Genomic DNA, 58970 nt, shown 5'->3' on the forward strand with positions numbered 1-58970 from the left:
AATTTGAATGATGGATTATAACATGAAGATATTCTACGGATTAAAAGATGCAAGTATACAGTAGAGATCACTTCTAACCACTCATTAGAACTGTCAGAATAATCTGTCATAGAACTGTTCTAAACTGTCATAGAACAGTTGTACCTAGAACTGTTCTAAGTAGAACTGTCAGGATCAGTTCTAGGGTAGAACTGTCTAAATCTGTTATTAGTAGAACTGCCCAAATCAATTCTAGTCACAAAACAGTCATCAGAACTGACCAAATCAGTTCTAACCGTAGAACTATCAGCAGAACTGTTTAATTTGTTATCAAAGATACCAGGATTATAATTTAATACGATAGACGCAGGTTTCGTCTACATAATACTCATCGGTGACGCTCATAAAACTGTTCTAGTCGTAGAACTGACCAAACCTGTCAGGATTGTTGAACGTTTCTAAATGACATCACTGAATGTTGTGATGATTTTTTTTTTTAATATATTATATTCTTTTGACTTGTATATATTTAAGACAAGAGTTCTTAAAACTGTTCTATGGATAGAACTGACTAAGTCAATTCAAGCCGTAGAACTGACCAAATCAGTTCTAATCGTAGAACCTTTCTAGCTGTAGAACTGAAAAAGTAAAAGATTAAACTAAGTATGGAGATGTTGACCACATATCACCAATTATAGATTTGTTGTTTTTGCAGGGACATGGTTTCATACACGTAGTTTTCTTACAGAACTTTCTTTTTTTCGGTGCTGTTTACATTTAGCAAGAGAAACTTGCCCCGCGTAAGAGTATTTTATATTTTCCCCATCTATTATTCTCTGCTTTTGTGTTTTGTGTGTTTTTTTCTCTTTTGTCTTCTGTGTGTTTGTTAAATAATTCAGTTTTTATATTTCTGTCATTTCAGACATTGTGTTTCATAGATGTTTTTGGATTTTTCTTTCACTTTGTAATACCCGTGACGATTAAATTCGACTTCAAAAATTCTTTATTTCCTAATCACATGGCCCTTTTGAGCATGACAAAAACCATTGCCATGTTCATTCACAATTTCATACTCCCTTTCCACACGTTATTTTATTTCACGACACTAACATATAGATAAAGGCAATAGTAGTATACCGCTGTTCGAAAGTCATAAATCGATTGAGAGGAAACAAAGCCGGGTTACAACTAAAACTGAGGAAAACACACCAACGATAAGACGAAAACAACGAAACAACAGAAACACTGAAGTGCAACAATAAACCAAAACGACAGTGCAACACAAAAAGAAACGAACTATAAATTAACAACTGCCATTTTTACAGCGGATGACCGTGGGGAAATTCCGGTGTATTGCTATGGCCAAAATTTCCAGTACGCAATATGTGTTTTGGGTTTTTAACCGATCTATAAACATATATATGTATATACGTATACGTGAAAAATCATTAATATCTATGCAAACGCATGCGGAAGAATATCTCAAGAACGCTACAATCTAAAGAAAGGATAACTCTGCATGGATGATTAAACATTTTTTAATATAATTTTGAAAATATATCTGTACATTAACCTCACTTTCAGGTATATAGATGTAATTTTTTCTGAGGCAGGTGCTTGTCGGACCATCCACAAGAACTTGCGGTCATCCGATGTTCAGTACATCAGTATTTTGATCCTGACTTGGAACAGGAAATTTGAATAAAAAATGATGAGTTGAACCTGGTTTTGTGGCTAGTGAAACCTCCCGCTTAAAAATGCAATTGAACACGCATTATAGTCATAATATCATCACTGGTGTTGAAGAAAGGTCTATCGGATGCCAGAGGATAGCAAACACTGACACACCAAGTCCGAATGGGATAACTATTTTACATTCCAGCTGTTTAAGATTAGACGAAAAACCATTTACAATTCATAAAACTTAGTTTAGAACGCCACACAACCATTATAATATTCTTTATATATTACTATATAATGTAAGCTGAACACTATGAGTAGATATCAAACATTTTCAACTCGCCTACTTGCCAATCGGCCCATACTATATCGCCACTTTATAAAAGAATCGCCCCACTCTTGTTTACCGACTCGCTACCCTTTTGAAAAAGTGTAAAATCAAATTGAACAATCAGTCTGACAACTCACTTATTACCGAAGAAGGTTTAAACCACACTGAATAAAGGTCTGCCAACTCGTCCCACTTATAAAAAGATCTTACTTCCTTTAAGCATGTTAAATAACTGTTAGTTCGTATCAAGTCGTCCTGGTGTAGTGGCATGTGTCGTGGCTTGACACGCTAAAGGTCTTGAGTTCGAATACCAGCATATACACTGGATTTTTTCTACGTAAATTTTGGTAGATAGTATTTTCCGTTTAATTAATTATAAGTTTTATAGTGGATTTGACATTCCCGCCAAAATGTTACAGAACAAAGGAAAGCATGCATAACAAAGAAACTCAAACTGGGGTGATCTGGTAGGGTTGATCCGGCTCAGATAACCCCTGTTAGAACAAAGGAGCTGGGATGTAAATTACAGAATTTAAAGTTTTTTTTACTCCTCAGATATTGTGTCTGTCCGAGGAAAAGAGGCAGAATAACAAAAGGAAACAACAATAGTTTTATACAAATAAGACTCCTCAGTGATACAAAGGATAGATAGGTAGAAGTAGATAGATCTTTATTCTCATTAACTAAATAACATAGTTACAGAGATGATAATATATACAATACAACATATTTTGCATGTGTGAAGTATACATAAATAAATGTAGTTTAACCAGGAGGATAGACTTTCACTGATATATAGTTTATCAATCTACACAATTTTTCTAGTAAGACAATATTGACTGTGGTGAATACATTTTTAAATTTAAGAATATTAACATTTGAACAACAATAGTGTGGTAAATATTTATATCGTTCTTTTTTGAAAATAGGACAAGACATTACATAATGGAATTCATCGTCGATGTCAGCATATTCACAAAGGTGACATAGCCTCTCGGGTCTTTGAACATTTTGCCACCTCCCTGTCTCCACTGGCAAACGGTGATTGCCACATCTAAATTTACATAGTTTCAGTGCATTTTTTAACTATAAAACTGAAATATAATTTTCAAATTTAAGTTCTGTTTTGAATAATTTATAACATAGACCTTTTGATGATTGATTTACATTTGAAAACCATTCTTGTCTAAACTGATCTTATAACTTTTGTTCAGTACTTAATACAATCCATTTTTTGAGATACAATCTTGATTTTGTCAAATGATTGACATACCACAATTATCAAAAATACTTTGGATAAATAACAACCATTTGTTTTCAAGTCCATACTTATTATAATTAAAATATATCAACTTATATAACATTTACGAAATCTTGTTATCAAGGTTGCACCAAAATTTTATCATCCGTAATTTAACGTGTAAAGAAATCGGATATCTTCCCAATTCCCCGTAAACCATAAAATTTGGAGTCGTAACCGTAAAACATGCTTACAAAAACTCAAATGTACTCTTTCCAAAATGTCAAGATTTTCGTATCCCCCGATTTCGGCCTCATATAAGAGTATAGGTAAAACAGCTTTGTCAAACATATCAAGCTGGCATTTTATAGATAGATGGTTTGATATACATTTCTTTATAACACAATACATAGCTCTAGTAGCTTGATCTCTAATATATATTCTAGTTGCAAAAAAAGATGCATTTCTAGAGAATATAACACCAATGTATTTATAGTTCTTGACAATTTCTATCTCTTCGTTATTAATATAAAATTTCAAATTATTCTGAGGTCTACCTTTTGAAAATAATTATCATTACCTTTGTCTTGTTAACATTAATTTTAAGTTTCCAGTTTTCACAATATTGAGAAAAACTATTTAAAAGTAATTGCAAATCTGTGCTTGTCTCAGCTAGTAAAATCGAGTCGTCAGCATACAATAAGACAAATATCTTAAAATAAATATCCAGTTCATTTTCTATCTATCTAAGGCGAGAGGGCTAAATTAAATATACGAGATTGAACATTGAAATATAATATAGGGAATCACTGATGCATTTCGTCTATATTAAAAACAGCATAATAGTGTTAATCCATTATACAATGTAAAGACTTTGTTAACACAACTATCACGTGACAATAATTAACACAAACACAGAATTAATTGTGGATTTGGATGGCCATCTGAGTAAATGTAAGTTAGGAATGAGTATATTATCATGTTGTTTTTTGTTCTGAAACTAGGCAAATTATTCACAACCTATATATGCATATGCATATTGATATATTTTATCTTCCTTTTTAAGTCCCATTTAAAAGTCTAGGAAAATTACGCCAAAGTCAGGTTTAGGTTCGACATAACCAATAAGAGAAAATGGCTGTGCTCACAACGCAAAAATTACTCGGATAACAGGCAACCTTTGAATAAAAGATGTTTTAAGGCCTATCACCAAGGTAAAATGAATGTATTTAGTGTGACTGCATTTATATGGATTGTAGCATGGGGGACACAGAAAAGACGGGCCACATAGTTGCAAGTGTTATTTAGCGTGTACGGAGCGTTCCGGGCGTTGGATTTAACGTCTTAATTCTTACCACATGTAGCTGCGTATATATATCCCATACAGCCAAACCTTTTACAAACCATTAAGGTTCACCATGATAAATGAACTCAAATGGCTGTATTTACACCTTAAACTACTCGGAGTATACAGACTCACTTGCAATTTGAAAACGTTTTGAACATCCACTAGATATATGTGTATATAGCTTAAATGCATTTTGTGTTTCAGAAAGATGACAGTTGCCTGTGTCAGTCATAATTTCCAAATTTCCACCTTAATGCTAGTCCATTCATTTGCAGATCCTAATTATGAAATTCATTATGACTCCCTTTAAACGAAGAAAACATCATGTTTATGTAGAGTTTCTCCTTAATCTTCTATCGTTCTTTTATTTTTGTCTCGCTCGCGTAATAAACCAGAGTGCAAGTAATTGGGATAACAAACTGGTGGCAGCGGTAATAGGATAAGGATTAAGTAGTATGATTGCCAATGAAACAACTTTCCACCAAAGACCAAATGCTTTCGCCCAATGCACCACTAAATTTGGACAGCGGTGTAACAGCATAACATATGAACAAACTATAAAAAAAAAATCATTTGAAAAATATCGGATCGATACAAAGAAGAAAACCAAGTAACAAAAACACAGATCTAACTTGGCTGGGTATTTAAAGTACATCCCCACAACAAACAAACAAAAAAGACATGCACTTATTACAGATCTGAAAGTACTGCAACTCAAGACAGGTATTTAAAATCCATTAACAACTTATAAAACAAATCATGTTTTTAAGACTAAAATATCAATTAGTACACTTCCACCATTCAATGGATTTAGTGAAAAGACCACATAACCAGTTTGAAAAAAATGACATCGTGCAATGCCAAAAATACATGAAGTAATCAACATACTGTAGAACCATGAAAGCTTTATATTTCAGATAATTTATGACCTGAATGCCAAATGCCTTGTTTAAAGATGCCTTATCGTATTACAAAGTTTCCGTCTGTCGTATATTCACTGTCCTTGGCCTATTTTTTTTTATAGTTCAGCGACTGCTTAAAAATGTATATATTTTTCTCATTTCTTACATTTATACCCTTCTTAGGGGTATTATGTTTTTCAGTCTTTGCATCCTTTTTTTTTGTTCGTCTGTTCTTTCGTCAGCCTGTCCCGATTCAGGTTAAATTTTTCGGTCAAGGTAGTTTTTGATGCATTTGAAGTACAATCAACTTATAAATATTGCCTATGGCATGATCTTTATAATTTAAATGCCAAATTAGAGTTCGACTTAAATTTCACGGTCATCTTAACATAGAAAATTACAGCGCGAGTGGGGCATGTACTATGGACACATCCTTGTTATAAGTTCATTGTAATTGAATATATGTGCTAATAGGATCCTCAGAAAACAAACGCACCATGATATTATATACTAGTAAATAAAGTTGGGGTCAATTAAAACCTGTCACACCAGCAAGTACACCTTCCGGTCATTCCATACACAACATATGTTATTTTTATAAGTTGTATATATATTTATAGCGGACTATGCGGTGTGGGCTTTGCTCATTGTTGAAGGCCGTACGGTGACCTATAGTTGTTCATGTCTGTGTCATTTTGATCTCTTGTGGACAGTTGTATCATTTGAAATCATACCACATCTTCTTTTTATATGTATGTTGTGTATGGAATGACCGGAAGGTGTACTTGCTGGTGTGACAGGTTTTAATTGACCCCAACTTTATTTACTAGTATATAATATCATGGTGCGTTTGTAAATATTGTTTTTGGTGTTTTGTTTTTTCAAATATCTTAAGCAATTACAGGTCAACTATATTTGGTGCTTACATGTATATGGTGTAAATGTCTGTATATTTAAAAGTATATCGGTAGATTTTTAATTTCTTTAGTTTTGTTCCTGTTCTAAGAAAGTACATGTATATAAGCAATAGGGCAACTGTATGTTTTTATATGATGTATATAAATAAACTCATCACAGATGTATGTGTCTTTATGGTAGGGTTTATCTGACTTTGATATAATTTTCATGGTGAACCGCCTTTGTAGTCTCGTGGTAGCATGTTTGCATTGAATGCGAGAGTTAATGAGGCCATGGTACTTGCTGCTCCTTGGATATGCACGCGCTATAAGGAGTAAGAGCAATTGAAGATAGGTCGGCTCAGAATCAGAATAATGTGTCCAGAAATGGTGGCGTGTCTTTCTGCAGACTCACAGTGCTACCTTGTGTACCAAAACTTTAAGAAATCCCGGTTAGAATGTCGGTTTTGTACTATTTGAAAGCCGCTAGTTCTCGCCTGGATATGCATTGCATTTGCTTCGGGACATTGAACAGTTATTCATTCATCAATTCATTCATCATTTAAATGGTTCATCGACCGAAGTTAAGTTTTCATGGTAAATTATATTTTTTTATTCTATCAGCAATATGTGAAATTTATTTAGTGCATGGAATGAGTATAATGTATACGTGTCTTACTGACGTGTATCATATGACCTTGACCTCATTTTCATGGTTCATTGGTCATTACAGTTTTCCTGTTTATTTATTTGTCTTAGTTACTATATGCACTAGGTCAACTATATTAGGTGCACTGAATTATTGTTATGTCTTACATTTATGTCTGTTAGTGTTTAAATGACCTCGACCTAATTGTGATGGATCATCGATACCGTTAAGTTTATGTGATACTTGTAGCTGTAGTAAAATTTGTATTGAAAACTTTCTATATGAAATCAGTCATAATCAGCAATGCAAGCGGGACATTTCAGTGTGTTTCGCAAAATATCATGACCTTCATCTGAATTTGACCTTTGACATCATTGATGTTTGTGTCCGGAACATACACGTTATCCTTTGACTAATTCTAACTATGTTACAGTACAAGGGTTGGGCATCTCAGAACGATTTCTTGCATACTACGGAAGATGACACATTAACTTAAAATGATCTTTAAGGTCAATTGAGTGTTTTATTTGTTCTCACCAAAAGAATGCATTATGAGGTTTTGAATTAGAGTTCTTAGTTTCGGTAGTTTTAACAAATAGTAAATTAAATGATCTTAATCTCATTTAAAAAGAACGCTTATTCTGTAAGTTTTTATGAATATGATTTTACTATTAATCATTCTGTTACTAGATGGTATCTTCCTCTTAACATCGTCCATTTCTGTGATCTGTATTGTATTACATTATTATTTTCTTATTCTTTATACGTTTGCATCCAAATGTTGTCGAGCCGCTTGACATAAGTAAACAAGGTTATAATAATATTTTTTGTTGTCAAGTCCATTAGAAATAGCTCTGCTATATTTGGTGTATGGAATGATTGTTAGGTGAACATGTCCATCTGCCAGGTGTATTTATCTGACCTCGACCTCATTTTCATGGTTCAGTGGTCAAAGTTAAGTTTTTGAGTTTTGATCTTTTCATCTAAAACTATATGCAATAGGTCAGCTGTGTTTGGTGTATGGAAATATTTTATGATGTACATATCAGTCTCGCATGTTTTATTTGACATTGATCTCACTTTCACAGGCCATTGCTCAGAGTTAATTATTATTGTTTGTGTGTTTTGGCCTGTATTCCTTAAACTTTAAGCAATATATCAACCAATGTTTTTGTATGGAAGGATTGTAAGGTGCATATGTCTGCCTGGTAGATATCAATTGACCTTGACCTCATTTTTATTATTCATTGGTCAATATTATAATGTTAAGTTTTCAGGTTAAGTTAGTTGCTTAGCTGTGTTTGGCAAAACTTTAAGGAATTTTGGTTCTCAATGCTCTTCAACTTCGTACTTTATTTGGCCTTTTTAACTTTTTTGGATTCGAGCGTCACTAATGAGTCTTTTGAAGACGAAACGCACGTCTGGTGTATATACTAAGTTTGGTCCTGATATCTATGATGAGCTTATTCTTAAAGATACTATAAGCGATAGGTTAACTATATTTAACGCATTAGTCGACTGTTAGGTGTACGTCATGTCTGTCTGGCATGATTCATCTTACCTTGACCTCCCTTTCATGGTTCATTGGTCAATGGTTAAGTCTGTTTATTAGAAATTGTACTCAATATAGGTCAACTATAGTTGGTGTATTAAATGATTGTTAGGTGTATGTGTATTTCTCGTTAGGTTTATGTGACCTTGACGTCATTTTCTCAGATCATGTTTATTGTGGTATTCGTAATAAAGCTTTATATTTATGACTACCAACATAGAATAAATGGTTCGTAACGTAGGCGACATTTAAGCGTGTGTACTCTTGTTCTCTATTCTTTATAATATTTGGTCATTATTCTCTATTCATTACTTCTTTGGATATTTTTTTATTTATTCTAGATCTGAAAACAACATTCAGATTCAACACATTTTAAGTACACTACTGATTTCGTTAGTGGAAGGGGTTGTGGGTCGTCATGCCCATTCCTTTCATATCTGAAAATGACCAATCAAAAGCAGACATTAGTTTTATGCCACTACGCAAAATAATTCTTTTCAGTTATTTTTTGCTCACCTGGCTCGAAGGGCCAAGTGAGCTTTTCTCATCACTTTGCGTCCGTCGTCCGTCGTCGTCGTCGTCCCGCGTCGTCTGTTAACTTTTACAAAAATCTTCTCCTCTGAAACTACTGGGTCAAATTTAACCAAACTTGGCCACAATCATCATAGGGGTATTTAGTTTAAAAAATGAGTCCGGTGACCCGACCAACCAACCAAGATGGCCGCCATGGCTAAAAATAGAACATAGGGGTAAAATGTAGATTTTGGCTTATATCTCTGAAACCAAAGCATTTAGAGAAAATCTGATATGGGGTAAAAAATTTTATCAGGCCAAGATCTATCTGCCCTGAAATTTTCAGATGAATTGGACAACCCGTTGTTGGGTTACTGCCCCTAAATTGGTAATTTTAAGGAAATTTTGCTGTTTTGGGTTATTATCTTGAATATTATTATAGATAGAGATAAACTGTAAACAGCAATAATGTTAAGAAATTAAGATTTACAAATAAGTCAGCATGACCAAAATGGTCAGTTGACCCCTTTAGGAGTTATTGCCCTTTGTAGTCAATTTTTAACCATTTTTCGTAAATCTTAGTAATCTTTTACAAAAATCTTTTTCTCTGAAACTACTGGTCCAAATTAATCCAAACCTGGCCACAATCATCTTTGGGGTATCTAGTTTAAAAAATGTGTCCGTTGACTCGGCCATCCAACCAAGATGGCCGCCACGGCTAAAAATAGAACATAGGGGTAAAATGCAGTTTTTGGCTTATAACTCAAAAAACAAAATCATTTAGAGCAAATCTGACCAGACTAATTTTTTTACCAGGTCAATTTCTATCTGCCCTGATATTTTCAGATGAATCGGACAACCCGTTGTTAGGTTGCTGCCCCTGAATTGATAATTTTAAGGAAATTTTGCCGTTTTTTTGTTTTTATCTTGAATATTATTATAGATAGAGATAAACTGTAAACAGCAATAATGTACAGAAAAGTAAGACCTAAAAATAAGTCAACATGACCAAAATGGTCAATTGACCCCCTAAGGAGTTATCGTCCTTTATAGTCAATTTTTAACAATTTTCATAAAATTTGTAAATTTTTACTAACATCTTCCACTGAAACTACTGGGGTAAGTTCTTCTTCTTCTTCTTCTTTTGGTTTCTAGCGATCCTTCAATTATTGAAGATTATTCGCCGGGCGTCGACTATAAAATTTATAATTTACACTAATTTAGCAACAAAAAAAATCAAAAATAACAAAATCAAAAAATCAACATAACGTATGTACATTTGAAAAAATAAGTTGTGATAAAACTATATACATTTGATAACAGAATAGTTAGGGATAGAATATGGGGATTAGAGCAGATTCTGAGATCATACTCTTGAATCCCTCTACCGTACTGCATGAGACTATTTGTTGTGGCAGATGATTCCAAGTTCATTATAGATAAAGATAATTGTAAGCAGCAAGAATGTTCAGTACAAACACATCACCATCACCAAAACACAATTTTGTCATGAATCCATCTGCGTCCTTTGTTTAATATTCACATAGACGTGAGCGACACAGGCTCTTCAGAGCCTCTTGTTTGTTTTGTTTTTGTTTCCATTATTTTGTATGAAATATTTGCCATTGGAGTTAAGTAGTAATGAGTAATTAATCAATCGTTTATCTGATATTATACTCGAGTCATGCATTATTTTTTTCAGATGAACTTATAAGTCAGCAAAGAACAGTTTATAAATGGCCAACTTGCTTCCAAAAGGTGATATTATCTGCGGACCATGTGAATATCAGAATTTAACAAACGTAGCAGAGCTTTGGTGTCCTAATTGTAATGAAGGCTTATGTTCAAAATGTATGGAGTATCATAAGGTTTCAAAAGCATCCCGTTTGCATAAAACTATAACAATAGAAAATTTTACGGCTCTTCCAGAATTTGTTCGCGACATAGATCATGTTTGTACGATTCACGGTAGTGTCCTTGAGCTCTATTGCAGTGTCCATGAGAAGGTCTGTTGTATAGATTGCATAAGTACCGAGCATTCCGAATGTCCTGGTATCACATCATTGGTTAAAGTAGTTCAAGGGGTGGAGGAATCGGAGTTTTACCATAGCGTTGTGAAACATATCGAAGAGATTACAGAGTTTGGTACAAAACTTCAAAACAATCGTTATGAAAATTTAGCCAGGCTACAGCAAGAGAAATACCTACTGTTTGAAAAAGTCAAATTAAAACGTACAGAACTAACAACACACTTTGATAGATTAGAAAAACATCTGAAACAGCAGATAGACTCAACCATAGCTCAACAATCTGAACACATTTATGAAGTTATTTCGCGTCTTCAAAAAAAAGAAAATGCACTGAAAGAATATAAAAGCCAAATTTCAACTATCAAAGAAAATGCCACTGATCTTCAAGTGTTCTGGGGACTAACAAAGATAGAAAGTAATGTCGCAAACAAGGAAGCAAACTTTGAAAGCCTGACAGAAGAATCTGTTATGAAGGAGACTTATAAATAGTATGAAACGGATGGGAAACATAGAAATCAACATAAAAAATTCAGACATACAATTTTCCAGAACGAAATCTCAAATCGCAAAAAAACTATTAGATATTCAAACAGATATAGAAAATATCTAACTTACTTTTGTAAATAAATTTCAACTTCCATTTGATGTCGATATCAATATTTGTTGTTGCGCAATACTGCCAGATGAACGAGTCGTCATGGCAAACAACAACGCAAGCGCTGACAGAGGAGGTTTGCATATTTTTAGTGAAAATGGAGAGTATCAGTTCCGGGTTGTATGTTCTTCTTCTCCATTTGGGCTTGCAGTTTTAAATAAGTCCGATATTGCAGTATCGTTTTATAAAGAACGATCCATTAAATTATACGATTTTGAAAATTTCAATGTAAAGCACGTGCTGTTAGAAGGTCACTTCTTCTTTGGATTATCGGTCGAATCAGATTGTTTGGTTTCTGCTGTTAGAGATGTAGGTATTTACTTCATTAGCTGTAGTTCTGGAAAGATTTTGAAAACTATCCCATGCGATACGAAAAATTTAACATATGTGCATTTAATGGGAGAAAACGCATTTGTTTCCGATTATGAACAGGACATTCTTTATTGTCGAAATAGGGATGGGGAGACAGTATGGAAATACTCGTCCCAAGCCATGAAAGGACCGAGAAGCATCTGCACAGATACTGTTGGAAACATATTCGTTGCCACCGTCGAGTCACACAGCATAATTGCCATCTCTCCTGATGGAAAGGCTTACAAAAAACTACTGGGGTTCGAAGACTGCTTTAAATTTCCAAAAGCTGTATACTTTAGTGCAAATACATCGTCATTAGTAGTTGTTTCTCAATTTGGATCTGCACTTAAATACCACCTTTCCTATGTTTAGAATGTATTGGATTGGTTGTTTCGTGTGCGACTCTGCAGTGTTGGATAGTGAAGAATTGACAAAATAAATGTCATAATGAAAACTGTTGACAGAAGTCTCATAATCAAAATTGTTCTTTAAATTGTACTAAAAAATGGATACTAGATGCAAATGAAGTGTTTATATACATGTATTTGATTAGTTTTTAACGCCAACAATGAAGTGTTTATTTGATTAGTTTATAACGCCAATACGCAATATGAAAATAATGAGATGTGGTATGATTGCCAATGAGACAACTATCCACTGGTCTTTAAGCTAGTATGCATCCCGTACGGCCTTCGGTAATAAGAAAATATCATATCGTGTCGGTTATAAAAGACACTGACATGAACAATATGAAACAATTAAAACGATAAAAAAACTTACAACTTAATTTATAACAAAACAACTTTTTAAGACAATAAAATAACAACATGAAACAACGACACCAACTGAACTACATGCTCCATACTCGGGACACGAACTTAAATTTAGAATGTGGCAGGGTTAAATATGTTTGTAAGAGCTCAACCATAGCCTGTCATAATTTAAAGCAAATTCGTGTCAACCGAACAAAACCACAACCAAAATGATGAGTCTAACTGAAACTCCTTAGCTTAAGTGGTAATGTAAATGCTTTCGAGGCTCAAGCTCATATTCGAAACTTGCATATCCAATATATACTTAGATCAATGAAATTCTCATTCTTATTTCGCATTCGTTCTTCGAGTAATAAAACAGCTGATTAAACGTGTAGACGCAAAATAAAAATCCAAACAAAATCAAACAAATACGACATTTAGTAAGATATTAATAATAAATTATTAACTGAAACCAGAAACAAATGTTTTAAATTCTCTCAACAAACTCCAGCTACGACTATGCTTTGTCGAGGTTAGGAGAATTTAAACAATGTATAATTGTATTTATTAATATTGCATATAAAGTCACGCAAAGGTTATTTGAGCTTTTAAATTATGGTGAACATTATGATTTTTAAGTATCTCATTTTAACACAGTTGCAAAATGAACGTTTAATTGCTTGTTTCGAAACATTTCAGGAATAAATTCACTTAATTTCTCTTTACTAGTTTGTTCGGAAGATTTTCAGTACCTTAAATAATATTCTATTTTTAGTATTATAGATATGACGTAAATGTAAAAGTATATAAATACAGGTAAAATTATATGTTCGGCAAATATACAGTTTAATCGAACTGACAGATTTGATAAAAAAGGTAATATCTTTAAAAGACTTTTATCCTTAGCATGGTTTAGTTTTCGAGAGTAAGGAAATATTTACACCTAAACTAAAATTTCAGTTGATTAATTCATATTTTATTTATAGCACAAGTGTGGACACAGATGAGTGTGGATAGTATGTTTGGATGTTTGACAGTGTCTTATGACAAAAGGAGTTCTATGTTTTTCCTTTATGGTGTTATTTTTTTGTCTATCTGATGAGTTAAGCCTTTTTAACTGATTTTTATAGTTTGTTCTTATGTTGTAGGGGTCCCAGGTTAGGGGGAGGCTTGGGATCCCACTAACATGTTTAACCCCGCCACATTATTTTTGTATGTGCCTGTCCCAAGTCAGGAGCCTGTAATTCAGTGGTTGTCGTTTGTTTATGTGTTACATATTTGTTTTTTGTTCATTTTTTTACATAAATGAGGCCATTAGTTTTCTCGCTTGAATTGTTTTACATTGTCTTATCGGGGCCTTTTATAGCTGACTATATATGCGGTATGGGCTTTGCTCATTATTGAAGGCCGTACGGTGACCTATAACTGTTAATGTTTGTGTCATTTTGGTCTTTTGTTGATAGTTGTCTCATATATGTTTTTTATATTATTAACTGTGTTGCACGGTGACAACCAACCTGAGCATTAGAACTGTTATTTATTTAATATTTTTTTTTATGTTCATGACAGGCATGGAGGAGACAGTAATAACACTAGTTACTGAAGGATTATGATAGAATATGTTCTACATCTTTGATTTTGGATACATTTTGTATCTAGGAGAGCAACACATAATAGATTAATTTTTTCACACGTTTTTTTTCTATATATGGGAGATGATATCTAGATTTGAGAACATGATATAAGGAGCCTGTAACTCGGTGATTGTCGTTTATTTATGTGTTACATATAAGTTTTTTGTTTATTTTTTTTTTAACATAAATAAGGCCATTAGTTTTCTTGTTTGAATTGTTTTATATTGTCATTTCGGTGCCTTTTATAGCCGATTATGCGGTATTGGCTTTACCTATTGTTTATGTCCGTACAGTGACCTATAGTTGTTAACTTCTGTGTCATTTGGTCTCTTGTGGAGAACTGTCTCATTGGAAAGCATACCACATCTTTTTCATATGTATTTGCTTACTATTGGTATGGTTCACTAGATTTAGTTAAAACAAACTTAAGTTAAGACTAAATAATTCTTCAATGTTTCCATTTGTAAAAGGGCATAACCCTAGAATGATAATCAAAGTGCTTGTAATCACTGAATAGTTATTAAAGACTGCTTTAATTTATCAGTTGGTAGTAAAGTGAATTTTGCATTGTATATTGTATAAAGCATTAATTTAAGATGATTAAACTACTATTCTGGACAGAGAAAGACAACTCTAATTTTCAAAGAAGATTTCATAAAGCATTGGTTTTAGGTAATTCAACAACCATTCTGGACAATTTATGGTCTCGACTCTACAAACATGCTTGTTTTTGGCCCTCAATTCCTCGACTGTTTGCCCCAATAACCCTTAAAATATACCCCAACCTTCTACTTATGGTATTAAACATTATGGTACAATTTCAGAGCAATTGAAATACTTATACACAACTTTTTGTACTGACACTAAATTAATGCTTGTTTTGGGCACCTTTGGAACCTAAACCTTATGGACTATAACCCCCAAAATCAATCCCAAGCTTCCTTTTGTGGTTATAAACATTGTGTTATAATTTTATTTATTTCTTTTTGCTTATAGTTAAGTTATTATATGGAAACCATCTGTCTTCGGACGACGACGACAGGATACCTATTTAGGACCGCAAAAATTTCTGTGGTTGTATAAAAATTTCAAGCATGAACAATGAAATATAGTTTAAGAAATCGATAAGCCTAGATAGAGCTTATCATTTTTTTAACATAATTGAACAAACATAATATGTTTGGTTCAAATTAAAATAGAATGCTTTTATCTCCCTAATACTTACATTGTACATAAGAGGTGATACTACTTTGACAAATCCTTGTACATGAGAGTTGTCTGTCAAATCTTTATTTTACAAAGAAAGAATTGCATAACAATGAACTGAGCTCAAAGCAAAGTAATTTAATAATACACTTAGACAAAGAGCTAAATCCAGTGTTATACTTTGTACTACAGGTCCTTCGTGAACATCCATCGACCAAAACCATATCTCAAGAACATTCCATACTACATGGTTGTATTCAGAAGTCCTGAAAAAGACATGATTGTTTTATCGTATTTTAATTATATATATGCACAGGTTAAAACTTTCTTGTGGTATAATCATTCAGTATCTAGCAACTATCAATTTGCTTTATGCACAAATTGATATAGGTTTAGTGTACATCTGTTGGAAATAAGAACACACACACCTCCATCTAGTTTTAGTCAACTGACAAAATATTCATAACTATAAAATGTTATCTAAGACCATAGGTGGATCCAGGGGGGGCGCCCCCCCCCTTTTATGGGAAAAATTTGGTTGATTATATAGGGAATCACTCACTGAAGCATATGTAACACATAAACAAACGACAACCACTGAATTACAGGCTCCTGACTTGGGACAGGCACATACATAAATAATGTGGCGGGGTTAAACATGTTAGCGGGATCCCAACCCTCCCCAAAGTCATTTTCAAATTGTACTTCATGATAAAATAAGATTCTATATCTACTACCAATGAAAATGAAATATCCCTCTAATAGACTAGCATTTAAATCACTGTTTTCTAAACTGGTAGCTAGGTCACCATGGATCTTAAATATTTCAAATGCATGTACATTTAATAATATAAATTCTCCAAAATTCACTATATTTTCCCTTTTTTGTCTTCTGTTTGATATACCATTTTTTGAGTCTATATAATGTATATATATATATATATTGTCCTTTATATTGAGGTCATTTTTCGCAAAATAAACCCACTTAATCTGAACTTTAAATGCAAAAGACCCCTAAATGGCTAACAGACATTGCTATAAAGAATTATAGTCCATGATTCATATACATGTGATTTAAGAATTCATGAAATTTAAACTGATGCACAATACTTTTTTATGAGACCTGTTTTAACTTAAGGACGACACCAAAAGTTCAATGAAGGATAAAAAACTTAATTCACATAGTTTTTTCACTGACCCCCCTACCCCCTTCTTAACTTAATTTGGGAAAAACTGATTGACCCATATGGATATATTTTGCCGCAGTCCAACCCCCAAACTATTTGAATTAAGTTTTTTTTATCTTACATTGATCTTTTGATGTCGTCCCTTACCGTAAAAACTTTAAACAAAATAATTTTTTACTTCAATTTTAATTTCGAAAAAAGTGGATCATACTATATTAACATGATTAAGGAGCCTCAAGGGTATAAAATTTTCAGAAAAAAAATAAACATTTGTTTTTCATTACAAATTTTATTTGTTACCTTTTGTAGTTGTTACTTTATCATATGGTACAAAAATCATTCAAAACAATAAATTTGTGTTGGCCCCAGATGACTTTTACAGGGACTAAACTTGGGAATTTCAAGCTAGGAGCCCAGACCAGATATTTCATAATTAGTTTGTATATGTTCAACTAATATTTAACTGAAAGTTTAGGGGCCCAGCTCAAAATCTAGGAGCCATGGGCGACTGGGCCCCCTTTAAGTATTGTCCCTGTTTTAGAATGTATTCATCATTGAAAAAGTTCCAAATGATCTCCCTTTGGTGGGTAAATGTCATTTTCTTGCTTTAAAATTGAAATATCTTTTTCAACTCATCTGTGACCTATATTTCTGTAATAAATTTCTTTTTTTATTTCGATATTAACTTTATTTCTCCTATTACTTCAACAGAAAAAAAACACTTTTACATAAATGTATGCTTCTTTGGAAGACTGATTATGAGCGCAAATGAAGGGTGACCCCACTTTTTTTATTTTATTTTTCTATTAACTATAATAATATAAAGTTCATTTATAGAAAAATATAGAGAAATCCTATATAAATGATTTAGACCCGCCACCCCCTTAAAGTTTCTTGATGATCGCTTTTTAAAATTTTTACTCCCTCAGCTCTCTACTAAAAAAACTCTATTTTCAGCCACTTGACCCAAACAGGGAGTTGTACATTTGACTGTCTTTTCGAGATTGGATTAAATAGCGATAAGGTGTATTTTTCGTATTTTCCGGGATTGTTGAAAACTTGCATATTCATCACTATCTGATTTTGTGGTTTTAACAATCCAGACAGACAAATGGTTCGAGACCACAATTGTTGTCCCTTGATTTTCGTTGTTCACGAATAAAGTCCCTAGTGTTAATAGTGGGTTACTTGCCATTAATTTTAATACCCCTTCCAAATTAATTTATCCATGTTTAATGCCTCAAATTGTAAGTAAGGGGGTGAAATTACACTGTAAAAAAATTTGGGTCCCGAATTTAAAAGGAAAGTAGTGATTTGGTCCAGGTGAAAAAGGTTGAAATATAGGACTTCGGAAGCTGTCAAAAGATTTCAAGACGCCCTAAAGATAAAATTGTTCATATTTTGAGTTAGAGACGATGAAGTTTTCTACAATTTTGATATAATTTGTCCAAAAAGTAGTACAACACACTGTAAAAGATTCATTGAGAAAGCGCAGGTGGGATTTTTTTTATTCTCATTTATGTTCTAAAAGAAATGCGCTACCAATTAATTGTGTTCTTGGACCTAAGAGGTGAAGTCTGTCAATATAGAATCTGTACTTGGGCAACTTCCTTAAATGATTTGGTGGTGTCAATTTGTCAAATAGCATGAAACTAAAGGATTCAAACTTTTATTCTATATAATTTCTACAAAAATTACCAATTTTGGCATTTTATGGTCAAAATAGGCATTTTAAGGCTTTTTCAATATTAATGCATACATGGCATCCTGACTTTCTATCGGACAGGTTTTCATGTGTCAATACTTGTGTTTCTATGCCTTTATCTAGTTCCTTTACTTGTTTATGAACTCGGGATCTACAGAAAAGAAGATTATCTCAGACAATATGTGCAAAATGTGTTGTATAAATGACCCTTGTCTAACGCCCTTGTTTGGATGAAGTCAAAAGTGGGGTTCTTGGTACATAAAATTTGAAGTCCACAATAAAGACCTCACTAAATTTGAACCAAAAGCACTTTACAATGTCTATTGTACCTGTTCCATTTCACATATCTTTCTTTTCTTCTGTAGGATAGCAAGTGGTTTAAATATAAGCCTGTTGACACTAAAATTGCATTCAAGTTTTTCACTAAAAAGCCAAAAATCTTTGTATCAGACCATTCTCTCTGCAAGAAAAGTTAATTGCAAGAGCCTTTTTGTGCTCAGATTTGTTGTATCATGTCACATGAGTATAGAAATGAAAAAAAAAGACACAATTTTTTATTTCTTATAGCCTCAATATGCGTTTTTTAATGGAAATATGTGGCACAGCCTAAATTGACCCTTATTTTTTTCGAGTCTTACTTGGCTTAAGACCCTTTTAAACTAATATGATATGATATTTGTAACTTTTCTTTCCATTTCAAGTACATGCAATACATAGATATGTAAGGATTATTTATAACCAAAAAGCTTCACAAATTTAAAATTGCTGGAAAATATTACATCTTCATGAAAGGCCCCCTTTCATTGAAAAACATCAATTTTCAGGCCCAGGCTGATATAAATTTGACTTTTGAATAATTATGCTAAGTCTGATAAATCAAATGAGTACTCTATTGCTTTATGAACATAATAAATGATATATTAAGACATTTCAATGGAAGTTTTTTGCAATATTTTAATTTTTAAAGCCAAACATGTTGATAGTTGAAATTTTCCAATTTTCACGTCAAAATTTAACACGCAAAGATGAGTATAGAATTTAACATATTGTCTATAATGTATATCCTATTGTTGTGAAACTTTGCAAGCAGTGTTATAATTTATTAAGCTTTGGTCATACTAAGTTTTTTTTAAGATTTGTCAACTCTTTCTATCCTATTAGGTCCGAGACCACAATTGTCGTCCCTTGATTTTCATTGTTCATGAATACAGCCCCTAGTGCTAATAGTGGGTTACTTGCCACTAATTTTAATACCCCTTCCATATTAATTTCTCCATGTTTAATGCCTCAAATTGTAAGTAGGGGGGTGAAATTACACTGTAAACAAATTTGGGTCCCGAATTTTAAAGGAAAGTAGTGATTTGGTCCAGGTGAAAAAGGTTGAAATATAGGACTTCGGAAGCTGTCAAAAGATTTCAAGACGCCCTAAAGATAAAATTGTCCATATTTTGGGTTAGAGACGATGAAGTTTTCTATAATTTTGATATAATTTGTCCCAAAAGTAGTACAACACACTGTAAAAGTTTCATTGAGAAAGCGCGGGTGGGATTTTTTTAGTTTTCATATATGTTCTAAAAGAAATGCACTACAAATTAATTGTGTTCTCTAACCAAATAGCAATAAGGTGTTTAGGAAAACATGACCTAAAAAGTTAACCTCCTTCATATAAGACAAAAAACGTGGGAAACTGAATGGTGAAATGTGTTCAATATGAAAATTGCAGTTAAGATGGTGAAATCACAAATCGGTCATTAATGTAAATGGACTAAAAGTATGACTTTTGCGCAAATTTAAAGGGAAATGACGGGGAAGGGGCATATTAGTGTTCAAGGGGAGCAAATGCTGTTTAAATTAGTATGCGGTTTTAAATATAGAGGGAAAGTGGAGTTATCTTTTTAGACATTAGTTAAATATAACTTATGTAGACTTATAGTTACCTTCTAATTCTATAAAAAAAACAAAAAAAAAACACACAACTCAGAACTATTACTAATTCACTTGGACTATACTGATATGCAGACCTAAAAACAAAAAGAAATATCATAAAATAGTGATTGAAAGATTCATAACACTTTGAAAGGATAATTCAGACACGTGTTACACGGGGAGCATGTATGTTTACAAATAATAATGTCACGTGATCGCGCACTGACCTCCCATGTTGCATCGCCCTTACAATTGACTAATACATAACCATTTTCATGCAAACATGTAACGTGAATGTGATTGGTTATCAAACAATACAGAAATAATGCATGAACCGCTGAAGAAGAAATTATTTCATCAAATAGATGCGATTTTCACTTTCGACACGAATAGGTCGGGTTGACATTTCTGTCATCGGAGATAGTATTGAGATAAATGGGATAAAACGAACCGTCAAAACGGTCTAGAGAAGCACATCAGTAGAACCTTAACATTAATAAGTAATACTTACCAAAAATTCTCTAATTGATAAACTATATGACTAAAATTTCACGAAAATAACAATAAATAATTTTGTTGACGGTGATGAAGCTGCTTAAATTGGCGCGAAAAATATTCTTACTCCTATTGCTTCACGTAAAAAAAAATGTATAGAATTGAATTCGACTACAGTTCAGCATAAAAAAACGTGAATATGCAAAAGTCTGGTAATATGTTAATGAAAAAGTGTGTATAAATTTTCGTAAACGAAGTTACCTGTATACTTCACCAAGAATTACATTTGAGCGCAAAGATCTGTATGTGTGATTCGGCTTATGTAACATCGTCAATCGGAACTACTCGGCTATTCACTTCGTGCAACGAGAAAGGCCGAGAAGTTCCGACTGGTAACAAAGTACAACATGATTAATGGAATTTTTTGCGTTGCTATTAAATCATTGAGGCCACGTGATTAAGGCCATCTATTTTTATTGCGGGTTCCACATATTTAAATCGGAATTATAGAAAAAATGGAATGTTGTAAGCAGAATCAAAACAGAAATGATGAACACTGCAACATTTCCAGCAAAATATAAATAGGATGGAGGATCTGTGTATTCACATTATTCGTAAAACTCTCCTTATTCCTGTGAAGCGTGTGCTTTACATCGAGGCTTATTATGCTAAGCATCGACGCCACAGTACTTCAACCAATCAGACAATGTTTATTTGGGGCATTCGATTTATTTTTACTCAGATTTTGGAATATTTTAATCGAAATTATAGAAAAATTGAATATTGTTAGTACATATAAAATAGAAAAAGATGAATACTTTTAGCTAGAGATAATTTGGATGGGGGTTCTGTGTATTCACATTATTTGCACAACTCTCCTTACTGATGCCATATTTTGGAATTTCCGTGACCTAAATGGTTCGCGAAAATTAATATTTTTATATATAGTATAGTAAAAATAACAGTAGAGAAATCGTTATAGGTATAAGAATTAACTTTCTTGTAATTAAAGGTATACAAGTCTTTGCAAAGGTCTAGTTGGCAATTGTCTAATATCTTTCAATGATAGAACACCAAGAAGCTAAAGCGGCAGAAGTAGAACACCCTTTTAATGAATAGGCTTTAAAATATCAATGTTTATTCCGGTGTATTCTCTTAACTTAATGACACATTTTTTTCGCAGCGCATACTAGTAATGTTTAATTATACATTTATGGTATTAAAATCATTATGAAATTCAAAAAATCATCTTTGAGATCTATAATTGTTAGAGTATGCTCAGTTTGGGAAACTTTTAAAGCAGTTTATAAATGTCCTTGCTCAAAATTTTTTAAATAAGCCACAAAATGGTCCTATAGTTTAAATTAAGCACAGGCCTTGAAATTCCAAGAAAATGTTGGAAATTAAATGATCACTGCTCAAAATCTTTATAAACCACAAAATGGTTCGATGGCCTTTAGAATTAAGCACAGGCCTTGAAGTTCCAAGAAAATGTTGGAAATAAAATGATCACTGCTCAAAATTTTTATAAAACCACAAAATGGTCCGATGGTTTGAAATTAAGGACAGGCCTTGAAATTCCAAGAAAATGTTGGAAATTAAATGATCATCCACTAATTCAACTCCTCTCAAGGAATTATACGCAACCATACGGTCTTCAAAAATGATAAAACCTCATAACGTATAGTCGGCTATAAAAGGTCCCCATATGAAAATATAAAACAATACAATAGAGAAAACTTACAACTAATTATAACAAAACAAATAAAATAACCAGTATGACAGACATTAACCAACGACAACCAGTGAACTACAGTCTCCTGGCTTAGGACAAGTACATACAGAATAGAACGGGATTTACGATGTTTATGGGCGTTCAACAGCCCTTAACCTGGGACGGCGGTCAAACAGCACAACAGAAGAACACAACTTATTAATCTAGGAAATACTAATGATGTCTTGGTATAATCACCTAGCATATTATACTGTTTAAAACAAAAAATAATGGCACATCATCATTGCACAATGGTTTGTTTTTGTCTTTTAAGTACAGGCTAAGAGCAGAACTTAGGTTGCTCAATCTTACAACAACATAATTTACAAAGTATTTGTACACCTCAAAATTAAATAGTGCAATTTATAGGTTTCATATACTAGTAATTCATATCTTCTCGTACACATACACTATATCGTACTTGGAGTTAGAATTAAACAATGCAAGTAAAGTTATACATGTACACACGTTTGTCATATTAAATAGTCTCCGTTTTAAAAAGAAAAACCAATTACTTACCGAAAATTAGCGTTCGTTCTCACAAAGGCAAACACATGTCTGAAATTTTTCCACAATACATCTCATTTACAAAAGAAAATATCGCAACTCCACGTAAGAAAAGTTTTTTTTCCCGATTGTCACTTTCAATAGACCAATACTCCGTTCAACACAAATAGTGGTTGTTTTGTTTCAATTTCATGCCTTATCTCGTGAGCGATAAATATAAGGATCATCAGAGCTTCGAGAATTTTTTTTATTCCAAGAATCTATTGGTGAAATTAGGACAATTCCTTAATTTAAGGAAGAAAACATAACACTTCTGGAAATTGGAACAATATATCTCCTCCTTATGCCTTTTATCTTAGCTGCTTAACCATGTTTACGTTTTGTTGTATATAATTATATATTATCATAGGTTCTTGTTTTTAGATCCTCACGATTCATTTACGAAGTATTATGCATACATACATTGAAAGAGATATTTTCCTAATTTATTTTTTATATCTTATTATTTTAATCTTTCCATTTATAAAGCCGTTTGTCCCGTTCTTCAGATCTTTCGTATGAATAAATGTTTATTATATAAGATTGTGAGACTGTTTTTATGGAAATAAATTTGAACTGTGGCAATCAACTGATTTTGAATTTAGGATCGGCCGGATGTAAAAATAATAACTTTAATTCATTCATTCAATGTAATAGTCATACAAACTCAGACGAGGAAATGATAAATGAATTGTTTCCTCCTATTAAAAATTAATAAAGTTTATCTACTCTGCAATTCATAACTATTTTCAATTAGTACACAGTTCACCCCAAAAAGTAGAAAGTTGTAGTTGTAGTAATTAGGATTTTTTTTCACGCCATACACATCGACTTAAAGTTTTCTCAATTCTTCAAGGTAAGTAGATAATTATTCATATTAGAAAAAATCCAATACTATATACATATGATATAAAAGTGAGTGTAACCAAACTGCATCTATTTTGATAAAACCAGAAGGAAATATGTTTTTTTCTAAAATCAAGTTTTCTTTTATTAAAGTAGTTTGAAGTCCTTTTGTACTGGGTTTTGCATATTTCATCTTATATCTGTACATAAAGTAATTTGTAAGTAAAATAGCTTTATTTCTGATAAAGTGTGTTTTATAAATTGCATACAGGCAAAAAACGGTATTCTCCGAATTTAATGGAATTCACGTTCAATGTAAAACCAACACAAGAATCCAGAGTGTGCCAGATGTCAGCTACAGTATGATAACCCGAAATTGATTGTTTTATCGATTCTCAGGGATCTTCCTTGCAAAATGCACATAAATTGCAGTTTCCAAGTTTCCAGATGCGGATTTAGGGGCCAATTCGCCCCCTCCCCCCCCCCTCATATTTTCGTGGGAAAAAATTTTGTTTGATGATTAATTATAAAGGCATCACTGGAGCATGGCTAGATTCCCCTCTTTCTGAGTCCGCCACTAATTTACAAAGGTCATTTCAAAGAGAAGATCATTTGAGGATAAAATATAATGAATAACTTTATATTGAAGCAAACAGCGTAGGTTTTGTTTTAAAAATTTGGTAACATCAGAGTGTATTTTTTTGCAATATTGTACAACCCTATTAATAATACCTTCCCATTTTATTCTGCTGCACAATCAACAGGAATTGTACTTTGGTTATAGCATATATGTCATTGAAACCCTTTTCTGTCAGACTTAAAGAAAATATTGATTATATAATATTAAAAGGTATAAAAGGCATTGTTGTCTCTTTGTCATGGTCCCCATCTCCATTCTCAATTTCATAATAGTTTGTTGTGTTTTGCCTTTTTCAGTGTTGATTCTAATGGCTTGCAACTTCTTTTTAGGTGCTAGGATACGTTTAAACCCATAAAAATGTAAGAACATGGGTTTGAAATTATACATTCTTTCAAATTTTCAGTCATGTTCATCTCTCAGGTTTATTCAGTATAGGCCATACTCCATGTTGTATTTTTTAATTTTCTCTATTATAAACCGACTAGCATTATCGATTTTAATATTCTCATAATTCCATATAATATGGATGTCGAAATCACTTCCTCAAAATGACAAGGACATCTGAGTTTTGATATATTTATCTAGGCATTAAAAACTTAATTTTAGTTTTTTTTTTTATTTGAATGGTTTCAAAATAAGGCAACTCTGTAAAATGTATAGTGTGTGTGGTAATTGATATTTGTGTCCATTCAAATATTGACTTAAATCAGTGACTTGTATAAACATTCTGAAAATAACCGTTTTTTGACCGCCTCTGTAGTATTCTTGGCATAGAATTTGAAGATCCCACTTTATCTTGCCAGGCTTAACTTTCTAAATGAATGAATAAATTGTTCTATAAAGTTGACGTATAATTTTATCATCTTAACTTGAGATGGAAAAGAACAGATGATTAAATATTGAACAATTAGAGACTTTTTAACTTAGATTGATTTTTTACCAAATGGGGTAAGTGACTGTTTTTTACCATTTCTGTAAATTTTCTATTTCTTATATTCGAGGAGCATAATTTAGGTTTAACATTCTATTCAAAAACGATACACATAGAATGCACAAGTTCATACGTTAAGATCATACAATGGACGGTTTTCTCATTGGCAAACATGATTCGTCTCTTGATATATGTTTAGACTGATGATTTTTTACGATCGTAGATTGAAATGTTGCTACATGTACTATTTTCAATGTTTAAAACATCATGCAGCTTTATGTCTCAATATTCCATGTGGTTTAAGGATTATGTACCCTTGTGTTGTTTCAGTGCTAAAAAAATGGAAATTCTATAGAAAATCCACAGCCTTTCCCCTTGTACTCTCATATTATTCGGTACTTGATAGAAAGAGAATTATTGCACGCAGTGCTAGCAATGATTTCCTTAAAACAAATTTATAAATTTAGATATTAGTTAAAATAAATATAAATATGGACCAATTCAAGTACACCTTCAAGGGTGCGTTCGACTTTAGTGACTCAGCACGAGGTGTTTTGGAATTTAAAGGTTGTTTAGGACATTTGTAAACAATAACGCTAGTTGGTCATCGAAAAACAAGTGCGTAAACTATGTTTCAAATTTTATAACAAAAATCTCTGTATTTAAGTCTGTGAATTTTCTACAAAATTCTTGATTTTATTTTCACCAAATTCCCTTTTTCTATTAAATGCAATGAAACTATAAATAAATTAATTATGCTTTGCACGAAGCTTCCCCTTGGTATATGTACAAAATGGCCCATCTCTATTATTCATTATATATATATACTTAACCCATCAACACCAACTCAAGTGAATAAACTAGGATCCTTTATAAAAAAAAGTCAATGGAACTGAGGACAGGGGACCCTTTAATATTTACCTGAATTTCTATATATATATTGAGTTACTTAGTTATTGTCTTTATTTGTTTTTGTTGTTGTTATATGTCACAAACTGTAAGTATATATGGCAATTAAACTTTGAATTGAAAAAAAAAAAAAAAAAGTTATCTTTGCTGATTTGATACTATTGCAGTTTGAAAAGTTCATACTTCACAGGTCACAGAAGGGGTCATAAACCTTAACTAGAACACACCCGTGATATCGCGGATCCGTGACTGAATTAAAGTATATAACTATGTGTAAGCCTTATTTTAGTATTGGTTTGTCATCTGCTAAAGTCATGCCGATTATAGGATATACAGTTTTCTCTGCTTTCAAACTCTTTCTGTGTGAACCCGTCGACCTGGAACTTATCAATTATTGGTAATATTAATTATTTGGAAAACAAAAGGTCCTGGAATGGAGTACTTTTTAATCAACAGCATTGTTCTATATTAGTTATAATAAAGTTGAATTCTTTGATTCGCTGTTTTACGTCATGCCCGCTAACAAATTGAAAACTGTACCTATAATACGCCTTATTTTAAGTCCAGATTTTTAGTATTCGTATTGTTAACTTAGAAAGTCTTACTGATTAAAATACTACAATAGGGAACAATTTGACAATGATTGAATTTAGTAGTGTCAACCCTGTGATTATGACCCGTGTATACACCAAAATCCCAAATACACCGTTTGGTGGTGCGCCTGTCAGATGCGGAACGTATAGATAAGATAATAGGTAACAGGTGAATATAATATTGGTATCGGTATCGGATTCGACCCGAAACTTGTTAATTATTGGCAATATTAATTATGTGGAAAACAAAAGGGTCTGGAGTGGTGTAATTTTTAATCTACACCATTGTCCTATATTAGCTATATATAAAGTTGAATTGTTTGATTTGTTGTTTTTACCTGATGACGGCTGACAAATTGGACCTCGTTATTTTAGTATTATAGATGTTAAAGTTTTTATTGAAACCCTACTGGAAATAACGTTTTGCTTTTCCTTAAACATATACTAAGAACAGGAAATCCAAACACAGCAAACCATTCAGAAAAGTTTCTCAGAAGGTGCTGGTTAATTGTTATGACGTTTTTGTTGGTGAAATACTTCATGGTAAATGCAGATTCGATTTATACAGACTCCTTTGATTATTTGGTTTATGATTTTCTGTAGCCAACTTTTAAATATTATTTTATATGAAGATAAAAAGATGTGATATGATTACCACTGAGACAAATCTCAACCAGATACCAAATAACATAGAAATTACCAACTATAGGTCACTATGGAACGCCATAGCTGTCTTATGTGTCTTTTTTATTGCTTTTTTATTATAAGATGGTGGTTTTCTATTATAATATGGTGGTTTTCTATTATAAGAAGGTGGTTTTCTATTATAAGATGGTGGTTTTCTATAATACGAAGGTGCTTTTCTATTATAAGATGGTGGTTTTCTATTATAAGATGGTGGTTTTCTATTATACGAAGGTGCTTTTCTATTATAAGATGGTGGTTTTCTATTATAAGATGGTGGTTTTCTATTATAAGGTGCTTTTTTTATTATAAGGTGCTTTTTTATTATACGATGGTGTTTTTCTATTATACGATGGCGGTTCCCGTGATTAACCGGAAGCGTAGCGTGTATTTGAATCTCACCGAACCAACATGGCGGCCATGGCTGTGAATATTAAAATGTTAAATGTTTTACAGAAATTAAACCTGCAGCAAGCATTTCCAAACTTTGAGAGATAGAAAACCACTCCAGACATTGTATGTAGGCTTTCGACACATGAAATGGAAATATTAGGTGTATCTAGTAGGGCAGATATGATGAAGTTAAGAACTGAATGTGTAAAATATGGAACGTCCGCCCCTAATTAAATAAACTCTGAATGCGGCCCCCCGAAATTTGATATTCCAAAGTCTGTTCTAAAAAGTGTTCTGAAAAATGGATTTAAAATATCCGACATTTCTAAATTGTTGTCCGTGTCTGAAAGAACCATTTACCGAAGAATGTCACAGTTCGGATTAAGCAAAATGAATTTTACACAAATTGATGGTCCAGTGATTTAGACTTGACACTTGGACAAATAATAAAAGAGTTTCCATTGTGTGGCGAAACACTATTGCAACAGATGCTTCTATTAAAAGGCATAAGAGTACAGAGATGGAGACTGAGGGAGTGCATGCATCGATTAGATACCGCCGGTGTACAGGCGAGACGTACGGGTAGGCTTCATAGGCGTGTTTACAATGTAATGGGTCCAAATCACCTCTGGCACATAGATACAAACCATAAACTTGTCCGGTTGAGATTTGTAATTGTAGATGGCATTGACGGGTTTAGTCGATTGATAACATTTTAAAAATGTACCGACAACAACACATCAAGAACAGTCTTGGATTGTTTCTTCTCCGGTGTTGCAAAGTATGGGATACCCAATAAAGTTAGGTCTGACAAAGGATTGGAAAATGTTTCTGTGGCAAACTACATGTTGATTCAAAAAGGCCCAAACAGTATGGTAACGGGAAAAAGCACTCATAATCAACGGATTGAAAGACTATGGAGAGATGTGTATGAAGGTGTGCTTAGTTACTTTTACAACTTATTTTATTTCATGGAAGATGAAGGTTATCTAGACCCACTAAAACTGACAAACTTAGCTGCTCTCCACTTTTTTTTCATGGACGAAATAAACAGGAAGCTGCAATTTTGGGCAGAGGCATGGGCAGGTCATAGACTACGCACTGTTAATTCATCTCCATTGAGCTTGTGGACTGCAGGTCAACTTCAAAATGCCGTAGGAATTACCGAAGGAGAAGCAAATTTGCAAGACTATGGAATTGAAGGCTATGTGGATCAAACTGATGTAGAAGAGGGCGAGAGACCAATATTTGGACCCCTTGCACACATGATAAGTGATCAATGCAGGCTGGATTTAACTCAACAATTGATAAGAAGCAATACTAACTTTGGAATAGATTATTATCTTGAATGTTTGGAAGTCATTGAAAGAAATAACTAAACTGGTTATTAAAACTTATTTGTAATTTACTAAATTGCCTTCATATCTTGAACGTAAATGGATAACTGCATAACTTCTTTATATACTTAATCTTATAAAACCCCATGACTTTCAACAACTTTAAGCTTTAAAGTGGTATATTGGTTATATATAACTGTATCATTTTGTGTAGAGGTAGTACACGAACAACGTACAGATTATTATAAAATTGAGAATGGAAATGGGGAATATGTCAAAGAGACAACAACCCGACAATAAAAAAAAAACAACAGCAGAAGGTCACCAACAGGTCTTCAATGTAGCGAGAAATTCCCGCACCCGAAGGCGTCCTTCAGCTGGACCCTAAACAAATATATACTAGTTCAGTGATAATGAACGCCATACTAATTTCCAAATTGTACACAAGAAACTAAAATGAAATAAAACAAGACTAACAAAGGCCAGAGGCTCCTGACTTGGGACAGGCGCAAAAATGCGGCGGGGGTTAAACATGTTTGTGAGATCTCACCCCCCCCCCTATACCTCTAGCCAATGTAGAAAAGTAAAAAAAACATTATAACCAATTTTTCTAACTTATAAGGACGCTGAGTTGGCAATTGAATTGTGCAAGTCTTTTTGCTGCACGTCTTTCGAATCTTGATAGGAAGTCGAATAGATTGAGGGGCAAGGTTAGTGTACCCATAAACATGGTTCAACCCCACCACTCTGCCAAGTTTTGCCAGAGTGTCTGTATCAAGTCGGGAATTCTCTCTTCCTTCTGTACATTTTCCTTTTTGTGTTGTCGCTGTATGTCTCTATTTTGATGGCTTGATTGGTGGTGTTGGTGCACTGTTGGTGCTGTTTGATGTTTTATATCGAATTATTCCCATTCCCTGTTTTATCTTTATTTTTTATATATAAAGGTTGGCTACATGGTTCAGCTAAATGAAATTCTTCGATAATGCTTTAAATTAAAACTTATGTAACTGTGACTTTTACATGCATTAAAAGAATTTGATCGATAATGAACACATATTTAAATGTGTTTGTTTGAACTGAAAATCATTGTGTCCTGAATATTAAGTCATTGGTCTTACAATTTGCCAAATTAAAAAGTACTTCAACCAGAGACATATAATACTAGAGATAAGCAACTTTGTGAAATCTCGAGAAATATCGCATCCACATGCTTTGATAAGAATATAACATGTATAAATCATATATATATATAAAGAAAGAGAGTAGTTAAGTTTTCAGAAATATTCCTTAATTTTTCAAAAAACTTTTAAACAAGATATTTGAATATATCACAGAAGTTGTAAAATAAGTATCAAAATACTTTGTTATTTAGTTTAAAACTTTTAAAGACTTAATTGATTTTCCTGATTTTTTTTTCTTCATATTTCATTAATAGCAATTGGTACGTCCCTTTTTTCAAATAAACTCCACACTTCCGGTTAATCACGGGAACCACCATCGTATAATAGAAAAGCACCATCGTATAATAAAAAAGCACCTTATAATAAAAAAGCACCTTATGATAGAAAACCACCATCTTATAATAGAAAAGCACCATCTTATAATAGAAAAGCACCTTCGTATAATAGAAAACCACCATCTTTTAATAGAAAACCACCATCTTATAATAGAAAACCACCATCTTATAATAGAAAAGCACCTTCGTATAATAGAAAACCACCATCTTATAATAGAAAACCACCATCTTATAATAAAAAACCACCATCTTATAATAAAAAAGCAATAAAAAAGACACATAAGACAGCTATGGCGTTCCATAGGTCACCGTACGGCCTTTGGTAATGTAATGCTTATTGGTCGTTATGGTTGTAAACCAGGAGAATCTTGTTGTATACACATTTCATGCAGAAGGAAGCGTTGTGTAGATTTTGACGTTTGGCGGGAAAGTCAGTGGTTTGATCCTAGGGTATGGGGTGTTTGAGAGGGATTCTTGTGTTCGGTACCGGGACAATTTAGAGAACACCCCTATCCAGTAAATAGTGTATTCGCACTGGATTATATAAGAGGGTGAGGAACAGACTTTGGGGTCTGTCGATATTCTAACAGAGGAAGAGCAGTGTATAAGAGTAGACACGTTACATAGCTGTAAGTGATACTGTCAAGGACAACTTGTACTGGGTACAAATTGATCTTACATAGGAAGTTGACAGAGCAGACTGTCCCGTTCAGAGGACAGGCTGTACCAGTGTGTACTGTCTGGTAGTGACAGACTGTCCCACTCGGAGGACAAGCTGTTCCAGCCACACTGTCTTGATGTGACAGACCGTCCCATCTGGAGGACAGGCTGTACCAGTGTGTACTGTCTGGTAGTGACAGACTGTCCCACTCGGAGGACAGGCTGTACCAGTGTGTACTGTCTGGTAGTGACAGACTGTCCCACTCGGAGGACAAGCTGTTCCAGTGTGTACTGTCTGTTAGTGACAGACTGTCCCACTCGGAGGACAGGCTGTGTACCAGTGTGTACTGTCTGGTAGTGACCGACTGTCCCACTTGGAGGACAAGCTGTTCCAGCCACACTGTCTTGATGTGACAGACCGTCCCATCTGGAGGACAGGCTGTTAAATTGTATTACAGTTGTATATATATTTGTCCGTTGTTACCTTTTATCGGCAAAGAGCCTGTGTGCATATTTTAGTTCATTGTGTATAACATTGATAGTTATAGCTTTTAGTATTGCCGTATTTTTTGTGGACATCTTGGATCCACGTTTGAGATATAAAAGTTACACACGTTACATGACGTAGTGAGAAAAATCGATACCGCATAGTCAGATTTAAAAGTCCTAGAAACGACAAATGCAAAACAATTTAAACGTGATTTCGTTTCTATCCAATAAAATTGTGTAATAAGTATTCAACGAAAGATGTTTTGTCTATAAAACACTAAAAGCTCAAATAGAGTAGTTTTTTTGTTCTCTTTCATCGATTAAAGAAAGAAAAGAAAAATACTCATAACATCCCTATAGGCCTGATGAATTAATAAATTGAATAAATAATTTATATTGCTATTCTTCCTTTCAGAATTGAATTTCTGTATATACGATAGTAGCGCAGGAAAATGATTTATCATATGCCAGTTATTGCCACCGTTACACACCAGACAACAAACACAACTACTGAACAGAATTCCACTGCCACTGCTAATGTAGAACTGGATAAAGTTTTCATGAAGTCCACAGATTCTATTCTTAAAATAGCTGAGTTGGTAAGATGTACTTGAGAGAAAATGTTTGAGTTTATTCTATGAAGTTATAGACATCTACCAGTAAAGCTAGGTTCACACTGCCGATCAGATCAACTAGATGATCCCGATTGTCTAAATTTCCATGACCAAGCGTGACCAAATTCTTGATCTTATATCACCCGCTGCAGCGGAGGAGGCATTAAATGTTACCCTTGTCCATCCGTAAGTACGTATAGTTTCCGTTCTCTAATTTTATTTTGCTTCGACCAAATTTTATGAAACGCAATACCATAAAACACAGATCAAGCGCGAATTTGGTTGGTGTCACTTTTACCGTTCTCGAGTAATGACTCTTTATAACGTTATATGCAAGCTGGACACGTTCCTCGTTTTTTTGGTTAGATTCAGTAGTTTACAAAAGGTCTTTGTAAAATTATACATATAAAATATTCACATGAATATAAAGCAGTTGGATTGTTTTGCAAGGTGGTTAGAGCTCAGATAGACAGGTTAATAGCTGTGACGGAGTTTGAAGAGAGCGTAGAAAACAAAGAAAAAGGGGTAAGCAGCAAAGGGTGCTGAACACTCTAGATGATGCAGTGGCTGACAGTTGTAATAAAAATAAATGTTGACAATATATTTTTACAGAAGCAAAGTTATGACAGTTAATCAGAGCTGCACACATTTTTAAAGAATCGTGAAGCAGTCATGTATACTCGTGTATGGCCGAGTAGAGATCGAAAAGTGGTCGAATGTGGTCGCGTAGAGATCGGGTATTGGTCGAGTTGGTCTGGGATGGAAAAAAAATAGAAGTCGCAGTGATCATGAAGCGGTCGGGCATTGGTTGAGTTAATCTTGATCACATATCGTACAGGTTGTCGTTGATCGGGAAATGATCGGATATTAGTCGAGCAAAGACCGTAATGATCGAGAACTGATCGGTAAACTATTTGTATTCCGTCCAAACTCGATCTCTACACGATCCTTTCCCAATTAATTCGACCGCTACTCGACGAATTCTCGATCTCCTCTCGAGTGACTGGCTTCTCGATCCTTACTCGAATGTTTTTGACATGTCAAAAACTCTCGGGTAGAAAGTCTGAGCGATGACGACCAAGGTAGACCACTCCGAACATTCTTGTCGATTGAGACAGACCAGTCTCCGACCGCTTAATTTGTCTTGGTCGAGATTGATCGAGTTGGTCTGATCGGCAGTGTGAACCTAGCTTTAGGCATCAATCATTCTACTCTTTTAAATGGTGCGGGGTTATTTATTTTTTTTGTAATTATGTAATTTTTATTAGATTTGTTGATTCTGTATTTCTTGAAAAATATCTATTTTTAGAGGGAAAGTGAAACAAAATACAACTTTTTTCAATCAATCAATCAGTTTGAATATATGTTTCAGATCCTGAGTTTGATTGTATTCCTTTGTATTACTTCCAATCCATGGCACAGCTACGTAGGAGGAGGTTGGGTACAATTCAACAGTATATCCTGTATGATTACTGTTCTAATTCTTTGGCTCTTGCTACTGTGCCGTGTCATTTATAAACTGCCAGGATTTTGGATGTTATATGTAAGTATTGACACTAATATTATAAGTGAAATTTATTTCTCTACATATTTACAGTTTTGCTATTAAAATAATCTTAGTTAAAACAGATTAAGAGTAACTGTAAATGACAAAAATGATCAGTAGGACAAAATTTACAAATAAGTGAAGTGGCCGAAATCGTCAGCCGTACGTATGTCATTGCCCTTAAAAAACGATTGATTTTTTTTTTGTCGAGCCTGCAACTTTTGTTGCAGAAAGCTCGACATAGGGATATTGATCCGGCGGCGGCGGCGGCGGCGTTAGCTAACTTCTTAAAAGGTTTATATTTTAGAAGGTGAAAGACCTGGATACTTCATACTTTGTATATAGATGCCTCATGTTACGAAGATTCCGTCAGTCACATGTCCAATGTCCTTGACCTCATTTTCATGGTTCAGTGACCACTTGAAAAAAAAGTTCAAAATTTTTGTAATGTTGAATTCTCTTTTATTATAAGTAATAGGATAACTATATTTGGTATGTGCGTACCTTGCAAGGTCCTCATGCCCGTCAGACAGTTTTCACTTGACCTCGACCTCATTTCATGGATCAGTGAACAAGGTTAAGTTTTGGTGGTCAAGTCCATATCTCAGATACTATAAGTAATAGGGCTAGTATATTTGGTGTATGGAAGGACTGGAAGGTGTACATGTCCAACTGGCAGGTGTCATCTGACCTTGACCTCATTTTCATGGTTCAGTGGTTATAGTTAAATTTTTGTGTTTTGGTCTGTTTTTCTCATACTTTATGCAATAGGTCTACTATATGTGTTGTATGGAATGGTTGTAAGGTGTACATGTCTAGCGGGCAGATGTCATGTGACCTTGACCTCATTTTCATGGTTCAGTGGTCAAAGTTAAGTTTTTAAGTTTTGGTCTTTTTATCTAATATTATATGCCAAAGGTCAACTATATTTGGTGTATGGAAATATTTTATGATCTTTATGTCAGTCCCGCAGATTTTATTTGACCATGACCTCAATTGCACGGTTCATTGCACAGTGTTAAGTTTTTGTGTTTTGGTCTATTTTTCTTAAACTACAAGTAATAGGTCAACTATATTTGTTGTATGAAAGCTTTGTTAGCTGTACATGTCTGCCTGGCAGGGTTCACCTGACCTTGACCTCATTTTCATGGTTCATTGGTCTTTGTTTAGCTATCTTGGTTAATGTTAAGTTTATGTGACAGTTGTAATAAAGCTTTATACTTAGGACTATCAACATAATATCAATGATTAGTAAAGAAGGCGAGACATTTCAGTGTGTGCACTCTTGTTTTAATTTTCTCTCGAAAATATTGTATACATTTTAGGCTTTGTTTTCCATATTCTAAAGGTATTTGAATAACAAAATTTATCACCTGTGACCAGGACACTTGAAGATTTACAAATGAGTTAATCATGACCGAACTCGTTTGTTAGGGCCATGTTAAAGATGTATTTGCCTTGAGGGATCAAAGTTGCACTTTTTTCTATCTGGAAATGTTTTCTTATGGCATTGTATCAGTGTTATGCAATAATTGCGGGTGAGCGGTGAGCCGCGTTTTTTTTTCTCTATGTGGTGATTCTTGGAACTTTTTGAAAAATATGAGAAAACCGCAGCTATATTTTTTTTCTTTGCTTAGCTCCGGACGTGATGAAATTATGTAATACTTTTATTTTGTATCATTTCGTGTATTTCAGATCCTGATACACTATGTAGTATATCTCGTGCTCTATTTAATTTCGTTTCTGGTATGTGCCATACAAGCTGGCAAATATCAAGAAAATGGAGGATTAATAGCTTCAACAGTAAGTCCACATTTATAAGTTCGTGCAATACATGTCGGAACTTATTTTTTGATATTTTACGTGAAACTTTTTTTATCATAGGCTACAGCCATCTTTTCTGTTACTTTTCATTTAGAGACGAATCTGACACATCCGGACAAATCATTTTTTTCTCCTGTGCATTGAAATAAAGGACACATATTTTAACTTTAGAGCTACATGTACATGTAATTTTCTTTAATGCACGTAAGAGTAAGACTTCGGTTGCCTTGTTTTCTTTGAATATTCCATACAATTGTAATTGAAATAACGTCAAATAAAATCTAAATATTGTATAATTCATGTTTAATTGTGCCTATTTTAAATGTTTGCAGATATCAATCTCAATTACAATGCTTGAGCGAACAGTTATACAAACAAAGCAAACAAAACCAACCAAAGTCGTACTCTACAAGTATTAGGAAATTAGCTCTAACAATAATCTACCTCAAGGAGGCAATGTATGGTGTAGCTTCGCCAGTTACAAATTTTATAAAGACACTATTAGTTCGAGGAAAGTTTTATTCTTCCGACATATATAAAAAACAAAGAATGCAGATATTGGTTTTGATTAGACAACAACCAGAAAACCAGAAAATCTTAAATGCCATTAAGATATCATCAAACAACCTTATACAATAGACAGACATAAAATCTATATATATTGAATAATATGTCAAACTCTTAAAACTTTCCGAAAAATGTTGTAAATTGAGCAAAAACGAATAACTCTAAATTCTTCAAACATGACATAAAAAATTATGCTTACATATGATTGTAAGGTACACATGTCTGTCTCGGGAAGATTCGTATGACTTAACATTATTTTTATATTATGGTTCATTGTCAATGTCAGTAAGTTTTCAAGGTTTGGTTTATATCTCGGATACTATATTACACCCATCCCTCAAATCTTGTATAGATTAAGCTACAAAAATATTTTTCTGTCATGCATCCGATTTCACCTTGAGAGATGCACACGCCTGATGAAGCTAATTTGTTTAGCGAAATATTGCGTATTTCTATTTAACATCTAATAGAACTTTTTAATGTATCAATTAGTGTGTTTTAGTTATATTCTTAGACATTTATATAATTTTAATTCAGTAACTGTATCAGTTTATTTTCACAAACTGATCCACGCTTAATTAGATTGAATGTTGATTGTTGCTATTTTTAGACATTATATATATATATATATATATATATATATATATATATATATATATATATATATATAGCATGGTTCATCTGACCTTTAACTCATTTTATGGATTATTGATAATGTTAAGTGTATGTTTAACATAAATTTAATCATTTTGAGTAAAGCAAACAGAACATTTCAGTGAGTGCACACTTGTTATACCATAGATACGGATATATTAGGTTATACATAGTGACGATAAAAACGTAGCTAGATAATTTAATTCATAATATAGTTATACAACTAAAAATTTAGTTGTGTTTCGTTTGTGTTATTTTTGTTTGTTTGTTTTAGATTTTCTGCTTTATTGTATTAATTGTTCTGGCTGTCGATACGTTCTCCCAATTCCGTAGATGGCAGGAAAGTGGAGGTAAAATTACTGTGAGAACTATAACTAAAACAGAAACAACACACGAGACAGAAGCCGAGTTCTTGTAGACTAAACAGAACATTCTTGATAGCACTATTAAAAGTCATGAAACTTGTTTCTGTGAAAAACGTTTCTACTTGTTTTTAAATTTGTTATTGTCTGTTATATTTGTTTTTTTCTGTAGATGTCACAGAAAAGAAAGTGTTTATCTAAATTTAAAATGAACAGCATCCTTTTATGTATAATGTAGTGCACAATCGCAAACGTGTTGATACTATTTATGTTTGTTTTTATTTTGGACAAGTTAGTTTGTTCATTGATTTATACCTATCATGATAAGTACTTTAGCCACGTCATAGGGATGCTATTTCTTCGGCAGCACGTTGTGTATTTTTTTAATGATTGAAGCAATATAATTCAGAGGGACAAAGGCTCCATTATCGATCAGGTGTATTATTGTCTGGCATGTGTTCATTGTCCTCTCCCTATTTTCATGGTTCAATATAAACCTCATATCATGAACAACCGTTTTTTAACATGTAGTTTTTGTCGAGCCTGCGACTTTTGTCATGGTTCAGTGACTACTTGAAAAAAAGTTAAGATTTTTTTGTAATGTTAAATTCTCTCTTATTATAATTAATAGGATAACTATATTTGGTATGTGCGTACCTTGCAAGGTCCTCATGCTTGACAGATAGTTTTCACTTTACCTCGACCTCATTTCAAGGATCAGTGAACAAGGTTAAGTTTTGGTGGTCGTCCATATCTCAGATACTATAAGCAATAGGTCTAGTATATTCGTTGTATGGAAGGACTGTAAGGTGTCCAACTGGCAGGTGTTATCTGACCTTGACCCCATTTTCATGGTTCAGTGGTTATAGACTTAAAGTTAAGTTTTTGTGATTTGGTCTGTTTTTCTTACACTGTATGCAATAGGTCAACTATATTTGGTGTATGGAATGATTGTAAGGTGAACATGTCTAGCTGGCGGTGTTATTTGACCTTAGCCTCATTTTCACGGTTCATTGCACAGTGTTAAGTTTTTGTGTTTTGGTCTGTTTTTCTTAAACTATAAGCAATAGATCAACTATATTTGTTGTATGGAAGAATTGTTAGCTGTACATGCCTGCCTGGCATGGTTCATCTGACCTTGACCTCATATTCATGGTCCATTGGTCAATGTTTAGTTTTCTTGGTTAATGTGAAGTTTATGAGACAGTTGTAATAAAGCTTTATATTTTGGACTATCAACATAATATCAATGATTAGTAAAGAAGCAAGACATTTCAGCGTGTGCACTCTTGTTCATATCACACAGACTTTTGTTATTCAATCCTCGTTAAAATCTCCAATACTTCATAATTTTTTGTCTATGTGGTCAAACTTGAGTTTAAACAAGTCAACTAAATCCATGATTTCTAGTAGTATGCTAGTGTCTAAACAGTGAGGCCACTAAAAAGATCATAAAAGAACAAAATTGAATGAACCAAACCTTTTTCAACTGATTTTTGTCGAGCCTGCAACTTTTGTTGCAGAAAGCTCGAGATAGGGATAGTGATCCGGCGGCGGCGGCTACGGCGGCGGCGTTAGCTTACTTCTTAAAAGCTTTATATTTTAGAAGGTGGAAGACCTGGATGCTTCATACTTTGTATATAGATGCTTCATGTTACGAAGTTTCCGTCAGTTACATGTCCAATGTCCTTGACCTCATTTTCATGGTTCAGTGACCACTTGAAAAAAAAGTTCAAATTTTTTGTAATGTTGAATTCTCTCTTATTATAAGTAATATGATAACTATATTTGATATGTGCGTACCTTGCAAGGTCCTCATGTCTGTCAGACAGTTTTCACTTGACCTCGACCTCATTTCATGGATCAGTGAACAAGGTTAAGTTTTGGTGGTCAAGTCCATATCTCAGATACTATAAGCAAAAGGGCTAGTATATTCGGTGTATGGAAGGACTGTAAGGTGTACATGATCAACTGGTAGGTGTCATCTGACCTTGACCTCATTTTCATGGTTCAGTGGTTATAGTTAAATTTTTGTGTTTTGGTCTGTTTTTCTCATACTTTATGCAATAGGTCTACTATATTTGTTGTATGGAATGATTGTTAAGTGTACATGTCTAGCGGGCAGATGTCATGTGACCTTGACCTCATTTTCATGGTTCAGTGGTCAAAGTTAAGTTTTTGAGTTTTGGTCTTTTTATCTAATGCTATATGCCATAGGTCAACTATATTTGGTGTATGGAAATATTTTATGATCTTTATGTCAGTCGAGCAGGTTTTATTTAACCGTGACCTCATTTTCACGGTTCATTGCACAGTGTTAAGTTTTTGTGATTTGGTCTATTTTTCTTAAACTATAAGTAATGTGTCAACTATATATGTTGTATAGAAGCATTGTTAGCTGTACCTGTCTGCCTGGCATGGTTCATCTGACCTGGACCTCTTTTTCAAGGTTCATTGGTCTTTGTTTAGTTATCTTGGTTAATGTTAAGTTTATGTGACAGTTGTAATAAAGCTTAGCTTTATACTTAGGACTATCAACATAATATCAATGATTAGTATAGAAGGCGCGACATTTCAGCGTGTGCACTCTTGTTATAGTTTATTCTCATGCTGTGCTGTTACATCACTGTCCAACGTTAGTAGATAGTTTGGCGCCCACACAGATATTTGACCATCCCTCAACATTCTGTGCCTTTCCCAAGTCAGGAATATGTAATTCTGTGGTTGTTGTCGAGCCTGCAACTTTTGTTGCAGAAAGCTCGACATAGGGATAGTGATCCGGCGGCGGCGGCGGCGGTGTTAGCTAACTTCTTAAATGGTTTATATTTTAGAAGGTGAAAGACCTGGATGCTTCATACTTTGTATATAGATGCCTCATGTTACGAAGTTTCCGTCAGTCACATGTCCAATGTCATTGACCTCATTTTCATGGTTCAGTGACCACTTGAAAAAAAAGTTCAGAATTTTTGTAATGTTGAATTCTCTCTTATTATACATAATAGGATAACTATATTTGGTATGTGCGTACCTTGCAAGGTCTTCATGCCCGTCAGACAGTTTTCACTTGACCTCGACCTCATTTCATGGATCAGTGAACAAGGTTAAGTTTTGGTGGTCAAGTCCATATCTCAGATACTATAAGCAATAGGTCTAATATATTTGGTGTATAGAAGGACTGGAAGGTGTACATGTCCAACTGGCAGGTGTCATCTGACCTTGACCTCATTTTCATGGTTCAGTGGTTATAGTTAAGTTTTTGTGTTTTGGTCTGTTTTTCTCATACTTTATGCAATAGGTCTACTATATTTGTTGTATGGAATGATTGTAAGGTGTACATGTCTAGCGGGCAGATGTCATCTGACCTTGACCTCATTTTCATGGTTCAGTGGTCAAAGTTAAATTTTTTAAGTTTTGGTCTTTTTATCTAATATTATATGCCAAAGGTCAACTATGTTTGGTGTATGGAATTATATTATGATCTATATGTCAGTCCCGTAGGTTTTATTTGACCATGACCTCAATTGCAGGGTTCATTGCACAGTGTTAAGTTTTTGTGTTTTGGTCTATTTTTCTTAAACTATAAGTAATAGGTCAACTATATTTGTTGTATGGAAGCTTTGTTAGCTGTACATGTCTGCCTGGCATGGTTCATCTGACCTTGACCTCATTTTAATGGTTCATTGGTCTTTGTTTAGCTATCTTGGTTAATGTTAAGTTTATGTGACAGTTGTAATAAAGCTTTATACTTAGGACTATCAACATAATATCAATGATTAGTAAAGAAGGCGAGACATTTCAGTGTGTGCACTCTTGTTAATTTTGCTGTATATCATATATGTTTTTGTTTATCTTTAGTTTTTACATTAATCTGGCTGTTTGGATTGTTTGACATTGGTGTTGTCAGAGCATTTTATAGCTTACTTTGTGGTATAATTTTTTCTAATTGTTGAAGGATTTTCATTGACTAAATTGTTAAATTATGTACTTTGGTCTCTGGTGGAAAGTTGTCTCATTGCCATTTTTCAATACTATTATTTGTCTGTTTGTCTTTTTCTTTTTTAGCCATGGCGTTGTCAGTTTATTTTCAATCTATGAGTTTGACAGTCCCTTTGGTATCGTTCTCCCCCTTCTTTATCAGTCAAAGAGTAACAACTCCAAATAGATTTTGTCTTTGGTTCTAATTAAACTTTTGTATATGCATGTATATACTACAAGAGAAGTTAGCATGTGTGAGATCGCTCACCATGCAATTTATGACATATATATATTTCAAAGGGAGATAATTTCTGTCAAAATAGTTAATTGCTTATTTTCTAAAATCATTAAAGAATTATTAATATGATACTTTGATATTCAATTTGTATTTAAATTTTACAAGAAAAGTAGGCTCCACCAAAAGACATAAATTTGCATTTTAGAAACAACATAACCATTTTCTTCATAACCTGCTCTATAAATATCTAATTTATAACAAATGGGACCATTAATGGGCCACCGTTAAAAAGAATAAAACAACGAACAAAAAGAACATTTATTTGTAGTTCTAAACTGCATCAATATAAACAACCTTACTTTTATTTTTAAACCCACCATTATCAAGTACAAGATATGTGAATTTATGTACCAAACAGTACTGAATACCATTAGTCTTTACAGAAAGGGATAACAAAAAGAATTCTCAAAACACTTTCAGAAAATACCCTAAAACTAAGCATGCTATTTTCTAAACATCATGGAAAAAAACAATATAAGCAAGCATTTTTATTAGTTCTATTGTCAGAGACAGAAATAGTTTTTCTTATATTTCCTTTTGTTTAAAAAAAAATAATAGATAAAAATTTTCAGATTTTCGTTTAAACTTTGGGGAACAAGAAATCATAAATGGTTCTGACATCTCCTTCGTCCTATTTTTAAGACATTTATCTTCATGTAAATGTATATCTTTAAGCAATTGACAGAATAATAACATCAGCACTTAGTTTATATAACATCCCATAATTGTATAAAACTACTTTTTGTTCTACAAAAAATTGCACTTGTAATGAAAGACATTCTACAAATCAAAAGCAAAAAAGTAATAATAAATATTCTGAGATTATTGCATGGCAATGCATATATAGTCCCCTACTGGTTCAAAAATATGTGTACTGAAACAAAATGCTTACTTGATAAAACTATATACCAATTGTCAAATCAATATCTTCAAGCATGACGAAAAAAAAGGTGGGAAAACTGATTATTTGAGTGAATTTTCGAAGTCCTAGGACCATAACTCTCAACACAATCACTAGACTGGAACAAAATTCAAACTTAAATATAACATGTCATGATGAAATAGTATATCAAATACCTAATCAATATCTTCAAGCAAGACGAAAAAAGTGGAAAACTGATTATTTAAGAGATTTTTTTCTAAGTCCAAGGACCATAACTCTGCTCAAAATCATCAGACTGGAACATAATTCAAATTTGAATTGAAACTTGTCATGATAAAATAATGTACTAAATATTGAATCAATATCAGTTAATCTTCAAGCACAGGAAGAAACTGGAAATCTGATTTGCCGACTTACAGATGGGAAACAGACAGAGTACAGACCTAAAGTCCCTTTCATCTTTGTCAGTATGAGACTTATAATAATGTACCATGAGCATATATGAAGAAAAACATTAAAAATCTACATGGAATTGTATGGATTGATATGTAAAGTACAAGTTCTTGTTATACTATATTTGTTTCTTAACTTGTGTAGGTAAAATGCTACAAAAGTAAATGATAATTCATAAAAGACATGTTTTTAAAATTTTCTCTAAAATACAAACTGGAATTGATGCCGAGAAGAAATTTGTCTAAAGATTATTTTATTCAGCATCCTTAAGAAAAGTTTGTGATGTCTTGTAAATCATTGGAAAACTTACACAAAAGGTTTCAATGACTTCAAATTATACAGTCTAGATAAAATTCTCATTACCATATAAATAACTTGATGTTACAGAATGACAAAAATTGAAGTCATTATGTTCATGAAACTTTTTCAGCAATTTCCATATTGAGTGTTCATAGATAAAATATAAGCAAACATTTTGTGCTTGTCTAAATTTTGATTACATGTTTCAGGTTGCTACAAATTAAAACTAAGGATGACCTTGAGCAGAAAAATAAACAGATACTCTGTTATATTTGGCTGTCGATTTTTTTTAACTTAACTTATACATGTATCTAAATAAAACAAAAAATAGGAATGTTCAATGTTGGAATGAAATCATCTTTAAAAAAAACAAATCACATAAAGATGTACATATTTATAGAGAGGGCCTGTTGTCCAATTCATTTCAATTTATTTGAATAAAAACGATACTGTTTAAGCCAGAACATTGTATATAGATTATATTACAAGAGTGCACCCACTGAAATATCTCGCCTTCTTTACTAATCATTGATTGTATGTTGATAGTCCTAAATGTAAAGCTTTATTACAACTGTCACATAAACTTAACATTAACCAAGAAAACCAAACATTGATCAATGAACCATGAAAATGAGGTCAAGGTCAGATAAACATGATAAATCATGCCAGGCAGACATGTACAGCTAACAATTCTTCCATACAACAAATATAGTTGACCTATAGCTTATAGTTTAAGAAAAACAGACCAAAACACAAAAACTTAACACTGAGCAATGAACTGTGAGAATGAGGTCAAGGTCAAATAAAATCTGCACAACTGACATATGAACATAAAATATTTACATACACCAAATATAGTTGGCCTATTGCTTATTGTCAAGGTCAGATGACACCTGCCAGTTGGACATGTACACCTTACAGTCCTTCCATACACCGAATATATTAGACCTATTGCTTATAGTATCTGAGATATGGACTTGACCACCAAAACTTAACCTTGTTCACTGATCCATGAAATGAGGTCGAGGTCAAGTGAAAACTGTCTGACGGGCATGAGGACCTTGCAAGGTACGCACATACCAAATATAGTTATCCTAATACTTATAATAAGATGAACTTAACATTACAAAAAATTTTAACTTTTTTTTTCAAGTAGTCACTGAACCATGAAAATGAGGTCAATGACATTGGACATGTGACTGATGGAAACTTCGTATCATGAGGCCTCCATATACAAAGTATGAAGCATCCAGGTCTTCTACCTTCTAAAATATAAAGCTTTTAAAAAGTGAGCTAACACCGCAGCTGCTGAATCACTATCCCTATGTCGAGCTTTCTGCAACTAAAGTCACAGGCTCGACAATAATGTTCTAAATCCATATGTAGAAATTTAACTTTCACAATCATTAAGATGTCACATGTTTAGATTCTTTGTATAAAGTAAACGGTCCACCATGTGGTAACTGATAACTAAAAAACTGAAGAAGACCACTGGTTGAAATGTCTTAAAAATGGTTTAATTACTAGAATATTTGTCCCTATTAGAATTTCAAAACAAAAATTTGTTTAAGCCAAAATACATCCTTTTACCAGACAAGACAAGAACAATAACAAACAACATTTAGGTATAGAAGTCTTAAGTGATACAAATTCTTAGTAACTAGTATTGCACTTTTCATGTGGTTTTACAACAACATTTTTGGATACAACAAAGTTTCAATATGTAGTGACTGTAAATAACAATGTAAAATTACAATTAATTCAAAGTAAATAGTTATTAACAAAAAAAAGGTATTAAATACATAATAACAATACATGTAGTAACAATGGTTTACAAATACAAACAAGAAACCCATAATGCATTATTTATATTTTCAAGTACAAGTACAGTGACCTATTAGTTTTTAATTTCTGTGTCATTTGATCTCTTGTTGAGAGTTGTTTCATTGACAATCTGACATACCACATTTTCTTTATTATATGTCAGTGTTTTAGTTAAAAATTATTTTTGCTTTAAAAATGGATGTTATAGGTGACTGTGATAAATCTAAAATACAGTAATACAAAAATTGTGGGTCACACATACTCATTGCATTACACCGAATATACATACCGTACATGTAATTTCAAGATATGCAAATATTATCATTTCAACAAGTGAAAATGCAACTTTGAAGAAAATAGGAAAAAATTACGTGAAAATTAAAAACAACAGTGCGATTTTGGAAACAAGCATCACCTTGTCACACTCATAACAGATGGAATACAGGATAACAATAGAAAAGTAATGGTTTTCAGATGATCAGATAAGTTTTGATGCATAATGGATCTAGAAATATATATTTACATATATAAACATATCTTATTTAAAAATGAAACAAAGTGTCACAATATCTTTAAAGCTGCTAAATCTTAGAAGCAGCCTTGGAAGCTCATCTAGAACACCATTAGGAGTCTACCTCATGCAAAAACTTTCTTCACATTTTTACTTGAAATTCAGAGGCGGATTGAGGGGGGGGGCCCCCCTTTTTGGGAAAAAATTTGGTTGCTTATATAGGGAATCACTGAAGCGTGACTTGAGCGGGCCCCCTCTTAGGTCAGTCAGTGGGCCACCACTTATGAAAATTTCTGGATCCGCCACTGAAATTTACTTTATTTCAAGTTGGAATTGATCAACATTAAGGGCAATTGGAATAAAAAAAAACAAGTTAATGATTTTTAGGAAATAAAGACTGAAATGTATCGTGCAATTAAGGCGTGTCTGGCGTATATACAAAATTGAGTCCTGGTATCTATGATGAGTTTATTTGCTAAACGTATAAGTTTTGGGTTATTGCTCATTTGTAATCCCATTTACTCAAAGTACAGAACACAAGAAAGAACTATGAATATGTTTACCGAAAGTGTTTAAATGGGAGCATGCACATTAAAAAAAAAAATCTAAAAAGCAGCATGTGTAGTGATTCAACTATTTGATACACTTTTTCATTGTTTGATCTTTCTGTGAACATGGTTAAGTACATCCCTAACATATTGTAAACAAAAATTATTTCAATCATGATCATTCCTAAAAACTCTCTAATTATGTTAATTAGAATCATATTCATACTCTTATCACTTTGTACACTGAGGATAATCAACAACAAAAAACAAGTAAAAACTACCCTGCAAAATCCACATGATCATCCAGTTTTAAATGAGTCATTATTTTGTCATAATTTGAACTTTACAAAATGAAATTGCAAATAAAAAATAAATAAAGCAAATATACAACCCAAAGCACTATATACATATAAATATAACAAAAATTGCAAAATTGTATATAAATGAAATGAAAGACAATAGTGTGTTGAAAACATTTCCAACATATGGCTAAACTCGAACACATTTCTATTTGCTAAAATTTTGAGTCTGTAAGCTGTTAGTACTTTACATGTGTATAAAAAAAATAAAATCTTACAAGAGGAATATCAAAGGTTTAATAAATGCAAACATTAATAGAGTAATAAAGGTGGTACATAACACTACAGGGAGATAACTCTGTAAAAACCATCTGAACTCAGAACATTTTAATCAGGTTTTATTGTTAAGGAAATATTCAGATTCTCTATGTAAAAATAAGTGTTCTCAAACTGCTATATATCCAATGAAATTTTCCCAATAAAGTGTGTGGTTCAAATTTTTGAAATATTTATATTTTTGTTAATGGTGATCAAAATAAATAATTTTTCAAAATTTAATGAAATTAAATGAGCCAAATTAAATGTTATTCAAGGTGTTTGTTACCACCTTCATGGTCTACTATCCACATGTTCACATTTAATTAATTTCATCCAATATAATGTGTGAGTTAATATCTTTATGTAAACACTATATTTAAAATTTGTCTTAGGCATTTTGGATATTGTAATCATTGAAAGTTTTCAAAATGTTTTGAAACTGATTTGACTTGCGTCAATGCGTATACAAATTTGTTGTTTTCTTAAAATATGATAGAACCTGTGTGATATAGCTATAGTCATTTTTAATGCTTTCACAATGGAAAATCTAAAAGCCGAGAATAAATTTAGTTAAGTACTATATATAAACTAGACAAAAACAATATTAAAGTCTCTAGGTGAATTTCAAACATAAAGCTCATTGTTGAGAAAATCCTTGTTTATTATAGCCCTTATACATCCAAAACACCAACGTGCAGAGGGCATTTCAAGGTCATTAAACAGGTCATTGGTATCTCCTTTGTCATGGATATCAGCAACCATGATATTTTTGAGAATGGTGTTGTCTGGAGTCTTGCCTCCCACTAGTAAGATGTGCCCACGATACTGCACAACTTCAAAATGATGCTGACTAAAGTTTGGTAGTTTACAAACAAGTTTCCCATGGCAGGTGGTTGGTGCATTTGGTGGTTCAATGACATTGCTGTCTGATCCACTTGAACTTGTCCGTAATCTTCTTGCCTGGAACTTGGTGATAATGTTCAATGACGAATCACAAAATTGTATCACTCTCCCATCAGGAGCCATGACATAAACTGCAGTGTCTAGTGCAAAAGTTCTGGTCAATCTGCAAGAAAATGGCAAATCTCCACAAACTGTAACAGTATGGTGTCGTGTGTCAAAACATTGCACTGACATTGTGTCTTTGTCTGACTCTATAATTCCACCAAAAACGTAAATCTTTTCTCCAATGGCTGCAGCAGATGTTGACCTCACACCTAAGGGGAGATCACCCACTGTTGTCCACTTATTAGTCAGCAGGTTGTATTCCTCTATGTTTGTCATGGCGGGTATGACACCATCCCTTCCCCCCAGAACAAAGATGGAGTTGTTTACTGACACCATCACATGACCACATCTACCATTGGTCATCTGAGGACACACCTTCCATTTGTTCTTGTGTGTCTTGTATTCGGCTAGTCCTTGAAGTTTCAGCCACCCCCCTGATACAAATATACTGCTACCGTATGTACATGTAGCAAACTCATAACCTGGATCATAAGGCAGGGATGGCAGGTTAAACCATTTCTCCTGCTGAAAACTGTAACATAATACCTCCTTTGTTGTCTGGTACCTAAAAATGGAAGGAAGATAAAAACAGATAGATAACAAATATGAAAATTCATTCTAATAGTTTGTCATTCATCAAAAAAAATTTTGGAAACACTTTGATTAATTTGGTCCTGTTTGGTTTATCAGTTCTTCAACATTTGTATTTATCATGTTTATAAGAGTTTGTTTTTCCAATATTTTGGCCTTGAGCATCACAGAACATACTGAAGAGAAATTCATTGTTGAAAGGGGCATCTGCTGCCGCGCAGTAAAATTGGTACAATTAATGTTATGATTTAAAACAGAATATAAATATTTCTGAAAGATTCATCTACTGATTGCAAGACATTTTGCATATATTCATTGATATTCAAGACAATAACAAGATATATTAATTTGTAGTAGCTTATAGGACCTCAAATTAAATTATTCACAAATTAATCATGTACATGTAGCTGATCCATATTAAAAATAGAAATATGTTTTGCCAGCTCCAGTGAAACAACCTAGTACTGGATAGAATCAGAGTTCTTCATAGACAACACACAGAACTATTTAGGAGTTGCTGAATTCTTCTTTTTAGATGCAGATTTCTTTTTTAAAGAACATTTAAACACAAATAATTATCTACCATCAACTTTTAATAAAGACACAGTCACTCATTAAATTTTGGATGGAAAACAAGGTACAGTCCTGATAAGGCTTACTGATTAGTGCAATGATTCCACAACTAACCTTGGTGTAGTGGACAGTAATCCACCAATAATAATAATACAATCATTAGTTTTACTATTATATCTATGTGTTGACCTGTGAGAGGTAAAATCTTGACGTTTAGTAGGGCAAGTATGGTACTTCATGGCTTCCTGTATCACAGTTTTACACTCTGGATCATTTTGTAGGTACTGATTACTCTCAAAAGTATGGCACAAATAGCTCGCTGATAATAGGGGAAGTCTGAGAACTTCAAGAATTTTTCCAGCGGAATTTTGACGAGATTCTTTATCATGGTTGATCCACTCCATAGCTATGTCACATACAAGTTCTTCAGATTGAGTGATCAAATGATCTGAATTAATGATTCCTACTAGTTCGTCCAGATCTAAATTTAGAAAATCTTCAGTTGTCGATATAACTTGAAAGTTTTCCAAAATAAACATGAATGATGTTTGTTTTAGTTTTTCACAATTGTGAGCTTGAGCTATTTTCCATATACCAATACAATTATCTGGTGAGACTTGCGTTAACAGGAAGTCAGCACAAGTAGCTTGTAAACACGGGATCTGCATTAAAGAAGCAGCTCTGAAGATCATCTCAGCATTTTCTTCTGAAACAACATCTTTGCCTGTATACAGGAACTGTAATATTTTTTCAAATATATCTGCCTCAATATCATAAAGTTTGACTACTCCATCACGATTTTCTCTCATGTCATGAGAAAACATAGCTTCAAAATATGGTGACATTGCACTCAGAATGACTTTATGACAATGGAATGACCGATCATCAACAATTACTTCTATGTCAGAATGTTGTCCAGTTGAGAGTAAATTATCTAAACCATCTGTCAAGGTATCCAAGTAACGCATTTTTCCTGGCTCCATGCTGGAATAGAAAAAGTCAAGAAAGTATGATATTGCAGCTGGGCAATCAGTATACTGTACTTTCACAGTAAAAACTAATACAATGAATCAAAAATTAATATTTGTTTAAAGAGTTATATACATGTACAATGTACACATATATATAGTAACAATAAAAAATATTGTAAGTATAATTTTTTTTAAATAGAGAGAAGACCCCAAGAGGGCTAATAATAACCAAATACATACAGCACTATGGACAAAAGAAAAACAATTCAAAAAGTCAAACAAGAATTTATAAGCCTTTCAAAAATACAATATTTTTTAAATGATTCTGTAAAACACGTACATTATCTATTCAAATTTTCTTTTTAAAACTTTTATTAAAAACTCTTCACAAACCAGATAAAAGATTGGAGGCATGTTTTGGTCACTTGAAACACGAGAATTTCAAGGGTACAAAACATGTACATGTAGCATGCATAGACTGTTATGTATTTCCCTATTTTGGCAATTATCACATTCATCATCATGATCATGTTCATGTATTTCAATTGCACAATGATTATGTCACACCATAGTAAGATCTGATTGTTCAATAATACCATTTATGCCAATTGTCCTCTGGTCAACCACATACATGTACATTAACATACAATGTATCATAAAAACTCATTTCATAAAAAAAGAAGTCAAAATTATCCCATTTAAATGACTTAAGTCGTTATTACAATCTTTTTGTTATATGTTATAAGTAATATGTCTTTCAATAATCGAAATACAGTAAAATCAAATTGAGTTTTTTTTAATGTGTGAAAAGATGTGTAACAGCATAACAGTGTTTATGAAAACGTTTTCTTCTCCTTTTTGTTTTTTATAATATGCTTGTAATTTTGATTAAGAGAGTTGAGATTTCTTTCATATAACCATACACCTTGATCTTTAAGGATCTTTAAGGATCTTTAAATATCAAAACAGGAAAATTTGTCATGGTCATTTAGTCTAAACTGTAATATTAAATTAAATGTATGAGGTGTGGTATGTTTGCCTATGACACAACTATCTACTAGTTGAAAAGTTCAATTAATGGTCACCACGCATGTAGCCTACAGCAATGAGGAAAACACACACAACACGTCATCTGTAAAAGGTCCTGTTGTGACAAAATGTGAAAATAATGCTTAAAAAAAATGAACAACAACAATTATATATATATTTATAGATTATCGTTGATCATCTCAACGAGATTGCATGCTTTCTCCCTTGAGACGGTACGGCGAAAGCAAGAAAAGAAATCGAGTTGAGATGACCAATGATAATCTGTTTATTGCAGTTTTACCTATGACGATGTTGTCAATTTCATTAGTAACGCCATGTGCGTCCTTAGTTTCTAGCGATAATTTTCCATCTCAAGCGAGTAGCATATGATATGAAAAATTATCACAAAAAAAGATCAAAGGAAAAATGCACAAAATAGCGATAATTATTAATAAATGACATTTACATATACAATATGACCAGCACAAATATAATGAGACAAGATTAAAACTTTGGTGAGCACTCTGAGTGAGTTCTCCCCTAATCATATGCTGATAGTGGGTACTTATAAAGTGAGAAACGGAATCGAAACGAAACGAAACGAAATACAACGAAACGCAACGAAATACAACGAGACGAAACGAAATATAACGAAACGAAACGAAATGAAAAAATGAAGAAACGAAAAGAAACAAAATGGACGAAATCGGCCTATATATAATATATCTTTTACATTGTTATAGGAGGTTAGGATTTTGATTTTAAAAAGGTAATTAATTGTTTTTTTTATTCCAAGTTCCGAGTCCAATTTAAGGGGGCTACCATTTGATTTTTTTTCGGGGGGGGGGGGGGGGGGGGAGAGAGGGCTATGATGAAATTAAAAAAAATCCTGCAGGACAGGGATTTGAGTATAAAAAAGGCAAGACAGGATTGTTTAGTAAAAAAGAAGGCAGGATGAGCAACTGGGCAAAAAAACGGGATAAATTTATATAAAAAAGGCAGGACCAAATATAGTGAAAAATAAAAAGGCAGGACAGAGATTACAACTAAATAAAATGCAGGACAAAAAATTTCATCCTAGCCCATAAAAATCAAATGGTATCTCCCTAAGTTTGAATTGGCCAAGTTGTATTTGACAAGAAATTAAAAATGTGAAATGCTAACGGCTGACGAGTGGCCATAACGAAAACTAAATTGAACTGAAAAAGAGATCTGAGGTGAACGTCCTGTGTTTGAACCTCCCTTTTTACCAAACATGAATTTGAATGAAGATATAAATTTGGAATGTTTTTCTCCTGGGTTGGAGACCCCTTCAATCTTTTGAAAATGACTGGATCCGCTGCTGACGTCGATGAGAAAGAAAATCAACATACCTAGATGGTCAGAAAGAGTTCACCATGTTTTAAGTGATTAACAAATATCTACATCGTGTTGCAAGCTGATTATCTCAATATAGATATATTGAAACATCTTACTGACAGCAATTCGGACTTGTGTGTAGGTTAAACCAATATCTTTGGTTAAGTTGCTTTCAAATTGAACCATGAAATCATTACTTTTGAGTGTAGGTACTTTTGAAAGTAGTTTAGTCCGACATATAGACAACGTTCTCTTCATCAGACTAGACTACTCTAAAGGGCGGGTGGATTCGTTTGAATTGTTTTACATTTATCATTTCGGGCTTTTTATAGCTGACTATGCGGTATGGTCTTTGCTCATTGTTGAAGGCCGTACGGTGACCTTTAAATGTTAATTTGTGTCATTTTGGTCTCTTGTGGAGAGCTGTCTCATTGGCATTCATAATACCACATCTACTTTTTTTGTAAAACATTTAGCGACTTGAGAATTTCAGAAAAGGTATCAAAAGTCATAGGTAATTTGGGACAGGATAATTGTTTTTCTAGCCCGGCTCCTCCTTCTTCCACAAATGTTTTTTTTTTTTTGTTCTCTATTAATTTTAATGACCCATGAATAATTTTAGCGCTTATCTGTATATTATGAACATTCATTAAAGGGGGGATCGGGGCAGAGGCTGATTTAGGGAGCCCGCCCCCCAACCCCCCCCCCCCCCTTTTCTGAAAAATAATTGGTTGCTTATATAGGGAATCACTGAAGCATGAACGGAGCGGACCCCTTCTTAGGCAGTCAACGGGCCCCTGCGTATGAACATTTCTGGATCCGCCACTTCGGAGGGGCCCTGATCCCAATATCCCGGGCTTAAAAACATGAAATCCCGAGGTTCTGAATTTATTATACAAATTAAATATCTCGACATCCCGAAATTCGAAAAAAGAAATCCCGGATCCCGAAATGGTCAATCCTGAAATTTCGATCATAAAAACACCCGCTCCAGAGGTCCTGAAAGTGTATTTTCTTTTTACAGTCAATTTTCAGTTTAATAATTGATCCACAGCGGTCATTGATATATTATTCAGACCCTCCCTATTAAATAAACCCTGTGACTGCCGTGGATAGTAAACTTGAAAATGATATCAGACAGAAAATACACTTTATTCGTAGTATATGTATTTGTTTCAAAGTAAAAAGAAAAATGCAAACCGGAAGTCTAATCTGACTTAAATTTCGTCCAATGACGGATATAAGACAGAAAATACACTGTATTCGTAGTATTAATGTATGTTAGAAAAAACACAAACCGGAAGTCTAATCTGACTTAAAATTTCGCCCAATGACGGAAATCTGGACGTCTTTTTTCTCGTTTTTCACCCAAAATAACTCAATCTGAATAATCATATGAATGGATGACAAATGCGATTATGCACTGAACCCATAGGACACAGAGGCATGATGATTAATTTATTGTGGAAAGAAGAGAAGCGACACCCAAAATGAGGTCTTCTCGTTTAATAGTATAGATACTGTTTTAACGTGGTTGTAACAATGATAACTACATTAACTACATCAACAGCACCACACAATTGCATAACATAAGGGTCAGATTCATTTCGTTGTATTTCGTTTCTTCATTTTCCATATCGTTTCGTTTCGTTTCTTCATTTTTTTCATTTCGTTTCGTTATATTTCGTTGCGTTTCGTTGTATTTCGTTTCGTTTCGTTATATTTCGTTTTGTTTCGATTCCGTTTCTCACTTTATAAGTACCCGCTGATAGTGCCTTATCCTTGGGAAATGGCCATCAGAGAGTTAGGAAAAATTAATTCTTATAGTAATAATGTCCCAATTAAAAGAAAATTTGAAATTTGGAAAGAGGAGAAAAATCCAGAAAAATTTATATCACCACTAGGAAAAATGTACCAACAAACTGAAGATATGAAAGATACAGAATTGGTTGATATAGACAAGATAGAACCGCAGTATGAATACCAAGGTCTAGTATCAGTCATTAGAGCCCCTGACTACTGGCGTAACATAGGCAGCTCAAAATCCAGAACAACAGCCCAAATAGAGGAAGGAAAACAAATCATCTCGGAACAACTCCAATCTCAAACACCAAACACAGCAGTTGCTTTTACAGATGGGTCATGTTTAGGAAATCCAGGCCCCTGCGGTGCAGGAGCTATAATTTACATTAATGATAAAGAAGAAAAATTAAAAAGACCTGTCTCTAACAAAGGATCAATCTTGCTAGCTGAACTTATAGCAATACAAATGGTTCTGGATTACATAGAATCCTTTTCAAAAGAGAAAATTAATACTTTAACTTTATTTTCGGACAGTCAGACAGCATTAGGTATCTTAACTCTCAATTGGAAAAGTGACAGCTATCATCAAACCATTAACGAAATCAAAGGGAAAATAAAAAATTTAAACGAACATGGATTTTTAATAAACTTAAACTGGACACCAGGACATGCCAACATAAAAGGAAATGACGAGGCAGACTCCTTGGCAAAAGAAGCTGCTAAAGAAGCAGAAACACTAGCCGTTGATGACATAGTGTTTACAAAACAAGATGTAAAAAAAGCAGCTAGAAATTCTGTTACAAAAAAATGGCAACGCAGATGGGAAAATAGTGATACTGGACGTCACTATTTCAGATTTCATCCTGAAGTTAAAGATAAAGTTAAAAAAGACTTCCCGTCAAAAAAAATGTACAACATAATCAACAGTTTACGAACAGGTTATTCTAAATTAAATGCATACCAATTTATAATAAACCAGCACATCAACTCGGAAACCTGTCATCACTGCAAACAAAAAGAAAATGTACAACACTACCTTTTTGAATGTGACCTGTATTCAGATGCCAGAGACAAATTATTTCATCAAATATACTTCATAACAGGACAAATTCCAACAGATCTAGACAAATTATTAACAATCAATTTGCCAAATGCAGAAAATATCAATCAACTATTAGCGGAGTTCATAGAGGAAACAAACCGTTTTAGTGGATAATTTGATACAAATTTCTTTAAATTTTTTATATTTTAAATTTTTCATGCCATTTCAATAACCTAATTATAATAAACCATTTTTTAAATTTATTTCACTTCATACAATAATTCTATAATATTTTTTAAAGCGCCACCTACAATATATAAGTACAAAGGAGAAACTACATTTGTGATAATTATTTTACAAGAGAGGATAATTTACAAGAGAGATTACTTTGTCATCACGACAAAGATTGAAGATTGAAGATCCTTGGGAACAGTGGTGTAAACACTATATATATAAAACAGTGCAAAATGAAATGGCACCCATCTGATCAACATAACACACAAATGCAGTAACATAAAGATACCTTTATTACTTATATCAGAGTACTGTCAGTTACCAGAACCAATTACACCAGCATAAATATAAAAAATCAGGTGATTAAAGTAGCAATTAGTACACTTTAGTAAATCGTTCATACCTCGTGTCAATTCCTGATAACCTCACAAAATGCTTTTTATTAAAGCGTTCATTATTATGTAGCTATCTTATATTCAGGATGTTTAAGAGATTGGGATTTAAAGTGGGTTTTTCTGTCTTTTGTGTTTTTGTTTCCTGATGCAAAACATAAATAATCAACGTCAAACAAATGCTTAAAATTGACCGTTATTTCAAACGTTTACAGTACATAGACTTTATTCACAGTTTATCAGCTGTGAATCGAACAATAGCTTTCGCTCTAGATTTTAAGCTCACCTGACACAAAGGGCCCACCAGGCACAAAGGGCCAAGTGAACTTTCTCATCACTTGGCGTTCGTCGTCCGTCGTCATTAGTTCACTTTTACAAAAATCTTCTTTGTAAATTCAGTGTTAAAGTTAACTAAAATTGACCACAATCATATCATTAGGGTAGATTTATCTAGTATTAAAAATGTGTCCGACGGCGACACGACTAACCAATCAAGATGGCCGCCATGGCTAAAACTAGAACACAGGGGGTGAAATGAAGCCTTTGGAAATATCCCTTTACACCAAAGCATTAAGAGCAAATCTGACATGGGATAAACTTGTTCATCAGGTCAAGAATATCTATCTATCAACCAACATGGCCGAAATGGCTAAAACTAGAACATAGGGATAAAATGCAGTTTTTACTTATATCTCTGAAACTAAAGCAAAAGTAGAATGGTGGCATGATTTTATGCATCAATTGTAAACACAAAATATTAGGTGGGTGATAAATTTTTATCCTTGGAGCCTCTGGTTTAATATCCCTGTGATCCTTTGTTGTACAAACTAACTCTCTTACATACATTCTCAAATGAGGAAGTAAAGGTTGATGCTGCATGGTGATAAACTGATATCACCAGGCATAATATCAAGACATATGAACGCTCACTCTTTCCAAATACCATCTTGCCGAAGACCGCAACCAGGAAAGAGTATTTCTATCCACGTACAAAAACAGATTGGAACACCTTATCTGCCTGGGTGGCTGCTACAGAAAGTCTAAACTCACCCAAGAGACTACTGCATGAACATTAAATTCCAATTCCTTTGTTTTTATTTGCACCATGAATAAATGTTATATGTACATCACAAACCGGCATTTTCATTTTTGGTAAATTATTTTTGAACTTGTTAAGTTTGCAAGCGCACGCCAAACAGGTGACAGAATGGTCAACCTAATGACGGTGGTCATTTGGTGGTAGAAATAGGAGTACGATTGACCAGCTTTTCATTTGAAAATCGCAGAGGAAAGGAGATGAAAAGCTGACACTGAATTATCTAAGATACACTAAGTAGCAGCGTGTTAGGAAACGGCAATGTTTCTGGTGGGATGTTATTCGATCATCAGTATTTTACTAAATTCAAAACATTTTCAGTTTTTCATGAAAATTATCATGCAGGCTTTCGTTGGTACATGGAAGTAAAATGAAAAAGTCAATATAAAACTTCCATGGATGGTAAATTTGCTTTTAGAAGATCACAATGCTAAATATGCGTATCTGCTTCAAATTGACTGATTTGACAGTTTTTAAAACATACATAGGAATAGTGACTTTAATATATTGACGGATTTATCTAACACTCGAAAGAAGTTTATATTAATGCTCCTTTTGCAGTGTTGAAAATGAATGACATTTCCAAACTTCATGTGAAAAACGGCAAGCTAGATTTAAAAAGAATCGTTCCCTTTGTTAACAGAAAAGTTTCCCTTTTCAGTACTATAGACCATATAAAAGAATTTGTTTATCTGCCAGTGAGTAGTAAAGACAATTAGGTCCCAAAATGCTGTTGGGAAAATTTGCACACGATGTACAGTTGTTCAATCAAATTTCAAAATCGAATATTTCTCTGATGAATTGTTTGCTCAATTTATTTGGTTATTTCAAATAAGTTGAAGACTCCAGATAATAACAGAATTCTAATACAAAATGATCGAATCGTTTGGCATTTTACAAATTAAGAATGTACCAGACAGCACTATCCTATATATATATATAACAAGAAAACAGCTCTCGCATGTGACAATTGGGTAAAATAATATCAAATTAAAAACTTACCACGATACCTTGTATATATACGAACGTAATAAAAGGGTCAAAATGAGAATTAAATATTGATGTAATTTGTTTGTTTGTAGATATAATGACGTAAATATGTAAATCAGAAATATTTTACAAAAAAAAAAAAAAAAGAAAAAAACCTTTAGGGAAAAGATACGGTAAGATGCAATAGACCATTATTTTTACTTATACACAACATGTAAACCATTGACCTGTAACAAAATTATGGAAATGCATTAAACATATGGATGTATGTATTATAGCAAAAATGTACATTGAAAAAAGTCACCACGCAGGCTTCACTTTTTATATTAAATGTATAGAATTGTTATCAACAATTATTGTTTTTTTTCGCTGATTTTCACCGTTTAATAGTTCAAAAATGTTCATACAAAATTTATTTTGAAATGTTCATTAAATTAATCGAACAATTGTTTTTTTCTGTTTTTCCTCTGAGTTTTTAGTTTGAACGCAGGACATTTTAGCGATTTTTTTTAAACTACTAGGGGGCATTTTAGCGACGACATTAGAGCCCC

At 33.2% G+C, this 58970-nt stretch overlaps 2 protein-coding genes and 1 long non-coding RNA gene across 5 annotated transcripts; 2 read left to right on the forward strand and 1 right to left on the reverse strand.

Moving 5' to 3' along the window:
- The first annotated feature begins 4096 nt into the window (after positions 1-4096).
- Positions 4097-12673, forward strand: LOC139524445 (uncharacterized). The gene is made up of 2 exons (XR_011664797.1): positions 4097-4184; positions 10793-12673. It is a non-coding gene; the product is annotated as an uncharacterized lncRNA (long non-coding RNA).
- Positions 12674-13680: 1007 nt separating this feature from the next.
- On the forward strand, positions 13681-38025 carry LOC139524447 (plasmolipin-like). Of its 3 annotated transcripts, none has more exons than XM_071319226.1 (5): positions 13681-13760; positions 32771-32954; positions 34342-34512; positions 36211-36318; positions 37835-38025. In XM_071319226.1, exons 2-5 carry the CDS (start codon positions 32808-32810, stop codon positions 37976-37978), a joined length of 570 nt encoding a protein of 189 aa, XP_071175327.1. In that variant the 5' UTR covers positions 13681-13760; positions 32771-32807; the 3' UTR covers positions 37979-38025. The 3 variants fall into 3 exon arrangements, with proteins under 3 accessions (XP_071175327.1, XP_071175328.1, XP_071175325.1); XM_071319227.1 differs by lacking the exon at positions 13681-13760 and adding an exon at positions 24027-24213; XM_071319224.1 differs by lacking the exon at positions 13681-13760 and adding an exon at positions 26291-26392.
- A 4414-nt stretch (positions 38026-42439) lies between these two features.
- On the reverse strand, positions 42440-56490 carry LOC139524446 (kelch-like protein 24). Its single transcript, XM_071319223.1, has 3 exons — positions 56345-56490; positions 49618-50487; positions 42440-48904 (listed from the first exon to the last, which is right to left on the reverse strand). Exons 2-3 carry the CDS (start codon positions 50484-50486, stop codon positions 47956-47958), a joined length of 1818 nt encoding a protein of 605 aa, XP_071175324.1. The 5' UTR covers position 50487; positions 56345-56490; the 3' UTR covers positions 42440-47955.
- Between the last annotated feature and the right edge of the window lie 2480 nt (positions 56491-58970).

Source organism: Mytilus edulis, chromosome 5 (genome assembly GCF_963676685.1).
Source record: "Mytilus edulis chromosome 5, xbMytEdul2.2, whole genome shotgun sequence".
NCBI lineage: Eukaryota > Metazoa > Mollusca > Bivalvia > Mytilida > Mytilidae > Mytilus > Mytilus edulis.

What these genes read in the sequence shown, in the direction of transcription:
- LOC139524447 (XM_071319226.1), top strand. Translation starts at nt 32,808, where the DNA reads ATGATTTATCATATGCCAGTTATTGCCACCGTTACACACCAGACAACA. An exon ending in TTCTTAAAATAGCTGAGTTG is followed by an intron (nt 32,955 to 34,341) that starts GTAAGATGTACT and finishes TATATGTTTCAG; the next exon opens with ATCCTGAGTTTGATTGTATT. An exon ending in CAGGATTTTGGATGTTATAT is followed by an intron (nt 34,513 to 36,210) that starts GTAAGTATTGAC and finishes CGTGTATTTCAG; the next exon opens with ATCCTGATACACTATGTAGT.
- LOC139524446 (XM_071319223.1), bottom strand. Translation starts at nt 50,486, where the DNA reads ATGGAGCCAGGAAAAATGCGTTACTTGGATACCTTGACAGATGGTTTA. An exon ending in TTACTGTCCACTACACCAAG is followed by an intron (nt 48,905 to 49,617) that starts GTTAGTTGTGGA and finishes TTCCATTTTTAG; the next exon opens with GTACCAGACAACAAAGGAGG.